The sequence below is a fragment of the Leptosomus discolor genome, unplaced genomic scaffold (assembly GCF_034619465.1).
Source record: "Leptosomus discolor isolate bLepDis1 unplaced genomic scaffold, bLepDis1.hap2 HAP2_SCAFFOLD_169, whole genome shotgun sequence".
NCBI lineage: Eukaryota > Metazoa > Chordata > Aves > Leptosomiformes > Leptosomidae > Leptosomus > Leptosomus discolor.
Window position 1 is genome coordinate 47924 of NW_028237814.1, and position 70589 is coordinate 118512.

The 70589-nt window shown below is 52.3% G+C and overlaps 2 protein-coding genes across 2 annotated transcripts; both read right to left on the reverse strand.

Annotated features, from left to right (window-relative positions):
• Nucleotides 1-4791: 4791 nt before the first annotated feature.
• On the reverse strand, nucleotides 4792-15840 carry LOC147412732 (M-phase inducer phosphatase 2-like). The gene is made up of 15 exons (XM_086481076.1): nucleotides 15829-15840; nucleotides 15327-15423; nucleotides 15124-15243; nucleotides 9476-9527; nucleotides 8383-8424; nucleotides 8087-8102; nucleotides 7261-7395; nucleotides 7035-7109; nucleotides 6601-6780; nucleotides 6379-6474; nucleotides 5994-6056; nucleotides 5803-5901; nucleotides 5416-5549; nucleotides 5197-5308; nucleotides 4792-4932 (listed from the first exon to the last, which is right to left on the reverse strand). The coding sequence occupies exons 1-15, from the start codon at nucleotides 15838-15840 to the stop codon at nucleotides 4792-4794; spliced, it is 1374 nt and encodes a 457-aa protein (XP_086337202.1).
• A 2494-nt stretch (nucleotides 15841-18334) lies between these two features.
• On the reverse strand, nucleotides 18335-30265 carry LOC147412733 (coiled-coil domain-containing protein 40-like; the record flags this gene model as incomplete). Its single annotated transcript, XM_086481077.1, has 17 exons — nucleotides 30247-30265; nucleotides 28605-28835; nucleotides 28232-28422; nucleotides 27626-27709; nucleotides 27318-27537; nucleotides 26329-26483; nucleotides 25382-25504; nucleotides 24863-24984; nucleotides 23897-24140; nucleotides 23607-23789; nucleotides 22121-22366; nucleotides 21166-21379; nucleotides 20445-20614; nucleotides 20229-20320; nucleotides 19506-19626; nucleotides 18654-18842; nucleotides 18335-18442 (listed from the first exon to the last, which is right to left on the reverse strand). Coding segments are annotated over exons 1-17 (2712 nt in total), but the record flags the coding sequence as incomplete, so codon positions are not given.
• Nucleotides 30266-70589: the final 40324 nt, after the last annotated feature.

Genomic DNA, 70589 nt, shown 5'->3' on the forward strand with positions numbered 1-70589 from the left:
GCCGCATGGACCTAAAGGATACCCCCATGGATGGGGCAGAGCACTGGTTCACAGATGGGAGCAGCTATATCCTGGGCGGAAAACGACATTCTGGGTACGCCATCACCACTGCTGAAAAGGTAATAGAATCTGGACCACTACCGGCTGACACTTCAGCACAAAAGACTGAGATCATAGCCCTCACTCGGGCCCTGGAGAGGGCCGAAGGAAAGCCTGTGAATATTTGGACTGATTCTAAATACGCCTTTGGAGTGGTACATGCCCACGGAGCAATTTGGAAGGAGCAAGGACTGTTGAACTCCCAAGGAAAGACTATCAAGCACGTGAAGGAAATTTTAAGACTTTTGAATGCAATCCAACTTCCTGAAAAAGTGGCAATTATGCACATCAGGGCACACCAGAAAGCGAGCACTGAATTGGAAAGAGGAAACGAACTGGCGGACAGAGCGGCAGAACAGGCAGCTAAAGAAACAGTAAAGGTAGAGGGAGCACTAGTCCCAGACGGACAGATAACCCTAGAAGGTAAGCCAGAATACACTAAGGAGGATCAAAAGTTAATCACAGATTTGGAAGGAACAGACAATGAGGACGGGTGGGCTGTAACATCACATGGGAAACTCATAGTCCCCTCTTATACGGTTTGGCCATTGGTCCGGGAGGAACACAAGAAGGGACACTGGGGGGCGGAGGCATTACACAAATACCTTATCAGACACGGGACAGCTCGATATTTATACATCACTCTCAGACAAGTGACTCAGCAAGGTGACCTTTGCCTCCAGACTAATCCAAAAATTGTCCCCAAACCAGAAATGGGCCAAATTGGGAAAGGGAATTGTCCGGGACAACACTGGCAAATTGATTTCTCAGAACTTCCTAGAAAAGGGGGGTATAAATACTTGCTTGTACCAACTGATACCTTTTCAGGCTGGCCAGAAGCCTTCCCATGCAGAACAGCTAAAGCTCGAGAGGTGACCAAGGTGTTGCTACAAGAAATCATACCCAGGTTTGGAGTCCCAGCGGTGATGTCCTCAGATAGAGGGCCGCACTTCATCTCCAAAGTTGTGCCAAAAATAAACCACCATCTAGGGACAGATTGGCAACTACACACTCCATACCGGCCACAATCCAGTGGCCAGGTGGAGAAAATGAATCACCTGATTAAACAACAGATTGTTACATTAGGACAAGAAACCAATTGGGCCTGGCCACAATCTCTACCCCTAGCAATGCTATGGATACCGAACTAGACCCCGAGCTAAGGAAGGGCTAAGCCCATTTGAAATCCTATATGGGCGACCCTATGGGGTACAAAAGGGAACCTCTTCACAAATTGGTGAAGAACTGATGACTTCCTATATGGTGGCATTAGGGAAACAGCTTCGTAAAATTGAAAAACAGGTGTTTGGAACCCGATGCAGGGGTTTGGATGGGCCAGTGCATAACATACAACCTGGAGACTAGGTGTATGTTAAGTCTCTTACAGAGAAAACTGTGGAGCCACAGTGGGAAGGACCATACCAAGTGCTTCTTACCTCTTTCACGGCAATCAAGATCAGGGAACAAAGCGCCTGGATTCACCACTCCTGAGTGAAGAAAGCTCCTAAAACTCCTTGGAAAGTAACACAGGGTGAGGATGAACTGAAACTAAAGCTTTCCCGAGCGAAATGAGTATATTGCACCCAGAAGTGTTTAGTAACTCGGCCTGCCAAGATTTAGTCAGGAAAATTGTTGTATTTGTAGTTATCGTAACCCAAGGGTCGAACAGTAACACCCCAGAATGGCCATGGACCCAAGCTCATATTGAATATACTGGGGATATGGGATCGCTCTCTGATAGAAAAAGCTTAAGCCTTACCACCGTGGTTATGCATAAAAATGAAGTGTACCCCAAAAATTATTGGAGCACAGACCTTCAGAGAATGATGCCTCAACTGCAGGGAATGCTGGGTCAAAACATAAGCGTAGGATGCCGAGGAATTAACAGAACTTCCTACAAAAGGGCATACCAGATAGGGGTATCCAATATAATAACAAACACAACAAATAGAAAGCCTTGCAGTATCTTGGATTGTTGGCATAATTTTACTCTAACACAACCTGTCTTTGTAACCTGGGTCTGGGCACCTGGTGAAATAGGATTACCATTGAAATCTTGTTGTCTATGCAGGAAAAGGTTGTGCTTGTTTAAGAACAACATGTCGCTTTGTGTCTGTAGAAGGAGTAGAAACAGACACCAGGAATCACTCGAACTTCTGTATTTGTAATTTTACCACCATCACAGGATGTGACTTTAGCTACTTTGCTCCTGTGGTTTCTCATCAAATCCTGAGATCAAACTATACACTGATTTCTGAACTAGAACCCACACCTACAGGGATGGATTTAGCAGTGACAAAAAGGTTGTTGAAACACCCAGACTTAATACGGATATTAGAGGAAGCCAAGAATAACGGACAGGAAACTCTAATAACTGTTCATCATGAGGCAAATGAGATAAGTAGGGTCTTGAAAAGGGTCAAAAAGGACGGAGAACACAAATGGTGGGATACACTTTTTGGGTGGTCACCTTCAGACACCGGACTTTTTTAACGTCCTAATGCATCCAATAGTAGCGTTGTTGATAGCTACCGCTATTTTATTATTTCTAGTAGGGACCCTATATATGTGGGTTTGGCGTATAGTTAGAAGAATAACTTCAATGTACGAAGCATTATACCAACCAGAATAGCCAAGTAAAAGAATTCACTTAACTCAATAGAAAAGGGGGGAATTGGTAGGGGGACATATAGAAAATATATTTTATAACCGAAGATATATCGAAAATATTAATAGGGAGCTACATAGAAAAAAGCTAAACCTATTAAAACTTGCTTCCCAGAACTAACATGCATGCAAGTAGGCAATTAGTCACTACCCCCTGCAAATTGCTTGAGAAAGAAGCTGATAAGGGAAACAGAAAAGACAGAAACAAGGACCTAATTCATGGCTCAAAGGCGTCAAAGGCAGAAGGAGCTAAGGGCTAAGGAGGGCTCGCTAACATCCATCTCTAACCAAGAACAAAAAGGAGACAGCCAGATGTGCACACAGGGACAGACCAGGCTGAAACCAGTCTGGTACTGCAAGCTCAGCCAAATTAGAGATTCCAGGGGAGAGGGGAGGAGACCAGAGCGAGGAAGACCTACGGCCTTCATCCCTGAAGACCCCTGCCCAGGACCACCAGGAGGAACTGCGCAAGCGCCCCGAGGAGGAGCCCGAGGCGGAGATTATGGAAATGACAAGTGACAGGAAGGAATGGCCTTTTTGGGGACAGGTCATGAATATGTCTAGGCGTTTCGAAATAGGTGATGTTTTAACTGGATAAATACTGGAGAAGTGGCCACGGTGGGGATGGACGTTTGTGGTGGAGCGATCCCCCGTGCATCTGCGCGCAATAAACACACCTACTGTGTAACCTTTCGGGTTGTAAAGTCTTTTCCGCACGTCAGGGTGTCACAGGCCTGGGGGACACAGGATCACCCCGGGGGCGGGGGGGTGGTGGTGGTGTGTGTGACAGGGCCTGGGGACACAGGATCACCCTGGGGGGGGGGGGGGGGGGGGCGCGCAGCAGGTGGCAGGGTGAGCATGAGGGGCACAACAACCGAGCTGGGGGTGCCCCCCCACCACACACCACTGTCCCAGTTGTGGGACCCCACGGTCACCCCACCATCCCCACCCCTCCTCCTGCCCCACACACAGCCCTGAGGGGGTTGGTCTAGCTGTGACCCCAGCCCCACAGGGCAGCCATCACCCCTTTAAAAAGCTCTCCCGTTTCTTCAAGCGCCCCAACCCCACCCTCAAAGCAGGGGGGGACCCCTGAGCCCCCTCAGATTCGCAGCGCAGTCACAGACCAGAGCCAAGGCTTTCCCTCCTCACAAAGTTATTAAACAGAAATGTTAAAAAAAAACAATAAAAACAAACAAGACATGGGGGCACAGGGGCCATTCCCCCCTCCCCAGCATGTGGTGCTCTGGCAGCAGCCACTCTGGGGTGGGGGTGAAGCCCCTCCCGCCCCCCCAAAGTTAACCAACAGGGTGGCAAAACACCACAACAACAAGGAACTCCCCAAATAGTCAGTGACCAGTACAAGGGGCACCCCCCAGCCCGACCCCCTGCAGCACCCCCTGGCTGCAAAGGAGGTTTAAGTGCTTTTCTATAAGAGTTCTGCCAATAAAGCTTGGCTGACGGGGGGTCGCAGCCCTCATGGACGGGGTGGTGGTGGTGGTGTGTGTGACAGGGCCTGGGGACACAGGATCACCCTGGGGGGGGGGGGGGGGGGGGGGGGGGGTGATGTGCTGCAGCCCCGTGGCTTGCCCAAAGCTGGCAAAGCCACCCCCCACCCAGCCCAGGGTGCAAGGGGAAGGGGGGCACTGGCTTGGGGGGCTGCCCCACAGCCCCCGAGCACCATCCCTGATGCTGGGGAGGGGAGGTAGCCTGACCCCCACTCCCAGAGGAAGTTTGAACCTGGCAGGGATTGAGCCCCCCTAGGCATTCCCCACCCACATGCTACAGCCCCCAGCCACCATTTGGGGTAAAACCTAAACCCTGTTTAGGTTAAAAAAGGGGTAAAAACTCACAACCATACCCCCCGGTTCTCACGCTGCTGAGGGGGGCGATGCTGGGCAGGGCACCCAGCACAGAGCTGGGAAGGCTGGGGGGGGTGGGGGGAGGGGGGCAACCAGGTTTTGGGCTGGGCAACCGTGAGCACCGGCAGCCCTGGGTAGGGGGTGGGCAGGGGGCTGCGGGGGTCCCTCAGAAGTTCTTGAGGCGGCTGTAGAGCTCCCGCTTGCTGCGCTCGCCCGCCCCGCTGCGGCTCTTCTGGCGGAACTTGCGCAGGTCCTCCTTGAAGTCCTCGTGGTCCATCGGCCGGTAGTCCTGGGGCTCGCAGTGCATCTGGGCACCCACAGCTCTGTCAGCACCTGCAGGCCCCCCTCCCCAACCCCTGGGGCAAACCCAGCACCCCCCAGGACCCCCAGCACAACCCCCTTCCCCTGGAGGTACCACCCTCATGGAGGATGCTCAGAGCCAGACCCTTTCCCCTCACAGGGCAGGGTTTTGGGGAGCGGAGAGGGGGATTTCCCCCCACCCAGCACTCTCACCCTCCTGCCAGGGACCTCCCCCCCTCCCACACAGGGGGTGAAAGTTAGGGGGGCTTACCTGGTACTGGGGGAAGAACTCCCGGTACCCCCCCTTCAGGACATAGAGCTCGGGGTAGTGGAGGTGGGGGTACTCGTTACAGGCTCGGTCCTTCTCCCTGATGAACCGGCACCTGCGGAACAGGGGACAGGATTGGCACCCAGATAGGATCCTGCCATGCCCAGGGGGTCCGGCAGAACCCAGCGTCCACCCCACCTCCCCCAACCCCCCCAAACTCACATCCTGGGCCCCCTCTCGGAGGAGAACTCGCAGTGGAAGATGACGATCACCCTCTTGCTGGCGTCGAAGGGCACGATGGGCTTCTTCAGCAGGAACTCCTCCACGTCCTGCTCCAGCGGCAGGTTGACGGCGCCCTGGCGAGGGAGAGGGGCCCCTTTCAGCCCCCCCCTCCTCCCATTTCATCTCGGGGAGGGGGGGGGGGCCTCCATACCCTGCCCCCCTTCTGCCCCATCTGTTGGGAATGTCATCACCCCCCTCCTCCTTCCAGCTGGGGCTCAGCACCTTTGGGGGGGGGGCATCAGCCCCTCTGAGGTTTGACAGGTTTGTGTCTCCCCCACCCATGACCACCCTGTCCCCAGCCCCGAGGGGCGCAGCAGCGGTTCTGACCTTGATGTGGCCTCCCTCGTACTCGTAGGGGTACCTGCAGTCCACGATCACGCAGCTCTCGATGAGGCTGCTGAACTGCCCCGTCAGCACTGCCACCATCTGTGGGGGGAGCCCGTCACCGAGGGGGGGGCGGGGCAGGGAGGCAGCCCTGTGGGGGTGTTTTTTTGGGGAAGAGGTCACTGCTCCCTTACCATTTCAGGAGAAATGTACTTCAGGTCCGGGTGCTTCCCCTCTACCGCCTGCAGAAGGTAAGGCTGGAGGAGAGGCGGGTGCTGGGTCAGGATCTGTCCCTGGGGAGACGTCCTGGCTGCCACCCGCTCCCCCCAGTCCAGAAGACCCCCCGCCTGCGACGTTTGCTCCCTCCCAAGAGGGACAGGGCTGCGGCACTGGAAGAGCAGTGGGTCAGGCTCTTCAGGCTGGAAAGTCTCAGCCCCAAGTCCCCTTGGTCCCAAACAAGGGCCACCAGCTGTATTGGGGCTCTGGCACCAGCGCAGGGCTCCACTGATGGTCCCCCTTTGTTTCAGGAGAGGGGGGCAGGCGGCACCCCCAAGCCTGCAGCACCCCCAGCAGCCCTACCTTGGAGAAGTCCCCGATGAGCTCCTGATGGTCGTTGGCCAGCAGGTTCTCCATCTCCTCGTGGCAGAAGGACCTGGAGCACAGCAGCCGTGCTTTCTGCGGGGACATGAACCAGAGACACCCCCCTCGGCGTTAGCGAGGGCGCCGGCAGAGCCGTGGCACCGGGCAGTCCCACCCGGGATGGGCAAGGACGCCTCACCCCGAGGATTCCCCATCACCCACCGGCTCCGCCGCTGCCGCCTCCTCGCCAGGGCTACCGGCCACGCTCCTCTGTCGCTTGGTCTTGACGGGGTTGTCCCGGTCCTGGGGTCGGTCTATCCGCTTCAGGATGGGCCTGGTGACGCTGCTGGGCATCGAGGGCGAGCGGAAGAGCTGCCGGCACCTGCCGCGCTTCACCGGACACTGTGTGGGGAGAGAGCCTGTGTCGCTGCCCAAGGGTCCAGCATTCCCCCCACATACCCCCCTCCCCCCAGCACCACGAGAACAAAGGCAAAAGGGTCCCTCTCTAGTGGCTGCACACCACCCAGGACAAGCCCAAAGCCCTGGGGGGTGAGTGCTGCTGGCCAACCAGTGACCCTCACCCCCAGACCCCACCTTGGAGACCCAAGGAAGGGGGAGCCTGGGGCCCCATCCACCCCCCGAGACACCCAACGTACCGGCTCAGCCTCCTCCTTCCTCACCAGGGGCGCAGTCAGTAGGTTCTCCATCCCCTGTGGCCCGTCGGTATCGCTCTTCTGGGGGGGCACCTGGGGGGGCCACAGGGGAGAGACAGAGGAGAGCATGAAGGGAACGAGACCCACTGCTGCTTCGCACCCCCCTGGGCAGGGACAGAGCCCCTGCCCAGGGTCCATCCAGCTGCGCAGATGGAGAAGCCCTCCCTACCTTCATCTCCTCCTCATCCAGGATCTCCACGAAGCCATCATCTTCCTCTTCAGACATGGAGGAGGTCAAGGAGCACCGGCGCAGGATGATGGAGCTCTCGCCCTGGGCGACGTTTTCCTTCTCGGGGGCATCAAACTGGGGAGGGGACATGACACAGCCCATGGCTCAGGAGTGGGGCCAGCCCCACACCAGCCCTGTTTGCAGACGCAGTGACCCCAATCCCCCCAGCTCCCACACCCACAGGTCTCCAGTGCAAACAGGGAGGCTGGAGCAGCAGGTCCCGGCTCAGCAGCCCCTGCAGCAGGACCACCCACCCCCGGTGCCCCCCTCTCAGCGCCCCCAGCCCCTCTCACCAGCAGGCCGGGTGCAGAGCCGAGTCTCTGGCTGAGGGGGTCCCTCCCCGCAGCCCCATCGTCGGCGGGCAGCCGGCTGCGCTGACTTGGCCTCTGCAGCTTCTTGAAGACAAACCCCTCCTGCAGCAGTGGGGGAGGGGGGGGTGGGCACGGCATCCCCCTGCCCCTTCCCCGGTCCTGCCTCCCTCTCCCCAGCCTTGCTGTCCCCCCTCACCTTGTCCTCAGGCTTCCTTGGGCCCCTCTGCTCCCTGGCCCCGTGGCTGTTGAACTCCCGGCAGTGGGAGATGTTCTTCAGGACCGGGCTGGCCCCCAGGAGCTGTGGCTGCGGGGCGGGTTGGGAGGGGTGAGAGGTGCTGCACAGCCCCTGCGCTCCCCAGCTCCATCCTCCTCCTTCTCCTACTCCTCCTCCCAGCTCAGCCAGGGGCACAGCAGGATCCAGCTCAGCTCAGCCCTGCAGAGCCCCTGGGACTTACCGGCAGTGAGTGGATCCTCCGGATAAGGAGCTTATTGCTGCAAAAAGAAAAGGATTGAATGAGGAGAGAAGATGCCCTGGACCAGCAGCGTCCCACCCCCCCCGCCCCGAAGCTGGCATGGACCCCCTTGTCCCCTGGGTCCCCACAGTGGGGTGAGACCTCCCCGGAGAGGACCCCAGGGCAGCAATTCCTCCAGCCACTGAGCAACACCGACAGCTTGATCCAAACCCCAGGGAAGGGCAGACGGACAGCCTGGCTTTCGTGTCTGGGCACAGGGACAGAGCCCCTTCACTTACTCTTTGAGAGCTCTCCTGGATTCTGGGATTGCTGTCTCAAAGCTGCGGGAAGAGAGGAGCCAGGGTTAGGGGGGATGGCACCCCGTGCCCCAGCCTGAGCAGCCCAGGAGCCCCGGGGATGGGCAGCCGCAGCCCTTACAGGGACCCCACCCCACGCAGGGGTCATCAGCCCCCCCAAGGGGAGAGCAGCTGAGCGGCTTTCAGCCCCACAAAGGGTTAAAACCCCATCTGGAAATCACTGGTTTCAGACGGGGGACCCCAATCTGGGCTGGGGGGTTAAGCAGCACGCTGAGGTGGTCCAGGGCACCCCGCTGACCCCGCTCGGGGCCCAGATGTAGCTGGTGGCAGTGGCGCCCGCTCTCCACCTGTATGTAAATCCGGCAGCGGGGATGCTGGGGATGCTGGCCGTCGGCCATATGGCCATGCAGCTGCACACTGCGACAGGACGAAGGGGGCACTGGCGTGTCCCCTGCAGCCCAGCCCACCCAGCCCCAAGGCTGCCCCAGCATCACCATCTGCCCCCAGTTACTCAGTCACCCGACATCTGCCAGAGAGGGGCTCTGCCAACGGCCCCGGGAGTGGGCGAAGCCACTGGCGTGGCACCCAGAGCCCCTCAGCCCTGCAGAGCTCGGCTCTCAGTTGATCCCTACACCCCAAATCTGCCAGGCCTGGGCAGCAGCACCCCAAGGAGGCTGAGGCGGGGGTGCTGGGAGCCCAGGGAGGTGCTCAGCACCCTCACCCCGCTGCGTGGTGAGGCAGCGAGCCGTCTGCCGGCCGTCCCTGCCAGAGGAGGACTTGGCACAGCAGCACCGCAGAGGCTTCTTGCCTGCACCCGCTGCCAGACCCCTGCCTGCAGCAGGGCTGGGCCGAGCACCAGCACTGACACCCCCACTAGAGGTGGTTTCTCACACCACCCCCCACCAAAAATCAATTTTGGAGTGGAGGGCACAGCTAGAAGCACAGCCCCCCAGCAAGGCTGGGACAGGCTGAGCGTGGGCACTGCAGGCAGCCTGGGGAGGGTGAGCAGGGGGGACACAGTGGGCAAGGGTGGAGACCTCCTGGAGTGGGGGGACGCGGGGCGAGGGACACTCACACTTCCTCCAGTGCAGCGGGGTCCTCCAGCGTGGGGGAGTCCAGCCCCACTCCTGCGGGAACAAGGGGCAGGGGTAGCACCGGGGGGGGCGGGTGGGAGGCACGTCGTGCCCCCGGGACCCTGCTCCAGCACAGGTCCCCCCCCTGCTCCTGTGGGGCGCTGGCAGGGTGCAGGGGAGCCCCCCCCCCAGCTATGTTCCCTTCTAGCGCTGGGGAGGGGGCCACAGGGTGGGATCTGCTGTGTGCTCAGGCGGGACCCTCACCCCAAGCTCCCCCTGTCCTCCAGCATGGTAAAGGGACGACCCTGGGACCACCCATCCTGGCCAACATGTCCCACATCACCCTGCACAGGGACCCCCACTGGGGTGGTCCACAGCCGAGCCCCCCCCGGGGTGCAGGCCTGGGCGGGTGGGGGGGCTCCCACCCCCATCATCCAGCACAGGGAAGGAAGCGCTGGGGAGGAAATCCCAGTTTAAAATCCCAGTCTGACTCAGAGCATGACCAGGAGCTGAGACAGAGCGAGGGCCCCGGCTCCCACGTGCACCCCCAGAAAGACCCTTCCCCACCCTCAAACCCCTCCCCTGCCTTCCCAGACCCCCCCCCCCCCCCGCATGCAGTAACCCCCTGCCCAACGCCCACCCCCTCGGCACAGCTCCCCCTGCACACCCCCAGCCCAGGGGAGGAGGGGAATCGGGGCAGGGGCGGGTGTGGCAACAGCACCCATCGCTCACCCGCGTCCGAGGACTCGGAGGAGACGGAGCTGCGGGGGGAGCCCAAGGCTGCCGACCCCCGGCACGGGCTGGCCCGGCGCCTCTGCAAGGACAGCCCCGCCACCCGCCGCTTCGGGGTGTCCCAGTGGCTGCGGGCAGGGCGGGGGCGGCGATCAGCCCGTGGGGACCCACCGGTACCCCTCGGGGTGCCCCCCTCGGGTGGGGCGGTGGGTGGTGTCCCCCCCTCCGCGCTCAGCACTGCCCTGAGCCGGCAGCATTCACGCGTGGGGGGGAGGGGGGTGCGGTGCGGGGCAGCCCCCCCGTCTCCACTCACCTTCCCAGTCCCACCAGCTTGTCCATATCCAGCGTCAGCGGGGTGACCGGCGACATGCCCGCTCGCCTCCTGGCCACTCCGGCTAGCCCACGGCCACCGGGGCCGCCCTGCGCCGCCATGGCGAGTGCAGGAAAGGAAGGGAGGCGTTAATTACACCCGTTGGAGCGACCGTTCCCGGCCCCGGCGGAGCGGAGCGGGGCCGCGCCGATGCTCCGCCGTCCGGTGCGCGAGGGGGGGGGGGCGCGCGCCCGCGGCCGCCCCTATTTATATTCGAAAACTAACAGGGGAGCGGCGCGGCGGGAGCCAATGGGGAGGGGCGGGGGGCGGGGCCACGGCCGGGTCGGGGGCGCGCGGGCAGGGGAGCGGAGCCCGGGGGTGCGGGCAAAGCACGGGGGGAGGGGCCAGCAGGGGTGCAGGGGCATGGCTGGAGGGGCTCAGGGGGCATCGCCCAAAATGGGGGGGGGCATGGCTGGGTGGGGGGACATGGCTGGGGAGCACAGGAGAGCTCGGCCCAAAGTGGCTGAAGGGCATGGGGGGGGCACGGCTGAGGGGGTAAATGGGAATGGAGGGGTGCGTAGTTGGGGTCTTGGGGGGCATACGGCTGGGGGGGCACGGAATGGTGCGTGGGTGGGGAGACATCGCTGGGGGGCTGCACGTCGGGCGTGCGGCTGGGCAGGATGAGGGGTGGGTGTCCGTCAGTGAATGTGCAGCCCAGGGGGGAGCCCAGTGTTCGGACACTGCCCCCACCCCCAGCCACAAGCCCCCAGCCATGTGGAAGTCTTTGCAGTAAAGATCTCCTGGCGATCCGAAAGCCCATCCGCTGTTCGCACCATGGGGGAAAGCGCTGAACCCCTGCCAAATCTGCTGGGGCTGCTGACACCCACCTCTTGTCCCGTGCTGATGTCGAGTGCTGTATAGACAGTTCCAGATGCCCTAGAAACAAAAGAGCAGCAAAGACATGAGAAGTGGTTTAGACCCTGGAAGTGAAAGCCCTGACAGGAGCTCTCTGCTGCCTGTAGTGTTTCTAAAACACCTTGGTTCCTCCACTCCTTCAGCCAGCAGCGCACAGCGCAGCAGCCCAGAAGCCCCCTGCCATGCAGGCTATCCAAGTGAAAACTTAGGTCCAAGAGGAAGAAAAAGGGCTGGTGCAAATCTCCAGAGTTCATACTAAATTCTTTCAGTCCAAAACTGAAGGGCAGGGTGCCTACAGAGACTGGAAAATAATAGATATCATTCTTTTCCCCTTTTCTCCAGTTTTGCTCTGTTGGGGTTTAGTTTTTTCCTTTTTTTTTTTTTTTTTTTTTTTTCCTTGCAGGGGGTGTGTGTGGATTTTTTTCCAGAGAATGTAACACACGCACAGTCTAGCTGTGCCTTCTTAGACCTCTTCTTTGGATCTATCTGCAAAACTCCGGCAACACCATGCAGTCATTCTGAGAGCCCTGAACACACGTGCCAGACAACTGAGGAAAGGACAGTGCATTGACACTGCATGTATTACTGAATGGTTGGTTTTCACTACCTCTGCCAGAAAAGAGAGCTGAATATTTAACCTCTGGTTGCAGTTTCTAAACTATACCATTATAATCCTGATCACTAAATACTTTTTTAAAGCAAAAGAGTGGAAAGAAGTGTTCTTGAGAAGTGTTATTTATCTGACAGCTATCAGGTTCTAAGTTGCTCTTTCAGGCAATAAAGATTTTTCTCCTTTCTTTAGCGTGGCCGTATTATTTTGAGACACACAAAAATGATTTCCCCTAAGAAAACAAGCAAACGGGTGCCACAAACTTGAGGGACAGTAGATCTTCCAGGTCCTGCCCCTCGCTGCAGACAAGACGTTGCCAGCATCAAGTGCTCTTTGACGATGCCTTCTGACCACAGGCACCAATTCTGATCAGTACTGAGAGACAGCAGAATCTAAGCCCAGGGTCTGAACACGTTTGGAGCTTGCCCGACTTCACGCTTGATATCACACCAGCAAAATACCTGGCCCGTGATTTTGTGTAAGTAGCTGTGACTGGACTTACCCTTGCCCGACTTGTTCAAATCGAGTGTATTTCTGCTTAGGATCTGCCACGCTCACAGTGCTCCCTGAAAGAAACAACATTAAAAATGGAGACACCCCCTTCCAGCAGATCAGAAATGCCGCCCCACTGTCTGGGGTTGGGAGCCGTTTGTAGGCAGCTGGGTGACAACAACGATACAGGCAGCTCCGCAGCACAGAGAGTCTCCACGAAGACTGATTTTTACAGTCCTCTGGAGAGTCACCCGGACAGGAAACCAAGAACTTGGAGAAACATTCACAGGAGCCGCAGATCAGAAAAGAACAAGTACCAGTGCAAGTGCTTGTTGTCTCGAAACACTAAGGACAGCTGGAACAACAGAGCCTTCATCTTCTTAGCAAGAAATAGTCCGTGCGATTCCCCAGAAGGTTTAAGACTTCTGGAGGTTAACTGCCCCTTGGGTTCTGGAATCCATTCTGATGAACAGGTGCCACTTGCAGACAGGAAGAATATTGCACAGTGTTCCCAGGAGGGGATCTTCTCAATGTTTCAGCGGCTTGCCAAAAGAATGCCGTTATGTTTTTAGAGAACAGCGTCTCCTGTTACAAACAAGAGAGAAAAAGCATCTCAGGCAAGAAGCCAGAGAGATTGGGAACATCAAGGAGGAATGCAGATTGGGACAAAGAGGCAGTGAATGAAAAACCAGCCATGCGCTGCAGGACAGAGACAGAGGAAGGAAAAAAGAGGGGCAGGGAGCAGGACAGAGGGAGAGCAAGGAAAACCAAAGGGGCAGGTAGAATAGCAGAACAAGAGAGGGGCTTGGAAACCAGAGAGGGACGAAGAGGGAGCAGGGTATGAGAACAGACAGAAGAAAGGGACAGGGAAGCAAAAGAGTGACGCCAGTGATGGAAGGTGGGAGGGCACAGGCACAGGGAGGCACCCGGAGCACAAGAGGGGTGACACGGCCCCAAGTGTGGACGGAGGGTCGCAATCACGACAAATTTATCTACACACTTGCAGATAAGCCGGCACGTCTTTATTGCAGCGCTGGGAAGCACAGGGACAGCTCCACCCGATGGGCTTCAAAGTTACATCAAAAATTCAACATCTTATACCCTTTTTCTGCAAAGTCAGGATCTTTAACAGATTTTAACATAAGCATGCATCTTATGCCCGCTATTAATTTTGACAGTTACAATGATTGGTCCACCCTATTCTATAACTTTCTTAATAGTCCTATCCTAATCTAATAATTGGTTATTTTACTGATCAAAATCTCTGATATACAAATTAGGATGGGGAGGACGGGAGAGTCTTCACAGCAACATTCCTTTGTTTCGATGGATTCATCACATAAGAGAACTAGCTGAGAACGTACAATTTCACCCCTTGTACCTGCCTCCCTCCCTCCTCGTTCTGTGTTCTGTACAGTTTCCCAATCCACAGCAGCTTCAGCTTTGGCCATCTTCCTAAGGCCTGCATCTGCTGTCTCTTAGCATAAGTGAGGTTTTGTCTACTCCTTACCATAATGTAAATTAATTGAATCAGGAAATAATTAACTATAAGAAATTAGTTGTTTATTCAAAACAATTAATTATCAATGAAATTCAAAATTCAGATCTGATTATAACACAAGGGCCCAGGACTCACTGCCGCTCCCGCTCTTGGTGCTGCTGGGAGCATTTTATTGTTGAGACACTTCTGTCTCTGCCTCTCTCAGCTCTTACAATCTGAGGCTTCCTACATACACAGCCTCACGTGCGCACACACACACACACACTACATGGCTGTACCGTGCTTTGGTTACGCACACAGGCCCCGCGGTGCATGTTGGTGACCAGCTCTGCTGAGGACTACTCACAGGGACCCTTCCTCACGCGGAGAGGCCGGCTGTCTCTTGTCTGCAGCTGGGGGCAGCTCGCAGCCGGATCCCCTTCGTGTCCTTCTCCAGCCACTTTTCCTTTTGCCCATCTCCTCAGCTTCAGCCTGAGCTGGATGCAGCTGACGACATCCCCAGGGCAGGAACAGACCACCGAGCCCCTGGCACGGCCTCTGGCAGAGGGAAAGAACCGTGACTGTCACAGCCAGCCCCAGGCCGGAGCCCCTCCTGCTGCAGCCGCTCCTGCAGACCCCGCTCCTTCCCCGCACTGCTGCTGAAGGCCCCTGGGTTAACAGAGCCCTGGGCCTGCCCGAGGCCCCGCTCGCCGCTGCCAGGACAGGCCGTGGGGCAGCCTGGGGCTGCGGGACAGGCCTCAGGGGAGGGGCTGGGGACGGGGCAGCTGCAGGGGGGGAGCGGGGCTGGGGGGGATCAGGGGGGCTCTGGAAGTCGGGGTGCCCAGTGCCTGTGATGGGAGGTCTGTCTCCTTCTCCTTCCCCTGCCCAGCCCTCAGGTCACCCCCGGGGATGCCCCAGCCGGCCCGGCTCCGGCTTGGAGCTCCCACCCACCACCCCCGGGCAGCCAGCAGGCAGAAGACACCCCGTCACCCACCCAAGGGCCTCGCTCACCTCAGGGGCAGCCCCAGCCCTCACCTCAGACAGGCCACGCAGCATCCCGGCAGAGCCATCCCAGGAGCACCCGTGCCCCCCGCCTGTGGCTCGGCCCTACCGATGACGTCCAGGTACTGCCGCACCACGCTCTTGGGGTCAGCGCCCAGGAACACGTAGAAGTCCAGGATCCCGCCCGTCGTGCGCCAGGTCAGGGCCGGGCTGGGCTGCAGGAGCACATCTGGCGAAGCACGAGCGCCGGAGGAACAAGCTGAGGATGGGGACGTGGGCCAAGCCCATGCCCAGCACCTCCATGGGACTCACCCATCGCGTTGCTGTTCAGCAGAAAGACGCCGTGAGCCGAACCGCTGTCCTCCATCACCAGGTAGAAAGGGTGGGAGCCGTAGAGGTTGACCTGGGGCTGGAGTAGAGCACAGCGCAGTGCGGGTGAGGCTCCGTTGGAGGCCCCAGCACAGCACCCACCCCACCACCTGCCTGCCACTGGCCAGAAGCACCGTCACGGCTCGGGGTGCAAAGCCAGGGCTTGCAGCCCCAGACACTGCCTGAGTCAGCAGAGCTCTGCCCCAAACAAGAGCCCTGGACCGTGTCAGGGAAAGCGGCTTCTGAGCCAAACAAGAGCCCCAGGGGGGACAAAGCCTGACTTGGGGACAACGGTCCCACGGGCTTGCCCAGGGCTGAGGCCAGGTCCCAGAGCTCCACAGCCACCGATGCCTTTCCCCAGCCCCAAACAAGATGTCAGAGGTTGCAGGGCCACCCCCACAGGCGCAGATGAGCCACCTCCCTCTCCCTCAGCCCCGCTCCGTACCACAGGCGCCATATCCCGATTCCAGAGGGTGACCCTGGTCCATGCCGTGTCGAGGACCAGCGGCGTCTGGTGCTCCCCCAGCCCAGAAATGAAATGGGAGGGCAAAGAGGTGGAGATCTGCAGGAACTGGTCTGCGAAGAAGAGGGGCGCGACGGTGGTGTTCGGCCTGTTGGAGAGAAAGGGAGACTCCGGCAAACAGCCCCAGCGGTGCCCAGCAGCCGGGTTTCGACTGATCTCTGGGACTCCTGCTTCCCTTCCCAGGCACCGAACCGCAGAGGGGCTCAAAGCAAAGCCCCCGCAGCCGCTGACCGCCACCCCACTGCTGTCACCGCCATCCCCTGCCGCATCCCTGCTCCGTCCCACGCACCGCTGGGGTTGGGGCCAGGACCCGCTTCCAGACCGAATCCCTTCGGGAAGGCTCGGGGCAGGACGGGCACTTACAGGACCTGCCCGTCGCGCTGCCGGCAGACGACGAGGCCGAAGGGATCCTGGTTGATCTGCAGCCCGTAGAGCGGGGAGGCGGCTCGGCCGCTCGCCCGCGGCGTGGCCAGGGGCACCTCGTACCGCTGCCGGGCCGGGTCCCGCAGCTGCGGGGACAGAAGGGAGGGGGGGGGTGTCAGCGGGGGGGTCCGGAGCACCGGGGCACCGGGCCCGGGGCCGGCTCGCACCGTGAAGCGGAGGCGGGTGGGGGTCTCCAGCGCCACGTCCAGCCGCAAGCTGCCCACGGCCCCCGGCAGGAAGCTGGCGGCGACGCGGCGGAGCCGGGTGGCGGAGCCGGTGGCGGTGGCCGTCAGGTTCTCCGCCCGGTAGCTCCGGTAGCCGCTGGGGAAGAAGCACCAGGGCGGGCCGGGGCTGGAGCCGGGGCTGGAGCCGGAGCCGGCGGGTGCGTAGCAGCAGCCCCGCTCCTCGCAGTCCGCCCGCGACAGCAGCCGCTCGGGGCCGCAGTCCAAGCGTTCGCCCGGGGGCACCTGGCAGCCGGCGGCCCCGGGGCTGCCCGCCGCGGCGGAGCCCAGCAGCGCCAGCAGCAGCAGCGCGGCCGGGAGCCCCGGCCCCGCCATGGCCCCGCCGGCCCGGCCCGGCCTCCCAGCAGGCGCGGCGGGACCGGCCCCACGGCACGGAGGCGTCTGCGGGGCGGGACCGGCCCCGGGAGCGGGCGGGCGCCTTCCCCCGCCGGGGCCGGGGCCTTCCGCCTCCCGGAGCTGCAGGGAAAGGCGGTGAGAGAGGGGGGGCCCGGAGGGGAAGGGGGCGGCTGCCCCCAGCGCCCCAGGCCAGGGGGAGGGATGAAGCCACCCTTGTGCAGCCAAGGAAACAAAAATCAGTTGCACTGCTACAGCTTTGGTGACCACTACCTGCTACACAGACTTAGTTTTTAGATATTTGTTTATTTACAAAGCCTGCAGGCTCCAGCAGAACAAGAGCTGAGGGTTACATGGACGGGGTTGGTGGCAGTCAGGCTTCCTGCGAGCCCAGCCTGGAGCCCAAGCACTGTCTGAGCCACTGGAGAGTCCGGTAGTGCTGGGGATGGTCCTGCTGGATCTGCTGGACGATGGCATCGATGGTCTGGAGCCGGTGGCGCAGTTTCTGGTGCTCATTTCTCCAGGCTTGCTCCGTGCGGCACAGGGGAGTGTACGTCCCTTCCTTCAGCGCCTGCAGGTGCTTCCGGCGAGTCTGGTAGGACACGATCTCCAAAAGGTTCTGAGGAAAGCAACAACAGAAATTGCTTTGACAGCAGGCCGCAGAGAGAAAAGCACTAAGAAAGGCAGGTGACTTTTGTCACCGGTACTGGAACCATCACATTCTGAAAGGGAAGGGCTTCTGAAGAGGGACAGGGCTATGAAGTCCCCCTTGTACCGGCAGAACAGCTGCTAACGGGTACAGCCAGAGAAGTGGTTAGGTTGGAAGAGACCTTTAAGATCATTGAGTCCAACCATGAACCTAACGCTGCCAAGTCCACCATTAAACCGTGTCCCTAAGCACCACATCTACACGTCAGCTAATAGAAAAAAAAAAAAAAAATTAAATGTTCATCACAGAATTCCATAAACCAGAGAAATACCTGCATGCACAGGGCAACCCTCGCCAGGACAGAGTTTGACCAACTTACAACCTTTGCAGGAGGGCATTCAAGACCTTCAGCTGGCTCTCAAATCTGTGACATATGAGCAGCCAGAAAGCACTCACAGAGGAGAGCTGTGACCGGGTATTTTCAAGACACAAACCATGTCCTTCAGGCTGATGTCTCCAGGTGAATGCTGCCTCGCTAAGAGTACAACTGCAGCCCAAATTCAGGACCCCCATGAGCCCTCAAGGTGTGCTCAGTTAACTTAAAGTGCCGCTAAAATGCCAAGCACACTCAGTTCAGGATGGTGGCGAGACAGGGAGATGGGGAGCCGGCACCAGGAGAAAGCAGCCGGTCCCGTCGGGCTCGCGAGCTCCAGGGAGCGGAGCCGCTCACCCGTCGCTTCCTGTTCCGACGAGCTTCTGCGTCTGCATCGAGGCCGTCGCACTCAGGCTCCAGCCTGCGCAGTTCTCGCTGCTTTTCCAAGAAGGCGGCACCGAGGGACGCCTGGGCGCTCTCCAGCTCCAGGAGGGTTGCGTTGCAGTCCTGAACGTTCTGGCAAACGGAAGAGAAGGAAAGGGCAGAGTGTGGTTCTTCGTCCAGCTGCACTCCCAGCCATCTCCCCAGAACTCTCCTGTGGGGTTTTTTAAGGAGCCTCCAAAGCCTGTCCCGTCTGTGTCCCGACACCCCGCGTGTCTGCGCTCAGCCCACCCTGGTGCTCCTTACAGCCCCGGTGAACTCCTGCAGCCCTGCTCTGCTCGCTCACCTTCTGGGCTTTGCTGATCTTCTTTCTCAGCTCCTGTTTCTTGCAGTGGAAGACGCTCTTGGGGACAAGCTTCTTGTCTCTTTTGTTCTGACCCTCTCCACGAAGCGCTATCACCTCTCTGCGAGAAACAGATGCCTCCATATCACGAATCATCTTCTCCTGCTGCTTCATCAGCTGGCCGTAGCGGACCTGCCGTGTGTCAAGATATGAAATAGGCTGAAAGTAACCAATGTTCACAAACGGCACCGAACCGATTCTGTGCGGCACATCCCCTCCACATAAACCAGACATACGTGACACGTGAGCGTTGGCAAGCCAAATTTGCTCTAAACCCAAACCCGGTTTGCCCTGTGTGGATCTAGAAAGCAAAGGGCTGGATTATCAACTCGTCTAAAGTAATCTTCAAAAGGTTTCACTGGAACTCCTTAGCAATAGGAAAAGCAGAAGAGTAAAGTAACCTGGGAACAAAAGGGAAGAGTTGCTTTGCCAGAAGACAGAAGGCTTCCCTAACCAGTGATTAAGATGATGCAATATTTAGTCATCAACATTCCTTTGCTTATAAATTGGGGTCACGGCATAAGGTGGCAAACATATTATGTTTTAAATAGATTTCTCAGGTGTCTCTAGACTCTGCTGCAGCCCATTACACGGCAGGCGCAAGGAAGGCACGAAGAGCACGCACGCTGGATGTATTTCATTCAGCCCAGCTGGAGGGTGTACGATTTCCAACATTGCTGTGGCCTGGCAATGCTGCTTCCCCAGCCCGTTTCTCATCTCCTGCCTTCAGCAACGCCGAAGCTGAATCCATCGTGTGCAGCTTCCCCTCCCCAGTGCTCCTCCCCCGGGGCTCACCTGCATCCTGTGAATCTCTGTTCTCATGGCGTGGAGCTCGCCGTGCCCTGACTCAGACTCCACCGCCGCACGCATCTCTCTCGTCAGCTGGATCTTCTTCTCCCACAGCAGGATTTGATGCCTTCAGTGACAGAAAGGGAAAGCGGCACCTTTGTCAGCGCCCGAGAGGACGCTCGCTCCCTGTGCACGCGTGGCAGCACGCTCCCGAGCTCAGTCCTGAACATGGAGCTGAAGGTTCAGCAGAACCTGAGGGTTTGCATGTGGGACACGTAAAAGGGCAGCCAGGAGCAGCGTGGAACCAGACAGGGAGCTCCGCCATCCACAACGTGGCACGGTGGTGGCACGGTGACTAACAACAAGCGTGCCCAGGCTGCCGGGGGCTGGTGGACCCCAGTGAGCTGCCCAGCGCAGCACGCTCGCTCCGAGTTACTGGCGGAGGAGAGCGCAGGCAGAGTCACCCCATACAGATCTCAGCAACGTCCAGCACGAGCCTGCTGGAACTGTTAAAGCCGACATCCTCACGGCTCTCGCTGCTTGCAGAGACAGCTAAAGCACCTTTCAGCTTCTGCGCCCCAAAATCCATGAAACTCCTTTCATCTTCTCCGAGAAGGACAGAAGCACATTTGCTGTTGCTGGTTCAGTTCGACGAGCAGAGAGGAAAGGTGACATGGACACCTACATTCAAAGAGGGTGGCACAAAGCAAGAACCTCTCTGGTACCTACTCTGCTTCCACCAGGCTGTTTAGGAGTCTTTCCTTCTCCTCAGTCAGCTGACTGTGCTTCTCCTGCATCTCAACCGACTCTTTTTCTGCTGCCTAGGTTTGGGAAGCATAACATTGTCAGACAACACAACGTGGTCAGACTAAGAAAGATTTACACGGTCACTGTCTGCCTCCGATCTGCACGGGAGGCTGAGACCTGGAAATGAGATGTCTGTACCTTGAGAGAGCGCACAAACTCGTTCTCGGTGATCGTGTTGCCATATTGCAGCTCCTCGAAGCTGCTGCTGTTCTTGTGGATCAACACATTCAGCTTTATCAAGTCATTGGACATGTTCCTCATGTGACGTTCGATGTCTTTCTGCTCTTTTGTTTCCTGCTGAATTTCATCTACAGGTGAACAGAAAAAAAAAAAAAAAAAAAGTCTTAAAATTCCCACAAGCAGCAGGTGGAACACAGGCAAGGCGTGACAGACTGCCATCAGACCAGACAACGCTGCCTGCAGAGCCACCTGCGTCCCACGTACCCAGCCAAACCGTTTTTCCACAAGCCCAAAACCCAAATACGGTTTTGAAGGAGACTGCTGTGGAAAAGAGCTGGTTTGAGCCAAGGGAAGCGCCATCGTGGTGGGGACATTTACCCACCAACTACTTGCAAACGTTATTTAAGAAGTGTAGCACGTGACACGGCCACTTCGGTTCGGTTGTGCCCGTTAAGGCAGCGGGATCAGTCGGGACAGGGAATAACGCCAGGCAGAGCAGCAGAGGTGCCTGGCTCGTAGCCCCAGAGCAGCACTGGGGCTGCCTGCGTTACTGTTCACATGGACGTAGGAGCACGGCGCATTCTCTGGTGAAGGTCTGGCTCACCCGTCCGTAAGCCCTCGCTCCCTTTTTCCTCCATTCACAGCTGAACGTTTTAAAAAGAGTTGGGGAATGACCTACTTTCCCTGCGCACTTTCTTCTGCTGCATTACTGTGATCCGTTTCTTTAACGTATCCAGGGAGGCTACTTGTTCCTCCCGTTGGTGTGTTAACTTGACCAGCTCTTGCTGCTGATTGAGCCAGTGCTTTTGTAGCGTCATCACCTCAGAGTGATATTCTTCTATCTGCTTGGACAGCTTGTTGATCTCCATTTCCAGTGGCCCCAGTTCTTGACCCTGGATGAGGGCAAGGTTGGGGATTAATCAGGCAGAAGCTGCTGAAGCACTTTTTGCAGAAGGCCGGTCCAGCTGCTGAGATGCCTACCGAATACTTCCGCTATACTGTTACTTCCTTTGTGCCTCTATTTCCCAGGAGCTGGATGGGACCAATCATTCCTGACCTCACGGGAACAAATGCAAGGGAAGCCCGAACAGCTCTCAGGCTCTGGGGCGAGAGGGGCCTCCTAAGCTCCTACAACAGGCACACCTGGGTGTCCAAGAGTCTGCCACAGCACTCATTCTTGCATTGGGCTCTATAAAGGTCTTGCAGCTCACGGTGCCAGGGGCAGACCTGGGTATCTATCAGCTGAATGGGGCCAAGCACCAAGTGATCTACATCACCCCGCCTGCTCCATTCGCCCCTTGTCAGGATTTGCAGGTTTTCTGATGAGACCCTAGTTACTCCCAGAGTATTGATGTCATTCAACGTTTTCATCGGGCGCAGACAACTCCCTGCAGAAATCTGTGCTGGGCACACCCTCATTTCACAATTCCCTCATGCCAGCTCCTCCCCCCCGTGCACTAAGAGCTGTTTGACAGACGTAAACATTTACATTAACTAGTGCAGCTTTTAAACCTCTATACTGATGCCTGAAAGTTTTAACTACTCAGCACTTACACAGTTACATTTATCAGGGGCACCTCTGGTCACCACAAAGAATAAAATCAAGCCTGGGACTGAAATGGGAATGTACATACCCCCTGCCGCGCAAGAATCTTCTCCAACCTCTTGTTGTACTGGCTGAGCACCGCTTGCCTGTTCTCGGTCAGGAGACTGCACCTTGCAATCTCGCTTTCCCTGCAGCTGATCAGGTCACAGGTATTTTTTACTTCCTTGTCCAGCTGACAAAGTGTGTTTTGGAGAACTGTCAGCCTGCAGCTGGTATGAGTTGCATTCAGAATAACCTGGGCCACATCATTCTCAACCTTGGAAAAATGCAGCTCCTAGGAACGCCAACAGACAGAAAACAAATTACTGTCACCAGCAGCAGCCCACTGATTTGGAACGCCCGCTTCCCGAGGCACAGGAGTCAGGGGATTTAGATTCTCCTCCCAGGTCTGTGCCACAAGCTGCGAGCCAGCCACTTACCCGCTCTGTACCTTTGTTTCTCCATCTCCTGACGGAGATACCAACATTTACCTCTGCCATAAGGCTGCTGAAGAGCATGAAGGAGCCCAAACATCCCAAAGCCTTTAAGAGGCCGCGCTCATCACCTCTGCAGTTACCTGCCCTGCCTGGGTGTCTCCAGCTGCCCGGCTCACCGGAGCAGGACATTCTCCACCACACCCGACAAACACGTCCCTCACCGAACCACCACCGCAGCAGCCAGAAAGGCGGGTGCCTGTTGAGCGCAGCGCGAATGCAGCCGGGTGACTTCTGCTGCCCCCGCGCCGCCAGCAGCCACGACTCTCTGGCTACATCCAGCCGTGCACCGCAGGTGCTGATGGGAGACAACGCGAGTGTCCGCTTGTTGGTGTGCCTGTGGGAAGGGGGCGGGGGGCCCCTCTCTCACAACGGAAGCCAGCCCTGGAACTCTTCCTCTTGCTCAAGATAATGCCCCCGATTTAAAAATCCCAGGGCCAGGCTGAAGTAACCCGCAGAAATACAGAGGTGTGGGTGCCTTGTTAGTGCCAGCCCACACAACTCAACACCACAAACACTACGCTGAATCTTCTAGTTTTTCTATCTGTTCCAGTTACACACTCCCAAAGAGAGCAACTGATCGTGCCACAAAGAACTGTGGGTCTGGTTCGATTGCTCCTTGGGCTGTAATCCTCACTCAGGAACGAGAGCAGGCCTGTATCGCATTCCATGATGCCGGACAGAGATACAGGTTAGTTCAATGTGGAGTACAGCAGTACTACATATCCACTGTCTTCCTCCAATACATAAGAACTGGTACTACTTTATGGTAAAAACTCCCAGAATTCATCGTTCTGTCCCGTTTTTTAAGTAAAGAAAGAACAGTACATTATGTGTCAAGGCCTTTTTGGCCAAACCCTCTCGCGTACACCAGAATCCCGCAATAAGAGCACTGGAAGAACCAAACTGAAGTCACAAACTCAGCAGACCTTCAACTGCAGATCTGAAAAGCAGAACGAAGGCGCGGACGAAACACACTTGAGAAACACCGCTCAGGGCGGTTTCCTTCCCCCGCCCTCCCAAACGGAAGAGATAACACACCAGGTCTGTTTTTCTCCTACGGAGCTTTGCAGCCAGCTGCGAGAAGTGCTTTGTGGCTTTGCTGGACACCATCTGGTCCTGAAGCTTTGCCATGATTTCGTTCTCCATCTGCACTTTGGCATCAGTTCCTTTCTCTATGTCCTTACTGATGGACAGCAACTGATTCAGACAAGCAGCTTGATCCTAAACGCAGGAAAGACAGGAGACAGGGTCACTACAACTGTTTGGGGAAGGGGATTAAACATCTGTGTCTGATTTGAAAGGTTCTTCTTCCAAGTAACTCTCCTCACCATCCTGGTCCTGTTGAGGGCCTGCTCTGTCTCGTGGAGAACGCGAGCGTAGGTGCCAGATTCCACCTTCAAGGCCTCCTGCCTGGAAAGGCACCGGGCAATCAGCTTCTTTGTCATGTTGGCATCGTTCTGTGAACGGCTCAGGATGGCGACAAGCAACTCATTCTTCTCCTCCTCCTTCCTGATTGACTTCCTACAGCCATGGATGTCCGTTTCTAGGGACTTGAGGTCATGTCTGTACTTGCTGGAGAGGCAAAGAGGATGGAAAATCACCACAGGGGTAGACTCACGCGCTGAACAGTCATCTACAAATTCCTCTTTTCAAACACGCTACTGCAGCGACAACAGACCAAGGAGGAAGATCTTTACAAAGGCCACCCTGCTGTGACAGTGCAGAGTCATCAGAAGATGGATGGAGACAGAAGACTGAAAAGCAAACGTACGTAGGAAAATTAATTCCCGCTTTCAGTCCTGTCCCCACCCCCCACTCTTACCAGGATGCCACCATCAAAGCACATTGCAGGCAATCAGCCAGGCTGACTCCAAAGCAAATAAGCGCTTCCTTTGGCAACAACAGGACGGTTTTCCTGATGATTTCTGAAGGCATCACAAAACCCTAACTGAGAGCGACAGGTAAAATCCCTCTTGAAGTCTAGCTCTTTGGATTGAGAGATGTTGCAAAGGTGAAGGAACTCTTCTAAAGGACTAAAATATGAACAGAAAAACTCTAAACAGCTTTAAAAACCCCACACATTTTGGGGGAGAGTTGTGTTTTGGATACAGAATAGTGACGAAGAACTGTGCTTCCTATCCTTTAACCTTACTACGTGCTTCAGAGCAGCAAACTTGTTCTGCTTGACATATCCTACACGCGCAGCAATAAACTGGAGACGCACTGCCCCTTTCAGCATCCCTCCCGTCCAACCCGTGTGAGGTCTCTCCTGGGACTGTTCTCAGATACCGTACCTCAGCAGCGCTTGGGTGGCGATATAGACCTCATCTCTCTGCTTCATTCCCGCCAAGCTGCTATTCCAGTGGTTCATCAGTCGCTTTTTCTCCATGTTAATAGCCTGAACCTCCATACAAGCCTGGGGGAGAGAGGATTTGTAGACAGGAGAAATCTATACTAGGCTGGGAAACCAAATTCACGTTACAATGCCTTTTTTTTGGTGTGTGTTCATAATACGCTGGGCAGGAACAGCTTCAGCTAACGTGCCTCTGGTTTATGGTCACCCCCGACCACAGAGCATAGGTCTGCAAGGAAAAAAATGCAGAGAGGGTGGGGGAGGAAGTGATTTATAGGCAATTCTTGAGGACAAAGGGAAAGACAAAACAAACCAAAACAAAAAAGTCTTCATTCCTCCAAACAGGAACTGATCATACAACTCTGTCCTACACTGTAGCTACCACGTGAGCATGAGCCAACGGGGTCGGTCCTTCCAGAGGGAAATATTAACCAGAAGCAAAAAAAAAGCATTCTCCTACCTCATTTGCTGCTTGCCGAGTTACTTTTGTGTCCTCTGCCTGAGCCACAAATTGAGCTTCGAACAGAGCAATCTGTTCCTGCAGCTCGTAGGCTTTCCGGGTCAAGCGGTCTACCAGAAGATCCTAGAGAGGCAGAGCCAAACAGCTCAGGATGAGTAACATAATCTCAGGCTTAACCAACTAAATTCTACAGCAATAACTTGGGCTGAAAATGAATTCAGTTAGCTTTGATTCCTACTGAAACTCTTCCATTCCTATCCAAACGACTCCTGAATGCAGCAGTGACAATTTTCAAGAGAACAAAACCTTCTTTGCTGGTTTTTATCGTTCCACCCACAGTAGGAAATTGGTCCTTCAGATCTGAAGCAGCATTCATCCCTGCCAGCATGGGTTACATTGCGCCACCTCTCCAGCAGCTGGGAATCTTGATAATTTATGGTTTAAAATCCTTTGTTAAAAACCATCTAAATCCATTCCATCTCAACCGTTTGCCCGCAATTCTGCATCAACAGTAATTAGTTGGTGTCCTGCTGCAAGCAGGAGGCAGCAGAGGGAGCTCCAGCACACCGACCGCTCAGTTCACCTTCCAAGTTCGCTCTTCCTTGGGACTCAGAGCAATTCTCCAGACTTCAACATATGATACTTCTTTGCTAAATATCTTTCTGCCCCCACACCCCCGTTGCCTGCGTGAAGAGTGATCACTACTGATTACTACTTCCTATTATAAGGCTCATAAAAAAATTCTGTTCAGTACATGCCACTATCTTGGTGGTGGGGATTCTTCTCATTTTCAATTATTTGGGGAAAATATCCCCACGCACCTTCCATGGTGTCTGTATATTCACTACAGCCTTCCTTCTGCCAAGGCAGCACGTCCTCCGAGACTCGCCGCTAGCTGTCACCTGAATTCATTTATTTATTTGAAAGAAGAGAGTTTTACTTGATACCTGTTTTTTCTTTTCCACGTCAGCTTGGGCCTTCTCCAGCTCAGCCCTCTTTGTCGACCGTTTCGTTAGTAAAATATTATGGTGCATATGGGCCGTGTTCTGCACGTAGAAGAGGTGCAAGGCCAAGTTTTCAACCTGGGTCTGCATTGCAGAGACTGGGGAGGCAGGGGGAAAAATATTTACAGAAAAGTATGTTTGTAAGACACACTTTAAACAGAGGTAAAAGGGAAAGAAACACAGAAACACCCAAAGCCAAATTCGCACACTGACCAGCCAAATCAGCCCCCCTGAAATGTGAATTTGCATCGGCTTTGGAGTACAGCTCCACAAGCACAGCTAATATCTTGGTAAGCAATTCATTGCTTCCCAGCACTCAGAAGCCCAGGAGATCAAAGAAGGGGCGGCCTCAGGAGGCTGTGACTCCACTCCTCTGCCCCAAAACAGAACTGTCTCTTTCTCAGTCTGTTGAACGCTTCTCTATTTTTTTCAGCAACCTGCCAAACCTTTCTAGGCAGTTTATCCTACGCTGAGCTACCCTCGCCATCACAGTTGTTTTCCTGTCCCCTACCCACAGGCCTGCAGCACAACCAGCATGAGTCAAGTCCATTTCTTTGGCTGGGACGGGTTCCCACACGGATGGCACTCTCAGGCTCCCGCGTGCCCCTCACGACCCACGACCTTTGCGATCTCGTCACACCCTTACAGAGACACAGGCAAACGTAACAGAGCGACAGGATCTTCCTCCTTCTAAGTCACAGAGCAGCCCATCTGCCCGGAACAGTTTTAGTCCTAAAGACCTTCTCAGAAGTACAAGGTAGCCACACGGTCTTAGAAACAACCAGGAATACCTGTGAAAGGTTTCAGCGAGTGCCTGATTCCTGATCAATGTTACTGTATTTTTCAATCCAATGCTTGACTTGGATTCAAATAAATCCCTTTCTCCACACAGTACTAGAGCCAGGAAACCTGGCAAGGGCTGCCTCGGTCACCTTTCTGGCGTTCATCGTGTGTGTTCTGACACATTTGCTTGTAAGTAAGCCTGAGGCCCTCCAGCTCCTCCTCCAGCTGCTGACGTGCTGCGGCCACCTGAGAACGGCGGTCGTGGCTCTTCTCCAGTTCCAGCTGCAGGCGGGCCAGCTGCTGCTGCGCTCCGTAAAGAACCAGCCCAAGCTCTTCCCTCTCTGCTTGCCCCTTCTTCGCTGCTGCCCTCTGCAAACACAAGAGGAAACCAGTTACCTGGCTTCAGCTCGGGCAGGGGTGGGCTGCTGCGGGAAGGCAAAGTAAGAATGCCACGTACCAGTTCCTGAAGCTCTAGGCTCACTTTTTCCATCTGCTTAGTGAGGTGACTCTTCAGGGCAGCCTGGAATCTTCTCATCAGAGGCTGTCAAGAAGTATGACATTGATACAAGTCAACGTACTTGTGTAAAGAAATTATGAAGAAACCTTACTGCTACCCCCGCTGTTAAATAACACAGCGTATTTTCTGCCACAGACCCTTGCATTCTTCCTTTAGCTACGCTCACTGTAACGAGTGAGAGGAGTTACACAGTGGGTATTTGTTGACAGCAGAAAGCCACTACTGAGGATATCTGAAAGTCAGAAACACATCAGAAGAGCTGCCTCTGAGAGCCCATCCCCTCGCTCTTGCTGACAGTACTTCTCTTTCAGGAGCACTGAGGAGTATCAGATTTACCCACTACACGGCTCCCTCCTGAGCCTCCCGTTTGGGGTTAACCCTGAGGGAGCAGACACGCTCAGGAGTCAGTACTTCTGCAAAAGCCTGTTTTAAACACGTGGTTTCAGCCTATGGCTGAGCCGCTGCTGACAATCTACCTTGTGTATTTCATACAAATAAAAACAGCAGGTCTGCGAAGAAGAACGACAAGATTGGAGGACTTCTCACATGTTCTAGATCCAAGACAACCAGCTCTGTTTCTTCTACGGTTTCTTCACTTCTTCCACTCATTTCGTGCCCCTCAGCTCCACGCTGCTGGCATGCCTGTTCCCGCCTTTGGTCACCATGCTCACTGGTGAGCTGATCCAACTGCTCAAAGGCAGTCTCTGAGCAGAGAGAAATGGGTTCTCCAATGTCACCTGGACCCCACCCCCCAAGAAAAAAAAAAAAAAAAAGAGAAGAAAAAGACAAAGAAAATGCTTAGATTTCAAAGCGTTGTGCCTCCAGTTGGACTAACAATGACGAGAAAGGGAGAAAACTAGAAACTGTGCTTGACGGGTGGTACGGAGTGTTGTACTGTTAGCAAGGGACTGAAGGATACCTGACTCTGTGCAGCTGTTCCGCTCCGCTGACCACGCAGACACCTGCTGAGGAGCTCCTGAAGGAAGGGGAGGGTTTTCTCTCTCGGTTACTGGCTGCTCCATGTCACCCAACGCAGGAGGACAACTGTCTAATTCGACTTTGTCCAAGAAAGTCTCAGGGGATTTTTTCTGAAACGTAAAATCCACCACCTGAAACAGCTTTTCAGTCTGCCCTGACAATCTGCTTGTTTCTGTCATCACGAGACAAGAACGATGCAGACACAGAATCGGCAAGAGGGCCTTGTTCTAAACTCAGCCCACAGATACACTGGCAAAGCTGTGCCTCTGCCGATTCAAAAACCACCTTTACCCACATGCAGCACAACAGAGGAACCTCTCCAGCTCTGTCACAGCTTTTGTAGACTTTGTGCCTGACCAGTTAGCTTCTCTCTGTTCAGTTCTGGTCGGGTTTGTGTTGGCAGCAACAAAACCGCCCCAGGAGAATTTGAAGTTACAAATACCGGCCATGCCTTCTGTGAATAAGATTGTGTGTGTTATTAGTGTCTCACCTCTGCAGAACTAACAAACAGCTCTGTAGCTCCTCTTTCTGCTGGTGGAAATGTCTCTTTTTGGTCCTGCAGAGGAACGGACCCTTCTTCTTCACTGTCGCTCCCATTCTCCGCCTCTACTGCCTAGCACACACAGAGGCAAAAAGCAGAATAGCAGCGTTACAGCAGGTTGTGCATTTGGTTTAATGCTCATGCTACGGTGCTGTAACAACTGCTTTCTGTCATGGGAGTTTAATTTTGAAGTTTAATCTCGTTCACAAAAACAGTCACCCAGGCAGCATGAAGATGGTAAAGATCCTGACAAAAATTCTACACACCACTTTTAATTTCAGATGTGTCTCTGGCTCACGTCTATTTTTTAATAAAATGCCCTTAGGGATTTTAGTCCTCCAGCTGGTGCTACACGTAGCCAAACTATTATCTTCTTTTTAAAGAGACACTGTTTTATCCCGTACCATCATTTGCCAAATTCAAATATCGTGCAGTACCAACAGACAAAAAAAACTTATCACCACCAACCTCGAACACAGCCCCCGTACGTGTGTCTGTGAGATGGGGGCAACCTCCCGTTTAACATGCCTACAGCCATCTGGGAGCTGAGTGAGAAGCACATGCTTCAGGACGCTGCTGACACACAGAACTACAACTACATTTAACTTGTTTTTTTTAATAGGCAGGGCAAGACTTCAACAACCGCTCCCTTGTTTTACTTCTCCCTATCGAAACTGCTTCCACGAAGCCATCACTCTGCAAGGAGAGCGTAGGAACATCATGCTGCCCCGCGAACGTTCTGAAGGAAATCACCTCCATAGCAAGAGGCGACGGAACTCGGACGATATCCCGCGCAGCGGAGCCGGATTCCACCCCAGAGCCCTCTGCTGCGGCACCGGCGGCCTCCTCCATATTGCTGGGCTGGGGATGGCCTGTGCCTGCAACCAGAGCGGAGGGAAGAGTGAGAACCAGCCCGGCTCCCCGGGGCCCGCCAGCTGCAGGCCGCCGCGGGGCTGGGCACGGGCACCCGCGGGGCCGGGGAGGCCGGGCGGCCGAGGGCCGGGCGGTTCAAGGCCCGGCCGCGGCCCAGCCCCGCACTCACCCGCCGCCGTCTGCGCCATGTTCCCGTGTTCCCGTTGCCAGGCGACGCAGCAACACCCGGTCACGTGAGCGCTCCGGGCCGCACCACCTCAGCCCGTGGAGGGGGGGGGGAGGGGGGGGGGGGAACGCGGGCCGCACCACCTCGGCTCGTGGAGATGGGGGGGGGCTGTGGGGGGGGGCGCTCGGCCCGCACTACCTCAGCCCGCCGGGCCCGGGGGGGGCCCGCGGCGTCCCGGCCGCCCTGGCGGCGCCAGCCCCGGTGCGGGGCAGCAGGTAACGGCGCCGAGGTCTGGAGTCCGGGCGGGGGGAGCTGCGGGGACGAGGCACCCGGGACGCTGCCCAGCACCCCGGGGACGCATCCATTTTCTTTTATCCCGCTCTTTGTCTTCCCTTCCCACCGGAGCCCCGAGGCGCTCGGTGTGCTGCCGGCTGGGGGCTGGCGGAATGCGAAAGAGTTCATTTTAACTTTATTTTCTGCTGTTCTGGGCTGGCTCCCTAAAGCTTGGGGTGTATTTAGGATTGCCTTCCTTTTGGGGAGGGGGTCCTCTCTCAAATTGCCCCAGTATCTACCTCTTCCTTTGCTGTTATCAGCAGAGACATGAAGGTGGATGGTCGGTGTAATAAGTAACATATTGTGCTTTGTTCATTAAACCTGTATGGGAAGGTATGGATGGAAGATTTATGTGCCCGCAAGGCTTGATAGCCCAACCGAAGGACATCCGGCAAAGTCAACAGGACCCGCAGCTGAGGGGGTTGAGTAGTCACATTCTTGCATAAGTTCACCCACAGGGCAACGAGGAAGACCTTCAGCCTTCATCCTTAGGATCACCAGGAGGCAGAGAAAGACCCCCCAGCAACAGAAGGAACATGCGCAGAGTATCGCCCTGATTGTGACATCGCGAATGCAGGAAATGAGACTGTATATAATGTGCTTACACGAGGCGGGAAGGCGCGAGCCGTTGGCGGAGCGCAGACTCCCCGGCCGCCCAGCGCTGCCTTTGCTCTTGTTCGCTTGCTAATATAATAAAATTCGCATTGGATTTTGACACTTTAAATTGTCCGTGTCTCTACTTATCACAAACAGAATGAGTTAAAAAATTTCAACAAAACAAGGAACAAAGTCTGAAATACAAATTACTGGGATAAACCTATGTTAAGGCAGGTTTATTAAATGCAGTTATTCTGTCACAGAACAGATTGACAGAACAGTCGAGGTTGGAAGGAACTTCTGGAGACCATCTAGTCCAACCTCCCTGCTCAAAGCCTATGACCTCGTCTAGTCTTTCAGTTGGCTTTGGATTTTTTTATTTGACTCCAGTTTCTACACAAAGGTATTCTGACAAGTGTTCAAGCCATCCAATCACAGTTAACCTTAAGCCCAACAACAAAGAAGCAAAAGAAAAGGTAAGTGAAGGTAGTTTTTCTTCAAGGCAATAAATACTATTAAACATCACCAATTAACATGTGTACGCCCTGCAACTGAAGCATCCTGAATTGACAATAATTATAGCAGTAAGTCTAAAGTTTTACAATACTTACTTCAGAAAAAACAATTCCAAATCTAAGACTTTGCAGCTGTTTAGTTTAATATCCACCTACACCTGTTCTTTTACTCATTTTATTGACTCTATCAGCCTGTCTGGGCTCTACATTTTTCAGAATGCAAGATGTATATAGATATGGTCCTACTTTCTATCTCAATGAACAGTGACACAGTAAAGTACTCGGACATTTCCGATCATCACTCCAAGCTGGGCTAAAAACTGGCTGGATGGCCAAGCACAGAGAGTGGTGGTGAAGGGAGTTCAATCCAGCTGGCGGCCGGTCACAAGGGGTGTCCCCCAGGGCTCAGCACTGGGACCGCTCTGGTGTCACATCTTGATGGATGAGCTGGATGAGGGGATCGAGTGCTCCCGCAGGGAGCTTGCAGATGACACCACGTTGGGTGGGAGTGTCGATCTGCTGGAGGGCAGGGAAGCTCTACAGAGGGATCTGGACAGGCTGGATCGCTGGGCCAAGGCCAGTTCCACGAGTTGCAACAAGGTCAAGTGCCGGGTCCTGCACTTCGGCCACAACAACCCCCAGCAGCGCTACAGGCTGGGGAGGAGTGGCTGGGAAGCTGCCCGGCAGAGAGGGACCTGGGGGTGCTGGTCGACAGGCGGCTGAACGTGAGCCGGCAGTGTGCCCAGGTGGGCAAGGCGGCCAACAGCATCCTGGCCTGTGTCAGCCATGGGGTGGCCAGCAGGAGCAGGGAGGTGATCGTGCCCCTGTACTGGGCACTGGTGAGGCCGCCCCTCGAATGCTGGGTGCAGTTTTGGGCCCCTCAGGACAAGACAGACACGGAGGTACTGGAGCTTGTCCAGAGAAGGGCAGCGAAGCTGGTGAGGGCTCTGGAGAACAGGTCTGATGGGGAGCAGCTGAGGGAGCTGGGGTGGTTTAGTCTGGAGAAGAGGAGGCTGAGGGGAGACCTTACTGCTCTCTGCAACTGCCTGAAAGGAGGCTGGAGTGAGGTGGGGTCGGTCTCTTGTCCCAAGTGACAAGCCATAGGACAAGAGGAAATGTCCTCAAGTTGTGCCAGGGGAGGTTTAGATTGGACATGAGGAAAATTTTCTTTACTGAAAGAGTGGTCAGACATTGGAACAGGCTGCCCAGGGAGGTGGTGGAGTCACCATCCCTGGAGGTGTTCAAAGATGCACCCATGTGGTGCTCAGGGTCCTGGTTTAGTGGTGGGCTTGGTAGTGTTAGGATAACGGTTGGACCTGATGATCTTAAAGGTCTTTTCCAACCAAAATGATTCTTCTATGTTGCACCAGGGAGGTTTAGACTGGACAACAGGATAAATTTCTTTACCGAAAGGGTTATCCAGCATTGGGACAGGCTGCCGAGGGAAGTGGTGGAGTCACCAGCCTTGGAGGTGTTCAAAAAACGTGTTGATGTAGTGCTTCTAGACATGGTTTAGTGCGCATGGTGGTGTTAGGTCAACGGTTGGACTTGATGATCTTAGAGGTCTACTCCAGCCTAATGATTCCATCATTCTATGATCACTACTGGCACAGTTTTAAGAATGGGTCAGTTCATACCTCAGAGCTATTGTTTTAAGCTCTCTGACAGCTCAAGCAGACAGTGTGTTACTGGATTGACTTGGTTTTGGTGTTGAATGTTTCCTGGCAACTACAACTACAGAACTGGTTCTCATTTGAAAACAAAATCAAAAACACAGGTCTACCTCTGTTCCCAAGATACTTTCTTTTATGTCCCCTGGGATTGCTGCTATTATTCTAAGAAGTTTGGCTTTACACAAAATCCTGCTTAAATTGAAGATGGCAAGGAACAGCATGTATTACACAAATCTGCACACAAAGTTCCACCAACAGAACTTCATTGATTCAGGTTGTGAAAATTTATGGCTACTGATCACCATGTTCAGAAAAAGGAATCAAATAGCTACACAAGTTCACTACAAATATTTCAAATCTTACTGTATTAAGCCTTTGAGTGGAATGGATCATCAAAAGCAACAGGACTGCTTAAAGAATGGAAGAGAACTTGCATTTCCAATGCACTGAGAAAAAAAATAATAACCACCATCATCATCATTTAGTCAGATCAAAGTAAGTCCTCGCTTTTTATCTGTTATCTGTTTAAAGGCTCCATATTTAATAACAGAGCTTTAATAAAGAACAGAGGACTTCCCACATTTAAGATACCCAGAGGACTTCCTTAAGCTCCTCAGTACAACCTGACACCTGAAATAACAACATCCAAACAAAACACAGACATCTCACTGCGTTACTCAAAGGTCCATGGGGACTAAGGGTTTCTGTACAAAAGCCGGGGTAGTACAGATCTGGAAAAAAACAAAACCCATAAAGCACACTGGAGACTTTTTGGACTAAATAGTCGCCAAAGGAAGGTGCAATGGAGAGGGGATAAAACTAAACGAAATACAATCCGTTTAACTCCCAGGACACTGTACACTTTGTAAGTGAACAGGACAAAGTCTCCTTATCACAGTAACAGGTAAAACTTGGGGATAACACTATAGATTAGCCATGAGAGGTAGTTTTATGCATTTTATGCATATGAATATAACTTTTGATGAAGCTATTACAAAGTAAACATTTGAAGCCAGTTTATTCCCTACTAGTTGGTTTTCTGTAGTGGTTTTATTGCTTTTTACCCAAGGGCTTACGGAAATAAGCATTAATTAGGTCTTTTTTTTTCCGCTGATGGCAGAATACACACATGGTAATCTGCCCAAACCATTGTTTTCCCATGCTACAGCTACTGGCATAGTAGAAGCTAGCCCTAAAAGAAAAAAAGAGAGGACTAGAAGCTACTGAATATATTTTCCTGTTCATTGTCAGAGAAGTGATTGTCTCGATCTCTTTCAAAACAGACTTTGCTTTATACCCGTGTGTTTAGATACCCTTGCAGCTGGTTACCCTATGGAGAACTCCAAAGATTAACAACCAAATCTGAAGACCCAGGTGAACCTTGTAAAACACCATTCAGTGATTCTGCACCTTCCACACTGGTTTTGTTCAGCCATGTGCCTCTAGTGGTATATTCTACTTTTTGTAGTGAGATGCTCTAAGAGCTTTTACCGGCACATTATGTCAGCTTACGTGCCCTGTCATGACAAGCTTGAGTAAGGAATGCACTTGAACGCCAAGCTATGACTTTTCCTAAAGTCACTGGACGTGACCAGATCCGAAAGCACGCAGGGTGTTAACGTCAACAGTGTGATACACTTTGCAACAGCCCTACTGCTCATTGCTTAGTGAAGACACACCTCAAAAGAGCACTTAAGTCTTCCTCAGAAACTATCACTGACATTTCCAAGAACTGAAAAGACAGGCTGTCTTTCTGAAGCCGTGCAACAACTTCATGCTAATCATCCAGTGTCAGGAGACAGATCAAGAAGTTGTACAAGTTCAGAAGTACACTGACAAATCCAAGTTTTTTGTCCCCAAGGTCGGTTGGAGAGTTATCGCTGCAGTGAACTCACAGTCCACAAAGATCACTAACTAGTAAAATGTTTGGGGGCTGTTGAACTATAAAGTTGCAACTGTCTCTCACTCAAAATAAAAAGGTTGTCAGGACGCACTCAGTTTTGTAAAGCAGTCAGAGTACTACTTAACTAGAGGCTCTAGTTTGAGACTGGAAAACTCTCTGAACACCAGTATCACAGAACACAACTATTCCCGTTCTCGTGTTTCAGATTTGGAAGTATTTGCATTTTATTTCCAGTACTAATGGCATCACTTTTGTTCTAGCCAGTTTTATTATTTTGCTGTCCTGGCTCCCGGTCCTTTTGAGAGAAAGGTTTCATTCAATCCTTTGAACAATAACGATGAGGTTACTAACAATGAGTTTAAGAAAGAACTGACACACACAAACTTGTTCAGGCATCCAGAACAAAAGAACCTGGAAGTGTTGAGAGCAAAGTTCAGGACGATGAAGAAAAGGATCTATTTTTCATTTGTAATTAGACCAAGAAGGGAAAATGCTATAAAGTAGATTCAAATCATTTAGATCAGATTACCAGTGCAGCACTGTGCCAAATTATAAATTAGGAGTTTACTTCATTTGACATTTTTATCGATATTAGAAGCATTTTCCAAAGCCTCAGTAGAAATTGATGGAAAAACCAAAATCTGAACTCTCACACCCTAACCATCAGACTGCTCTTCAGTCAACACTTACTCTTCCAGTGGTCATTCCAACACTTGGGACAACTGAAATAAACAGACTGTAACCAGGAATAAAAATCTGTGCTTTAAAAGTATTTTGCATAGTTAAGGCCAACACTTGACTGATTATTGCAAGTCCTGGCCAATTAACTTGAATATATCAAAAGTAAAATAAACACAAAGTGCATTGAGAGCAAAGCACAAACCAACGGGAACTTCTCACACAGGTGACCGCCACAGCATAGTATTAATAGCGATGGCTGGGGCTGGGACAACCACCTGAAAACCTCCTATTGACAGAAAGTAAGACTAAGGCTTGTGCAACTCTACAGAGAAGCTGGCCATTCAAATCCCTGGGGCTCTAGCCCTTTAAGAGACAAAGAATTCCTTTATTTCTAGGAAAAGCAGAAAAGAATTGCCATCGAAACCACCAGAAGACCTTGAGATCTAAAACCACAGGTCAGGCTATTTATTTTGTCGTGGCTTTGGTCAGAAACTCATTCATCAGTGTCACCGGGGTGTTTCTGCACTGTCCTGTTCTAAAATGAATGCTCCAGCAAACTTCATATTCATTTCTTCAGAAAAAAAACCCAAAACAAAACAAAAACCAACCTTTAAGAGAAAAACCCACTATATTTCTAGCTCTTTGATGACAAAGGCAGACTTCCAAATAAGAATCATTTCAACCCTGTGCCTGTAGAAAAATTGTTCCTCTGCCTCCTCTGTTGCTATTCAGAGATTTCTAAGCAGCTACGAGTCCCGACCAGACAAACGTAACAACTTCAAACACTCCTGGCAGAGGCCTGTTTATTATTTTCCAGTATGACTGTCTGCCAAGTTTCCCTGTCCAGGGTTTGGCTTGGCTTTGTTTGGCGCTTTTTTTTTTTAAAAAAAAGAAAGGAACTGTGTGAGCTAAGCTGTGTCAGGGACTCTCCTTCCAACAGTTCTTGCAGAAAGTGGAAGTGCACCAGCACGTATGCAGACTTGTATCTGAATACGGTTCAAAACCATTACAAGACACAGCACAGTCAAAACTTTAGTCTTCAAAAACCAAAATGCTATGCTGTGAGTCTTGGAAATCATTTACCAGTACAGAATACTCAAAGTTGTTCTTAACACTTGATGAAAAAAGCATAAACTTTAACGAAATCAAGCTGAAATTGATGAACACAGACATCTTTGGCTCCCCTCAAAATACAACCTTTTAATAACACCTTTGGTTTGACGACTTTTCAATGCAATTCTACAGCGCCTGTTTCCAGTCTATTGCCCATCAGTTTAGCTGTACAAATCTGCACACAGCGTTACAGCACAAAGGCACAGATCTGGTGAGGGTTTCTTAGAAGCACTGCTGCACACTGTTATCTTAAATGATGGTCTTGTGATTAAGGCACCTAAAGGCAAGAAAAGGAGGACGAACCCCCCTTCAAATCCCTCGCGACCCTGTACAGGTCATCCAATCCCTCGCTCTATATTCCACATCTAAAATACCAAATTAAGAATTGCTCAAATATTTTAAATTTTTTAAAATCATTTGCTAACTGCATACGTGGCACTCAGACACAAATGCAGTCAGGCAGTCTGTATGTGCGATAAACACTGAAAACAATTTCTTTGCAGGAGTAGAATTAAAAGCAAGAAAAAAATCAAGAGCCTTTGCAAAGGTTCTGCACACAATTCTCAGCTTTCAATCTGAACGCAGTCTGGAAAGGCCAACGTGAAGGAATCATCCTCTGGCGAGAGTTTAATCCAATTTCAAATAACTCCAGTAAAAGCACCCAACAACAGAGATATTGCTTAAAAGGGCAGGGGTTTGACATGGCAAGCCTTTTGATTACTCTTGCTATTAGGAGGTTTTCAGGTCTTGAGGTACAAAACTCTGTTCAGGACATGAACTGGGGAGTTGTGGGGGAGACAAAACCCTGAAGTTATGACTGCATGAACAACAGCAATCACTTCAAAGTTACCATCCTGAAGAACTAAAAACTTAAGCCCATACACGACTCACAAATGAGACCGTGGGTTCTGCTGCTTCTCTCCTACAAATAAGTAACTCTCCTTGACAATTATGCATTAGAAAAATGCAGGGCTCCAATTATTGTTTCTAACTAAAAACATTTGTAGCGTATTTCTAGGAAAAAAGGATTAAGGGTGGAACTCCTGGAGGCAGCCAGACATACACTGATTTTATAGGAATTGTGATCATTCTATACTTTTGAAAAACCACGTTCTCGATGTTATGGAGCCAGACCAGGCAGATCATCTCCTGACAAACTTCCTTGCACCCAACGGAAGGATTGCCCCTTGAAATTTTAATCATGTCTCAACTATTAAGAAACTGTCTTAAAACAAAAAGATAGATCTAATACATGATTTCCTACAACAACGGCAAGCTAACAAAAATATTTAAAGGTGACATTTTGGACACATTCATCCTGTTATTGTGGCTGCTACTGGTCAATAGCCAGGGATCAAGGTCTCTGTTAACACAGACAACTCCAGAACATAATCCTCACATGAATACACTACCTCTAGTGCTAGCAGTACCCTGGTTTGAGGAGCTGAAACAGCAGAATTCCTCTGCAGAGCTTCAGTGTGTGCAGCATTTCAGGACACATAACTGGTAGAAAATCCCCTGCCCTTCTTTAGTTACTCATCGCAGCATCCACAGGCAGATCACAAAATACTCTGAAACAGTAAACTACTTTCAGCTCCAGAACAGCTCAAACCTCCATTAGTGCTAACAAAGAACTCAGTCATTTGAGGACAACAGACTGAGTCGACCTCCCGAAGAAAAAACCCGAACCAAAACACCCCCCAGCCCTCCTCAGCTCAGCAAATAAATCGCATCAGGCTTTCCCCTCTGCTTCCCCCTGCCCCACAATTCTAAGTGACTTTCTAGTCTAAAGGCACTCACAAATAGCCACACCGTGCCTTTGTCCAAACAAGCCCAATGAAATCAGACGGCTTCAGAAAGCAACATTTACGCCGTGTGACGGCTGCTGCAAACCCTCGCACTAGGAAACTCCTGTTCACTATTGCACACCACGAAACATCTAGGATTATTAACGAAACATAAAAGAAAAATAATGCAAGCTACTGGATTTGAAAACTCAGCCATCCACCTTCGAGGAAGGTGCAGATTCAACTGTATGACCAAGCTTCCAGTTTCAACTGATGGCTGCTGCAAAGCAGCTGTAAAAACGGCCAAAGTTTTGTACTACTCAGTTTGAAGCATTACTTGTGCTTCTCCTGACCCTTCTACACCAAATTATCTATCTTCAGATAATAAAAGCATTACGCTGCAATCTTAGTCGCCAAGGTTTCTCCTAAACCAACTTCTTACTAAAGGGTCTTTGGCCAACGCCACTCTGATCTACTGTTACTTTTCCATCACCATTTTATCTCCACAATTTTATTGTCAAATGTATAAGCTTCGGCCTCTCGCCGTCAATGTTCTGCTATCAAAATACCAAGTCCCTGGTCATGAGGGTACTACAAGTAAAAAAATCGAACCGCTCAACCTTTAGAAACTACAGAATTCAAACATTCAGTGAAATTAAATGGTTTACTATGAGACAGATGACTATTGACAGAAACCAGATTATTAATAAAATTAAAATATCGCATTGCTAGTGGTTTCCACAAGAGAATGACATTCTGAAAAAGCCAAAGACTATCTTGGAAAGAATCAGATGTTGCTAAGGTTTTCTTTCAACAACTCAAGCTCCCACAAAACAAGTAAGGTATTTATGGAAGCAACTGAAGAACATGACAAACAAACAGGCTACAGAAAGCCCCCTGAGCCGAAAGAAGAGATGATCAGTTGAAGAAGTGACCTGTTTCTCACTGTGTTTGTGTTTTGTTCTGGTTTTTAAGTCTGCCACATAGGCACCTAGATTAGGCAGCTCCACCAAGCTTTCTCCGCCAGCAAAAGTATTTTCTTGTGCACGCATCACCCTGCAGTCAGGCTTGAAGTCTGGCTGGGTTTAGTTTATTTCTGCTGATACACGGGGAAGATGAACACTAGATATTTGGAATCCATTTTATTTACATTTTCACATCCCTTAACCTAAATATAACCACCCAAATTTTCACGAAAGCAGGCAACACAAAACGTGCTCACAAACTGCACAGTGCTCACTATGTTCAACACCTCTTGGACACTTCTCAGCCAGGGGGACTTTGTTCTCCTTCTCTCCTCTCCCACTGCACAGAGCAATCAACCTCACCTAACACTTCACCTACTTCCAGCCACAAGTCTGGAGATAAGAAATTCCAGGGGATGAGTCAGCCCCGTGAACCAAAGCAAGCGAAACCAAAAGGGAGCACCTTGGATCACTGGTCCCTGTTGTTGCAACTCCCACGTCAGCATTTTCTGCAGCCCTGGCTCTCAGCACTCTCTTCCTCCAGCCACCCCCACCCTCCTCCCCACCTCACCTCACATGCTCTGCATCTCCTTTTCCGCTCCCAGCCTTCCTTTCAACACATCCTCCCCTCCTCCTGTTTGTCCACTCGGGCAATCCCTCCTACAAAATCCCACTTCAAAATGACGACTAACAATATTGCCACGCCATCTGTCTTCGTAACATATCACTCTTCCTACACCTTTTAACTCCTCCTTTTATAGGGAACAGAATTCTTTTGGAGTGAGGACTATCCACCATTACACTGTCTAAAACAACTCGTTTCTGTTCTTAAGTCTTTCATCTTTAATATAGCCGTGGTTAAAAACGACTATGTATTTCCTTGATTAGGTTTCCAACTGCTGGCATAAGAACACAAGCTCACCAAAACCTGACATGCTGGCACAACCTCTAAATGCTTAGCAGAGCTTTAGTCTGTTCTTCCCATCTATCCTATGGTGGGCGGTTTTGTTGGTGGGTTTTGGGGGTGTTTCAGGCATCAGACTCAAACCAGAAATCTAGACTGTAAAGGTACTAAATCCATCTCTGCATGGGCATTGCAGGTTCACAAACATACATGTGAATGCACAAATTCCTTAAGAACCATCCATTAAAAAAGAACATAATAAAGAATGACCTGAATTACCATGGCAAGTTAAATTACTTTATGCACAACATATGCCACTCTTCTGAAGTAAAGAAAACATGGGACAATTTAAAACTGTATTTCTGGTACAGAACACCTTCTAAGTCAAATGATGACTTATATTCAGTTATTTTAGATCATTCCTGTGTTTTCTGTTCAGGTAACACATACCATCAAAAATCAGAAAATACAGCCCCGGGATTTATCACTTTTACTTTAGTCATACCATACCCAAGATATCTACATAAAAGTTTTCTAAAAGCTACAAAACAAGCCTTGCTGTAATCAGAAATGAAATGCAGCGCGTACACGTTCACCCCAGAGGACGACATGTTAAAAAAAGGAAGAGGTAACAACAAAACACACCCTGGAGAGCTCTAAACCAGATTTGGCTGTTATGCAGCGGAGAGAGAAATGAAACTGAAGTGAGGAGAAGCAGCCTTGCGGTAATGCAACACAGAGGCCAGTCACTAGTGGTGCTCCAGAGGTCAACACTGAGGCCAGTATTGCTGAACACCTTCATTAACGGCCTGGACAGCGAACAGGTGTACCCTCAGCAGGTCTGCAGATGATAACATTTGGAGGAGTGCCTTACACACCAGAGGGTTGTGCTGACATTCAGCAGGACCTCGGCAGGCCGGAGAAACGGGCAGAGAGGAATCTCCTGAAGCCCTACAAGGGGAAATGCAAAGTCCTCACCCGGGGAGGAATAACCCCGTCCCTCACTGCGGGCTGGAGGCAGACTGTCTGGAAAGCAGCTCTGCAGAACAGGACCCGGGGTCCTGGGTGAAGCAGCCAGCAACGCGCCTCGGCCACAAAGGCGGCCAACAGTGTCCCGGGCTGCATTAGGAAAAGCACCAGCAGGTCGGGGGACGTGACCCTTTCCCTCTGCTCAGCACTGGTGAGACACATCTGGAGTGCTGGGCCCAGGTCTAGGCTCCCCAGTACAAGGCAAACACGGACATACTGGAGCCCGATTAAGGGCTTGGAGCATCGGACATACAAGGGAAGGCTGTGTGAGCCAGGATTTTGTAGCCCCAAGAAGGACGGGGGGTGGCGGGAAAGAATCTTATCGATGCGTATAAAAACCTGATGGGAAGCAGTAAAAAAGAGTGGGTCTGACTCACCCAAGTGGTGCCCAGTGAACGGACAAGAGGCAACAGGCACAACTGGAAACACAAGAAACTTAAAAAGGAAGTTTGGGGTGGGTTTGGTTTCTTTCTTCCCCCCTGCTCCTTGCTGTTTGTTTTGTTTTTCTGTGAGGGTGGTCAAACACTGGAACTTACCCAGACAGGTTGTGGCGTTTCCATCCCTGGAGCTGGTCTAGGTGACCCTGATGGGAGCAGGGCGCCTGGACCAACTAAATGATCTCTAGAGGTCCCTTCCAACCTGAACATTAATCTGAGGGTAAAAAACCCACTTCTGTGGTAGGAAACAGAGGAACAGATAATACTCGCAGCAGAACTGGGTTAGTTTTCCTGCTGCTGTTTACACCTAACAGTAAAGATGATTAAGCCTCAGTACTACAAAGCTAATTCAAACAGCTCAAAAATCCAAATATTTGATACCAAGTATTTATAAAACCAGCTTCATTTTACCTCAATGTAAGAAACTGCCTGTAATCTCTCTCAGTTTCCTACAGACAGCACACCAGGTTTCACTGCTTACAAATGTGAATGCCACAAAACTGTTTGCTTAACGGTCGATGGATAAAACCACACAAGAACATGAAGGAAGATTCACCTGTGATGAAAGTCTTTTGTAACATTTTAGCTAGGTTAAATATACAGCTTTTTAAAAGGAAATACAAAAGCTGCTGTATCGAGAACTCCAGAAAACAACCTCCTCCACTGGATGACAAATATAATAGGGGTGGCAGCAATAAAAACGTGTTCATTACTGATCTGAAGGCAGGACCCGCAGAAGTGAGGCCCGAATCAGTTTCCAGTTCCCACTGCTTAACCAGAACTGTGCTACACAGAAACCCACCTCGGCAGTTTCAAACACAAAAGGAAAGACTCATTGTACATCTCATCATACACAACTCAGAAAACTCGTATTGCAAACCTCCCCTGAGGAGCAATGCCAAGCATTATGGATTAGCTGCAACATCCCACAGCCCTTTCAACATTCCCACTGGGTACCGCGTACTGATATTGCACCTGAAACAGGACATACAGCCTTGCTGTAGCACACACTGGTTTAGGCAGCAAACAGCACAGAGGCACAACTGGGATGGAAATAAGCAGGGTCTGCTCCTACTTTCTCTGCAAGTTTCAGGAAAAGAACCTGTCACTGAGGAACAAACCCAAGCTGACATGGGCTCTGGAGTTAATCTCTTTCTTTTCTTCTGCTTTTCAAATCTAAATCAGTTTTCACTAACAGCGCCAAAACCTGCCAGTAACTTTTACAGCTGCAGGGTCATCAACTTCAAGACAGCTACTTGGCAACCTTTCCACACCATTTGGATGCAACTGTGTTCACCCGGACACACAAACAGGCTGTACAGAGAGAGACAACATAAGACAGACAACTGTTTCAGGCCAGCATGTTATTTTGAGGAGGTTCACTTTACACCCTGAAAAAGAAGATGTTTCAACAAGCAGCCAAAGAGCACCCTTAAGAAGTATGTGACAGAACTGGAAGTTGTAGCTGAGAGAGATAAGCTGTTAGCCTGCTTCCAGGGGCACTGATCATAAACATCAGTTATATGTTAGACCCAGTATAGATGCAGCTACTTTGTGAAACGCTTTGAAGTCTGCAGCTGATGGAGTTCTAAGCATGCAGTGTCAGTTATACATGTGGTTTTTTGGTTCAATTACAAAAGCACAACTATATTCAGTGACTTGATCAAGAGGTGACCCACAGTAGCAAACCGAAGAACGGTTATGAAAGCAATATCTGCATTCTAGAACATCGATTTTCTCACAGTATTTTAAGGTTTATTCAAGAAACAGAACTAAAGCAAGCTGTATATACGGTACCACAGATGGGTACTAAATTTGCTACTGAACGAGTTTCATGCCAGCAGAGCTGAATCTCGCAGTCTATTCAGGCAGCCTCTCATTGCTCAAACAACTCAGCAGGCAATCTATACAAAGTATGGAACAAACGCCTCAAAAAAGGAGAAGGTTCTCCAAAAAACACCCCCACGACACACCAGACAACACATCCTTTTAAGAACCAGGGAAGGTAGAGGCTAATGACCTCCCATCTCATCACTGACAAAATTCCAACACTGAAAACAATCTCAGAATAACTACACGGTCTCCAATTCCTCAGTCCTACTCCAGCCCTATTCACAGCTCACAGAAGCTATAAACCTCTGGAGAAAAAAGAGAAACAAAAGGACAGGAGGCTATTTTCCAAAGAGCTCTTCAGAAGCACGAGAAGCCTGCCCGTGCGAGGCGCAGAAATGGTGTGCTGGAAGCGGAGCTACACTGTACGATGCCGACAATCTGCGAGGCCACGCTGCAGCCCGCAGAATAACCCCCTGTCCGGAGCTGGACGCTGGGGTAGTTTGGGAGAGGGTGTGAGAAAGGAAGGCAGAGGCATAAGCCGCACCACAATGCCTGTATCCGCTTTGCAGCCTCAGCCCCTCCCTATGAAACCGCAGAAGGGACTGGAAGGCTGTGGACAAGAAGTGCCCACTTCTGAAAAACAGAACACGGGAAGTGACGGCAACTGGAACGATGCTGGGCCGTGAGCACTGGGACAGTGAACCAAGGAGGCTACGGGGCAGGAGCACTGTGGGAAACGAAAAGTTAATCCCGAGCTGAGTGTAGAAAGCAGCGAGTTCCTGCCATGAGCTCGTTCCTTCTCAAGTGAGCAGCAGTGGAGGAGAGACAGACACTTGGATGGCATCAGATACACAGCCCAGGGGAGGGAAGGGAAGAACAGAGGAAAGAAGAGAAGCAGGCCCCCTCACTGAGCCAGACCAGAGCTACTGCTGCTAGAAGGAAGCCGGATTAGAGCTGGAGCACTTGCCTCTGCTTTTTTCCCCTCTCAGAAAAACAAGGAGAAGCCACCAAACTTAGACCCCTACCTGAAATGCATTCAGATTTTGCTGACTGCAAACCCCTACTCTGAATCACACCTAGCCTCAGAAAAACTCGCCATCAAAAGCACGCAAGAGTGACTTCAGAACATCCTCCTCTTTGGCTGAGTGTTTGTGCTGCCTTGAAGTAAGATTCATTCTTGGATCAGTGATTTCATAATGTAAAATACAAAACCCTTCAAAAAGAGACAAATACATAAGGTGGCAGTTAAGGACAGCAGTTATAATATTCCTCAAATTACACGTTGCTTTCTCTTAGGTAAATTCCTAATCTGCCTTCTGCAAAGGCCCTCCTGTCAACTGAACACACATTTCTCAGGCTAACACCCTTCAAATGCAATTTTAAAACGTGTACCTATTTCTGTAAAATTTGTCACGTAGCAGCCTCAAATCAGAATTCTGATTTTTAAAAACACTTCACCTATCTGTTTTACAACACTCACCACACACCAACAGGTATCTTGTATGCTGTTTACTCTCAGTGTCCTCAGCTGCTTTGCACTCAGGCTTGTTAAGCAAAGCAGTAATTTAGCAACGTCGGCTCGTTTGTTAATGTCTCCCCTAACATGACATCTAGTCTCCCCCTGATTTCTTTACGGCTGGATTTACAACTTGGTTCTGTCTTCCTGCAATTGAATAAGCACCTGACAGAAACGCCCAACTGAACAGTCACATACTCATTTTGAAGCAGTCACGGAAATCTTGAGGAAAGACTCAAGAGCTTGAAATGGCCAAGAGCTGGTAGGAAATAAATCAAAACTTTGATACCTCCATACACCACAAGTTAGCAACAAGAACAATTCAAGAATCACCAACTAAACAAAACGCCGTATGTAAACAGAAAACCCCATTTTCATTATGATTTTACTCTAATAAACAGGCCTTGCAATTTCTCAAAGGTTTTTTTGTGTGTTGAAAGGAAATACTGCCTTAGAAAGTAATGAAATTTTGTTTCATACTTCAGCATTGCCTAGTGAATTACAAGCTATTGTTTCTATATATAAGCAGCAACATTGTGAGACTCCTTTAGAGATACAAAGACTACCGCATCAAATAATACGTACAACCTTACACCTCAAAGCATGAATTTAACTCTGCTTTCATTGTATTACCACCACGGCAGCGTTACAGCATTTCTGAAATTACACTTTTGTCCAAGACACTGTGTCAACAGACAAGCCAGTCTGCTCCAAGCACCGAAGGGCTAAAATGGAATAAAACGGCTCAATCAGCTAAGATGCATTCAAACATGAATTCTAGTGGTGCTTCACTTCACTTTGCTGCTGTAGTCAAAATTTTACTCTCTGTATTTTACAGAGCAACAGAAAATCGTAGGCGGATTTTTGGGTTCAAACAAAAGTTTGATGCCTTGCCTTTCAAGCTCTTACTACGTAACGATGCAGGACATCAAGAGAGGACGCCCATAGTCTTGCCAAATGCAATGAGATTTCTCCTTCAGAAGACCTACAGAAGTTGTCAAACCTTAGTGCCAGCACAGTCCATTCGAGGAGCTGATCCTTTCACCATTTTCAATTAAAAGTCAGGGTTTCACTTCCCCCAACCACCACAGCACAAACCACTTTAACTTCCTAGATTGTACCAGCAAACCTTTACAAACCGATGGCTGAGCACAGGAGCACACAAAAGCCCTCAGAGAGAAGAACACTGGCAGGCCTTGTTCATACACCTCGCTGAGCACAACCCCTCCAGAAGAAGAGGCAGAAAGACTCGGTAGGCAGCTTCAGAGCCAGCGCCCACAGCTGGCACTAGCCACGAGCTGCAGCGCTGCTGGACGTTCGGCTTCTGAACATCCGCATCAGCCGCTTCCACCTGCCCATCCGCCCCTTCACTGCGCAGGTGGAACGAGGAGCCTGGGCTGACCCTGACTCCCCAGGAGCTGCCCAGCCTGGACACCCAGCCTGACACAGACGGAGGCTGGTGCAGAGCTCCCCACGCCACAGGAGCAGCAGCCTGTACAGGCAGGGTGGGTGGCTGGCAGGCAGGCAGCCCGGCAGCTGAGCGCCTTCCTGCAGGCAAGACACGCACGTCAGACCCCGTGAGAAAGGGGCGTTCTGATCCCTACCAACTCCAGGGAAGACAAGCATCGCGCTGCCTGCGAGCCAAACAGGAAGGACACTCCGCTCTCTTGTACAGCAGGTTAGAAGTTGTTTCTGCTATTTCTTTCTCCTCAAGGAAAATGTCAGTGTAGACAGAGGCGATTACACTTGATTTCCTTCTGTATTTCAACTCTCAAGCAAATAATTGGATAGGTGCCTCTGAAGTCACCTACAGGACTTCTGACAACAACCGTGTGGGTCCAACACCCCTGAAAAGAGACAGAATTACATTTATCTCCTTTTTTTAAAAAAAAAACCAAACCACAGATGTAATAAGAAGTTCTTGAAGCTTATTAGCAATCATCACTAAAGGTATAGAAAGCAAAAAAAGCCATTAAAAAGTTTCACATGGAAACAGATAGAAAATGGCCAAATCACACTTCCTTTGCAGACTATAGTGAAGGGTCTTCTCTAACCAAGACAAATTAGAAACGCCTGTATTATGCAAACTCATATCACAGTTTATGGCTTGAGAAGCCAGGGATTTCCTACTGTGTTTCTAACAGCTGGACAACTAAACTACTTCACTCTTTACTTTGTGATGCCGCATTCGTGATATGGCAGAGCCTAAACATTTTCTTAAAAGAAAATGAGCCTGAAGGAGTTAACCTCACACACAGAAAGCCTGATACCTGCCAGACCACCTCAGGCTCTACAGTTTTTAATAATGAATAGTTACTCATGCATTGCATAAATATTATTACATCATATCTTGTATGTATGCAAAATCAGAACTACAATAAAATAGGCTCCTCTGTTTCAATATTGTATCAATTAACCCACTCATCCACTTAATTTGGAGCTGTAGATGCATCAGGTCACAACAGCTTTAACACCTCACATGCCTCTGTGTCTAAACAGGAACAGACAGACCATTCTAAATACAAAAAAAACCCAACCCACCACCACCAACAACAAAAGCCCCAACAAAAAAAAACTTGCTCTACCATAATAACTGGGTGAGAGGAAAGATACCATTACTGTGCTTTTTTATTATGTTTTTGTCTTGCCTAACACCTAATGTACATATCAACACCTCACTTTCAAGATGTAAGTCAATAAAACACGCAGACATACCTTCATCCCCAAGGTCAGCATTACACAACGTGAGTATAAAATGGATCACAACAAGGACACTGAACATGGCTCACACCTCAAAGAACACGGCTTTTTTTCCAACTCGGTAATTAATGCATGAGTAAACTACAATAAGTATTACATTCATTTTCCTAAATATTAAACCCGTTAGAAATTTGTTCTGACGGTCAGAAACACACTTGAGACACGGGAAGACTGTAACCCTGAGCCCATGGAGAAGGGGCAACGAAGAAGTGGGATGTGACATGAGGAAGTCTCGGGGGCAACACGGGCCAGGGGTTAGGACGTTCCCTTCTGCAGCGCAGCACCAGTGCCCGCCGTTGTAGGCAGTTTGTACCACGCTAGCGTAGGACCACCATAAAACCCCCACTTTGCAAGTCCTGCACAAGTCTCCCTTGTGACTATGCCCAGAGGTCTCCCCTCGCACGCTCACCCTTTCACCACCCGCCCCGCAGGAACACACCTCCTGCTGTGCCGCCTCCACCCCCGCGCCCACAGACTGACCCCCCAGGTGACAACCCAAGAACCATTTACAGCCACATGAAACATCTGAATTCGAATTACTTCACATCTCCAGCTTCTGACTAGCAGCACAAAATTCAGTGGCTTTAATTGTGAAACAACCTTTCCTAATTCTAAGCTGCTGAAATAGGCTGCTGAGTCAGCACCGTATAAAAACTTAAGTCTTACGCTAAAGGGGGAGATGAAAACACAGGAATTTGTGCCCCCCTGTGCTGCACAGTAATCCCACCCCGAAATTCCACTCCCCGTGGCTGAGCGTAGGCTGTATCTAACAGACCCCAGCCTGGCACGAGCAAACCTGTCCCCACGGCATTCCAGAAGTCTGGGCAGAGACCGACTGCTGCTCCTGGCCCCGGCAACTCGGACCCGGGGGTCTCCCTCTTCACCACCTGACGTTGCCCTTGGCAAGCGAGCCCTGGTTTGAACACCTCCCCAGCAACCCACCAGCACAACTGGTCTTGTACCAGACAGCTGCCCTTTTTCCTGACAGAAGCAAGGGGCTCGAGGAACTGGAAGACCAGCAGCCAATTATCTTTCCTAATCACAAAACAACCCCGCAGACCTTTACTTCAGCTGATGGCAAACTCCTTCCGTTCACAGCTCAGTCCTTGCACAGTCCTCACCATCCTCCAGGAAACTGGGTGGGCCTGGAAATAACTGGGTTCTCTGGACATACACACACTCTTCACCTTGAAGGTGTACTGATAGCTACACCCACAAGGTACCCCAGGGGTCACAGCATACAGGCCTGTTCTTCTGCCAGAATAAAACACACAGCGCACACCTAGAAACCTGTACCGTGAACTCTGATCTGAGAATCAGAGCTTTTAAAATCCCCAGTTGCTGACACTGCTGAACTGGTAAAGCACGGCAGAGGTGTAAAGCTTTTCCAAGAAACTTCTCTGCCTACGTTGTATTTACGTGCACAGGCTACAGGTATTTAGAGGTTCTTATTCGTGAGTGCCTAAATTTTAACCAAACCTTCTGAAGCACAGCAAGTTCTCCACTACTTCAGGGTTCTTTGTTTTCGAGGAGACTTTCACACTTGGAATCAGCCTGTCTCTAGCTAGATGAAGCTAGCCATTCCCCTCCCCCTTCATTGCCAAAAAAGCTTGTTTCATGTCCCCCCGAGATGGAGGTGTTTGTTAACTGACCTGCTCCCGTCTCTCCAATCCCACACGTGGGACCAGTCCGTAAGTATCGCCTCGGGGTTGCTCAGCCACAGCTTTCCAGGCTCAGCTTCTCCTCGTCCACCAAGCACCTCGTAGAAAAAGACGTAATTACAAAAGTTACTGCCTTTGCAAAGTTGTGGGATTCTAACTGGGCAGAAAAGTTCCCCAAGTCATCATACTACCCAGTGTTACAGCACCCTCAAACACAGGGCTCAACTGGCGGTTCACAGGAAGGCCGAACACTCCTGCCTCGAGCACAGCCACACTCAGAAGCACCAGGAACACCTTTGGGGGCTGTAGCAGTTTGGGCTGTCTAATTGCAGTCCACGGGCCCCAGTCCGTTAGAGTTTGCATCCAGCAGCGTGCCTGGCTACGTCACCCCTGAGCCATGACTCTTCCCAGTCCTTCTCCCTCCACCTCTACCAGGAGAGTTGTTTCAAGGGACACAGGAAAAGTTGTGTTTAAAAAAATCCAAACAAAACCACAAAACAAAATAAAACAAGAGATAATTCTAAAGCCTCACTGATTGATGTGAGCGAGCTTAAAGCTTTGCAGAAACTTCAGGCAAAGCACCTAGAAACTGAAATGGCTATTTTTATCTTCTTTGCTGGAGGCACCCACACAAAACTGTTTAGAAACTCCACCCAAAAGGGAGCGATTCCTAGGTACTGCCTTTTGATTTGGGTTGAGGTTTGGGAAACTGTAGAACAGTAGGTACACCAGAGACATCAGAGAGGACTTCTCTGAAGGAAGGTGAGGCTAAGAACGCTTCTGAACACACTGCGAATGGTCAACACAGCATCAAATTGTGACTGCAGACAGTAAAACAGTGTCGAGTCCTTCATACCAAGTAAAATACCATCTCCCCTCAAAACCCACACCGACAAGCAGCAAGGGTTACTGACACTGGCATTACTGAAGCTACAGAGAACTGTGCCTGCTGCAGCTCAACAGCTGAAATTTTTACCTCACCTACAAAGCCAAAAGCTAGAACATTATCTTCCCATGGAACATACTTATTTGCCACTTAAGAGGCCACCTGAATTCAAAACCATCGGCTCCGTTCCCGCAGCTTTCAACAGCGAGGGTTCTCCTAAGGAAAACCCACTGTGTGCTGTAAGAAAGCACAACCAGGGGCATTGATTGTCATTTTGCTCCAGTTAAACACAACCGCATCTCCGAGTCCAACGATTCAGCTCTGCCCTCCCTCGCTTCCCGGCGAGGTGACCTCGAGTACGGCGTCACGGCCAAGGTGACAAGTCCCGAAAGCTGCGGCTTCCCAGTTCAGCTCCCAGCCCCCACGGTCTGCAGTTACGGCAAGGGCCGTCAAGCACTTCCCTCCCTCCCTCCCTCCCTCCCTGCCTCCCCCCCCGGCAGCGCCGAGATGAAACCCTCTCACCTCCACCCCGCCGCGGCCGTCCCCGGCAGGCGGCTCTCCGAAGGCACGGGGCGGCCAGGGAAGGGGAGCGGGCCCGGCGGCAGGGACGCAGAGAGCGGGACCGGAGGCCCCGCGGGCGGACGCCACGTTACCTCGCTCCCCTCCGGGGCCCCGCAGCGGCGCTCCCGCCGGGAGAGGCCTCCCGGCCGCGGGGCTGCAGCTCCCTCGGCCCGGGCCGGGGCTGGTGTCGCGGCAGCCGCAGCGCCGGCCCCGCCGCCGGACGGCGAGGCGGCCCCGGCAGCGCCTCTTCCCCCGGGCTCTCACCGCAAGTGCGAGCGGCGCAAGAGCGCAGGCGCCGGCGCGGCGCGGGGAGGGCGGCCCGGGGCGGGGAGGGTCGGGGGTCGGGGCCGGGGCGGCCCCTCCGCTGCCCGGGGGAGGGCGGGCGCGTCCGGGCCGCGTCTCCCGCCGTGCCGGCGCCTGCGGGACAACGGTCCCGGGGCTGCGAGCGTCCCGCCGGTTGCTTCCGCCTTCGGTCCCCGCTGCGGCGATGAACGCGCTCGCGGGGCGGCGGGCGGGAGGCACGCGCGGCTCCGAGACAAAGCCGCGATCGGGCACAGGGTCATCGGCCACCGCCGGGGCTTGGGGCCTGACCCCCCCCTCTGACGAGGCTGCAGAGCTGGCAGGTAGGAGGTGCCCTTGGGCCAGCGCCTTGTAGCTCCTTTTTAGCTGTTTTTCATCTCAAAACGGAGCGCGCGAGCTGGGGAGGCTCGTGTGGCGCCGTGGGGGATGTGGCTGGGGAGCTGACGTAGGCAGGATCTCCCTGCGGTTCCTTCCCTCGGGCAGAAATCAATCTGAAACTCGACTTTCCCGGGTGAGTTCGCCTTCCCGGTGGCAGCGTGGGATCCAGGAGCAGCGTCGTGAGTGATAAACCTCATGTTCGCCTCCGTGGTCAGAGCTGAAGCTTCTGCTTACCCGCTTCAAACACCCCCCCCCCGCCCCCCCGTTCTTTTTTACCTTCCAATCTAGAATTTATTTTCCTCTGTGAGAGAAGGGGAAAGTACTGTTTCTGTGAGGTACATAGTGGTAAGGGGATGGCACGACTTGCAACTGAGGAAACGGTTTCAACCATTGAGTCTTGACGGTGCTGTAAGCCTTTGTGTTCTGTCTTGATGGTCACTGCTTTTTAAACAAGATCGAGCTCGTTTTATACTTTAGATATAGGGAGGAAAGGATTGCAGAAGAGTTAGATTTGTGGGACAACAAGAGGAGGCAACTCATCCTACTTACGGGAGAGGGAGTGGGGAGAGGGAGTGGTTTGCGGGGATGTTTTTGTACTTGGTATTGATGTCCTCAACTTGATTGTCATTTAAAAATGCAGCCAACAAATGAACCAAACCCAAAAACCACAACCAAGACCAACCAACCAACCAAAAAAACCCCATACAAAAACCCAAACTGGTTTGGATTTTGCGTTTCAGTGGGTTTTTTTTCACTATGGTGAAAATTCTTGTTTTAAGACAGCTTATAGTAGCTTCTCAGTACCTCCCTACTTCTGGCAAATTTGGAAAATTCAAGCCTTGTTCTACACCTATTATGTTCTTAAGTTTAGGCTGTAGAAGTTGTAGGCATTTGAGCATCTGAAACTTGGGCCATTTTTTGGTTTAAGTATATGTTTTAAGAAAGTTTAGTCATGTGTTTAGTGCCATTTGTGTTCAGAAAAATCACAGAATCACACGCTCTGCTGACTTGTGCGTCTGTATATCTCTTTAAATGTGTGTTTTGAGGCTTAATTGGCCTCTGCATAGTTAAAATCTTGATGTTTACCCAAACTGAGTTTTTCGTGAGGCCACTTCACCTCCAGAGCCTGGGAAGCATTTGCTGAAGCAGTGCTGTAACGAACTCAAAGAAAACTCACTGACAACTCAGTGTTATTAAGCAGGGATTCTGTATTACAGAATCCTTCCACCCGTGCTCCAACGGGTTAGCAAAACACGTCAGTTCCTATACACAAAAATCATACGTTTGTGAAAATGAATTTGTGAAACATACCTTTGTGTAGAAACTGGAGTCAAATTAAAAAAATCCAAAGCCAACTGAAAGACTAGACGAGGTCATAGGCTTTGAGCAGGGAGGTTGGACTGGATGGTCTCCAGAAGCTCCTTCCAACCTCGACTGTTCTGTCAATCTGTTCTGTGACAGAAGAATTGCATTTAATAAACCTGCATTAAAAGAGGTTTATCCAACTAGTTTGTATTTCAGATTTTGTTCCTTGTTTTGTTGAAATTTTTTAACTCATTCTGTTGTCTTCAATGACAAGAAGGAATACCTGAGTCATTTCCACGTAGTAGAAATTAATGGAATCAAAACTAAAAACAAGTTTTCAGCTCTTCCTCAGTGTCGAAAGTTTTACAAGACCTTTTTTAAAGGTGTTTTTTCTTTTATTTTATTAAGCTATCTTGAATATTCCATAGTAGACTAAACAAATCTAAGAGGGAGATGGTCATAGACCTAGGGATTATTAGTCAGATGACTGAAGAACTTGCTGAACACTAGAAAAAAGAAAACAAAACCAACCCAAACCCCTCGCTCTTGCCAGATCCAGTCCCTGAGCACCTCATCACACACCTGAGCTCAGCACTGGACACAGCTTAGTGCAAGGCAGCAGCAGCAGCTCATGCTGCTGCAGAGCTACACTTTCAAACCCCAACCTGTTTGTGAGGTAGCAGGGTCTGGTTAAAGCTGCTGGTTCTCTGAGTTCATTGATAACGTCAGAGTTAAAGAAATTAGACCGAAGCCATTCAGTACAATACTTGAATGTGTAGTGCGTCAGGCAGAGGGCTTTTGAGCCGTGATTGAGTTGCTTACAAAGAACAGAATCAGGATTACATGGGGCTGTTCTTGGATATTTTGGGATTTTCAGTCCTTTGCCACCCATGTGTGTAATTTTCAGCTATTTTCTTTTTTATTGTGAATGGACACAGTGAATACCTGGCTATCAGTGCTTTTAAAGCCTTACTAAAGCATTGAGTAATAAATAAATAGGGCTTTTTCTCATGTTGCTACCTCCACATGCAACATTTTGTGATGTCTCGAACAAGGTGACAGTTCTTAAACTTTTGGGGTTTTATGCTTCCTGTACTACTTGTGGCATCCTCAGGCAGAAAGCCCGATACCCAGAGCAAAGCAGCAGACTTTTGAACTGGGCTAACTTGGATTCTTCCCTTAGTTCTCTTGCTGCAAAGCACGTTCTAGTTACTCCTCACGGTTAAAAGCTTGGAGGCACAATTACCAGCTGACACAGCTCCCGTGTCATTTCTCTGTTTTCCCAGATGTTGAAATAATAGTGCAGTGCCTCTTTCCTGGAATGATGACTGGGAAAATGCTCACCAGCTGCATGTTATACTGTGTTTTCTTCAGTGTTCTGCAAGTCCAACAAAACTACAGTTTAGTAAACGCTTGTTCCCTGACTGCAGCATGGCCATCCGCACATGTTGTTGCAGCCTGTTGGGTGTTTATTTTTCCATAGGTAAAAATTAGAAGTACTTGATTTTCAGTTATTAGGGCTAAATGATGAGGAAACACATGGAAAAGATCCACTGTATGTGATAGAAAATGTACCTTAAAAGCGAGAGCGTGGCTGTTTATTTTGGAAAACTGGTTGTCCGTGCTTTAAATTCAGGAAATGTGAGTGTGTACTCGCACAGTTGGATACAGCCGTGTTTACTCTGCATTTCTGAAATTACAGTGACTATATCCAACCTGTTGTGCAGTATCGTGTGGAGTCCGTGGTGCTGCGTATTGCAAAGCCAACGAATTGTGTTCCTGGGACACCCAGCATCCAGCAGCGAGCTCAAGGGAAAGCCCTGCAACGTGCTCCCTCAGTACCGGAGCCAGAATCCCGCTCCTGCGGCAGTGCTGTTCTCGTGTGAGCCTTCCAGCCGTTAGAGCCCTCCGGTGGGATAGCGCACAGCTACTGGTTTTCAGCCTGCCTGGGACAGGGTGAAAGCTTAGGGAAGTGAGTGGTTCATCTTTTCTCACAAACTTGAATTCCCTGGAGACTTTAGCATCTTTTCAGAGGTACTGAGAACCCTTGGGTGTCATTGGAAACCAGGGGCAGGTGTGAATAGCACCATTTTCTGCTACACAATAGAGATGATAAAAATCTAACCTGTGGGTGTGTGCATGCACACACATATACCTATGCACATCAATAGGTATTTTTAATTAAAAATAGAATTAGACTCTGTTCTGTTTAAAAAAAAAATCAGCTCTGTATGTCCATGTGTGTACAGCTGTCCCATTCTTGTGGTGAGGCCGGTTTTTCCTGTTGCTTCAGAATAAGTTAGAATGTCACATCAATGTACTCCCTGTTTTCCAAACTGGACTGGTATTATTCGACTGTATGTTAATAAATGATTGTTGTTCTCTTTTAACAGTTGTAGTTCATTCTGGTCTTAACTATGCAAAATGGAAAGATACAATGAGTTACTCTGTGTGGCCTCTCTGATGGAGCTTAACAGCGATTCTGTTGATTGGAAATCTCATGGGTCATTATAACGTGTTATTTGTAATTGTACGTTGCTAAGAAATTTTGAATGAGAGTATGTTTGTTTATGGCTGAGATTATAATTGTGACTGTATCCTTGGTAGTGTTACCAGCATTTAATGTGAGTTGGTGGGTTTCCTTGCTCGGGCTGTAAATGAAAGAATTGTCTTCATATTTCATTTTCCTCTCTATCAGACAGGATGCATTCCAATCTGGCCGTGCATCTCTCAGAGCACTTCCTGACTGACTTTACCAGATTAGAGATGATACCGCAGTGTCACCCAGTGGAGGAGCTTTTGTCAAGGTGACGCTATCAGGGCTCTGTGACAGGCACTTTCCCTTCCTATTGGCCGAGCAGCTGAACTTCAACTTGATCTTGTGGTTTCTCTTTTGCTGCATTACGAGCAGACAGAAGGGGGGGAGGTTCAGTCTCCCATTTCCCCATGTTTTTTGGTATTTGTCAGATGGCTGAACTTCTGGCAGTTCAGGAAATATTTACACTTTATGCTTTCATGTACACTGAAGGCTCATTTCATCAATAATTCAACTGTGTTTTACTTGTGCAGTTTGGGGATCAAACAGTAATTATCTGTGTGTAACACGTCATTCTTCCTCTGCCTGTAGAGCAGAATGTTTTCCTAGACAAAGAGTCCTGGTTCGGGAGATGAAACTCCCTGACCTGCTTTCTGTTGTTCTCGTTTTATATGAGGTGTCTGCTGGCTGCTTGGTAAGGAAGTAATAAATATGGCCTGGAGCTCTTTCAAATAATTAGCCAGTCACCAGCATACACCTATTTAATGTAAACCAGAAACTTCAAGTAAAGAATATTTGCAAGATTTTTAAACAGTGTTCCTTTAGCATTTAACATTTTGAGAATGAACAGGTAAGTCTTGAAGTCCCGTTTCAGTTAACAAGGGTATCTAACCAGTGGGTGAGTGGGGCTGAGGAGAACAAAGAACAACAAGCTGTTCACCCTGCCCTTGAGAGCTTTGCCTGCATTCGGGGTTGCTCGTGGTAGTTGTGGGAAGAGCCAAACCGTTGGTGCCTGAGGCACCTTGCACATTAATTTGTCCTCTGAACAGCGATTATCTTAACAGTTCTGGGGTTTGCTTTTACTGCTCACTCTTTAGGTTGGACTTTTGAACGTGATTTTTTCCTTGGTTCCCTTTGTGGCAGCCTTCAAGAAGAAAGGGTGTGCTGGCGGGAGTGCTGGGAGGGATCTTGGAGCCGAGGACGGCGGTGAAACAGCCCGTGAAGGCTTATGAGCCTGACAAGGCTGTGACTGGAATGCCTGCAGCTCGGCAGTCGGGTCTGGAATTTACAGCTGACGTCACGGGCGGTGCCAGCGGTGCTGATGGCTCTGGAGGAGGGCCGGCGGGGGCGGGGCGGCGCTGCCGCGGCGGGGGCCGCCGCTGGGGAGAGCGGGGCCGGCCCGGGCCTGGGCTGGCGGCCGGGCTGGGCGGCGGAGAGCGGCGGAGCCACCGGCTGCTCTCTGGGGGCTGCTGGGGAGCGGCGGCCCCGGCCCCGGCGGCGTCGCGGGGCTCCCGGCGGGCGGGCGGTGCCGGACTCCGCTGCCCGGGGCGCGGGGCGGCGCAGGCGCAGCGCGGACCCGCGCGGGGCCGGCCGGGCCGCGGGTGCCGGTGCCCGCGGGGCAGGAGGAGCCGTCGGCCGAGCGGGAGCGCCGGGGACCGGGGCAGGCGGGGCCGCGGTGCCCGCGGCGGGACCGGGGCAGGGGCGTCTTTGGGCCTCGGGTAGCGGCGGGGGGGGCAGCAGGCGGCGGCAGCGACCGTGCGGGAGCCGCCCGGCCCGGCCCGGGCGCGGGGAGGGGCCCCCCGGGTGGCGAGCGGTTTCGCTGCGGGTGTGGAGCGAAGGGCGCGGAAGAGGTTTCCGCGGGGCTGCCCCGTCCGTGCGGGCCAGGCGGTCTGGGAGCCGTTCCGGCTCGGCCCCGCTCCCTCCCGAGCCAGGGCCCCCAGGGGTGCGCCCTGGGGCTCCGGTGGCTTCGCGTCAGGGTCGGGACGGGCCGTGGCGAGGAGTGAGGCGGCTCCGACATGGCCGGGCTGGAGCTTGGGTCAGCCCGTCCTGCTCTCCCCGCCTGGGAGCCTTGTGGGGGAAAAAACAGCTTGTCCCGCGCTTTTTTCTTTTTCTTCTTTTTTTTTTTTTTTCTTTGATGACCAAAGGACCATGGCTTTGTGCTGGCATCAGAGCCGATAATCCCGGGAAGTTTTCATTCCCGCTGAGCAGTGCTCGCACAGCGTCCGGGTCTTTTCTGCTTCTCCCACTGCCCCAGCAGCGAGCAGGCCGGCCGTGCGGAAGAATTTGGGAGGGGACAGAGCCGGGACAGCGGGCCCCAGCTGACCGGAGGACTGTGCCGTACCGTGTGACGTCATGCTCGGCAGTAAAGAGCTGGGGGAAGAAGAAGGAAGGGGGACACGTTGGGAGCGGTGGCGTTTGTCTGCCCAAGTACCCGTAAGGCGTGGTGGAGCCCGGCTCTCCTGGAGGGGGCTGCACGCCTGCCTGCCGGTGGGAAGGGGTGACTGGAGTCCTTGTCTCGCTTTGCCTGTGTGCGCAGCTTTTGCTTTGCCTCTTAAACGGCCTTTATCTCCACCCACGAGTTCTCTCACTTTTACTCCTCCGATTCTCTCCGCCGTCCCACCGGGGGGAAGTGAGCAGCGGCTGTGTGGGGCTGAGCTCCCGGCGGCGGTTAAACGGCAACTGTGCCGACGGCTGCTGTTCCTGCCCAGAGGAAAAGCCGGCAGGGGATTAGGTGTGGAAGAGGCGCGGGCTGTTGGTTTTGCTGTTCAAAGTGCAGGCAAGGATAACGAAGGGGTTATGACTGCGAGGGCAGAAGGAGGGTGGGGGCGCTTTGGAAGAAGCCCCGGGCTGCGACACTGCGAAAGTTGGGCAAGTTCCTCCCCGCGGGGCAGGGGGAGGCTGCAGCCGCTCGCCGCGACCCTCTGCGTGAGAGCCCGGCCAGGAGCCGCTCCGCCTCGCCTGCTCCTCGCTGCGGGGGGAGATGCTGCAGCCCAGGAGGTCCCGTCGGGTCTGGTTCAGCATCGGCTGGGGCAGAGCCCAGGCGCTGACGAACCTCCTTTCCCCGCGGCGAACGCGCAGAGACGCCCCGGCCCCCGCGGGGCTGCCGCTGGTCGTGTCCGTCTGAGCGAGAGGGGTGCGCAGCGCGGTTCCCGGGACAGAGCGGGCCCCCGGGGAGCCCCTGCTGGCGCCTGGTCTGCCCGTGCGTGAGCCGGGCTGTGCCGGCGAAGGACCGTTTGAGAGAGGCACCTCTGTCTGTCAGGGATTTGAACTCTCCGTCACTGTCAGCAGTTCTGACTGAAATAGCGGAGCTGTTGCGTTCCAGGGTGCGGAGCGAGGGCCGCGGTAGCTGTCTGTGCTGCCCCGGGGCGCTCCGGTGCTGGTTTCTGCCGCCCGCCGCGGTGGAGCTGCGGGACCGTCCCCGCTCCGCCGAGGGGAGCCTTGCCGGGCCGGAGGCTGAGCACGGGCCTCGGGTGCCGAACGGTGGGAGGAGTGACAGGGGGTCGTGGCTGTGGAACGCTCCAGCCCCCGCAGCCCAGCCCCCGCAGCCCAGCCCCCGCCCTGCCGGTCTCCTCCCTCCTGCCCTGCCCCGCCCGCCCCCGCGCTCCCAGCGGAGCCGCAGCCGGCGGGGACTCGCCCGGCGCCCGGCACGTCCCGCCCGGCGCCCTCAGCCGCCGGCCGGGCTCGGCTCTGCCGCGGGCGGACCGGCCCCGGGAACGGCGGGGAGCGGGGGCGGGAGGCGGGGACGGCAGCGGGACCCCCCGAGCCCCGCGTCCGCGGGAGGGGCCGGCGGGAGCGGCTGCCGTGAGCGCTCCGCTCTCCGCACGCCTCCGCGGGGCGCGCTGGCGCGGGCGGTTTGCGGGCAGAGAGCGGGGTGTCTGTGAGGGGCCGAGCGCGGTTTGGGGGGAGGTGGCAGCCGCTCCGGCCGGAGTCGGTCACTGCCGAGCCGCACCGTCCCGGGGGAGGGGCGCGGCGGTGACGGCGGGGCCGGGGCTGAGCGCTGCCGCCGGGGCGGGCGCTGGGACGCGGCTCTGTCCCCCGGGCGCTGCGGGGGTCCCGGCTCCCGGCTGGTCTCCGCCGGGCGCAGGGACCGGGAGAGGGTTTGGGGGCGGCGGGCGATGCCGAGCTGCCAGGTCGGAGCCGGGCGAGGAGAAGGCCCGGTCTCTCGCTGATTCACGTCAGTCGTTGCCGTTAAAAGGATTCGCGCCTCGGGGTGCGAGCCCTCGGCCCTGCCCCCTCGGCGTGTCCCCTGAGCTCGGCCGTCCCTCGGCCCCCCCCGAGCGGGAGCGCGGCCGGGGACGGAGCGGAGCGGGCTCCCCGGCACCCCGCGCCCCGCAGGCGCCTTTCGGGTGCGTCATTAGTGATAATAATATCCGTTCTTTTTGTAGCGAGATTGAGGATGGATGGGGGAAAGCGATGGGAAATAATCGCCTTTTTCCGGTGGAAATAAGGAAACGTGAAAATCATGCACTGGGGCGCGGGGGCGGGGGGGAGGGAGGGAGGGAGGAGAAAAGCGTTTGTAATTTGAAACAGAAAGAAAAGGCTTTTATTGGGAAAAATACGTCTCTAATCAAATCTGTCTAAACTAAATGCTGTCTACAAACCAGAAGTCACCAACCAGCAAAATGTATACGCGCTCAGTTCGGTTTCCCCTTAGTTTCATAGTTTTGCTTCCGACTCGAAATTTCCAAGTGATTACCGCTCCCGATGTCAAGGCTGAAAGAGCATTTTCTGTAAACGTTCGGTTTATAAGTACAGGGAGAAACACGTATTTGGGGATCCTGATATTCAGGCGAACGCGCCAAGAAGAAACCGGCTGCCGGCGGCGGAAGAACAAATGAACGGGAGAGAAAGATGCGGGGGATGCCCTGCGAATAAAGCAATCGCTACAGAGATATTTAGATGTATTTAATGGGATGCGTTATTCAAAAGCCCTGCTGACTGGTCTAATCATTTAGAATCGCCTGTTTTCCTAAAAACTTTACCAAATATTTACACTCAATAAACATTAATCGATTAACAAGCCGGTCATGCTCTTACAGGACCTTTCCTGCGCTCCCGCCATCGCGCTGTCCCCGCGCGTCTCCACCGTTTTGTCGTTTTGACAAAGTATAAACGGAGCCCTTCAGGCGGTGGTGTTTATAAACCGGCTCGTCTGGGCTCAGAGTGAGTCTCTCCGTCCATCCACATCACCAGATAGAATAATAGTAACGAATCAGACAGGGAAGAGCCGGGCTGAACCACCGGCCTTTTCCCTTTTTCCCCAAGGGTACTGAAGTCCCGAATCACCAATTCTTCTGACTTTCTGGCCGTTGATCTACGGGAATTCGTAGTTCAATGTCAAAGGTAACAACAAAGCATTATTCGACTGTTCGACAGCTGGAGGAAAAGGGTAACTCCTGTGTACGAGCTGCTGCTGAGCTTGGCCAGATTGAGGGGAAAAAAGGGCGAACAGCCCGGCGGGGTGACGTCAGGCACACCCAGCGCGCTGTCCGGGCTCCGGGGCTCCTTTCCCGGCGGGCCGGCAGGAGCCCCGGCGGGCGGCAGCCGCTGCGCTCTCTCCCCCTGCGCAGCCCGCGCCCTCCCGGCCCGGCCTCCCGCTCTCCCCCGCGGCTCCTCTGGCTGCCGGTGGCGGGACCCGGCTCCCACGGCCGTTCCCGGCTCGCTGTCCCGGGCAAGGCCGGCACCGCGCGCGGGCTCCGGCGGCGGATCCCGCCGCCCCTTCCGAGGCGCGGTGAGACCCGAGTCCTCCGGCCGAGGCGGGGGAAGCCGCGCTCGGCGCCGCTCCTCGGGGCCGGGCCGGGGGCCGGGTGCGGAGCGGAGCGATGCTCTCCCTGAGCCCGCCCGGGGCCCCGCTGCTCCTCCAGCCCCGCTGCCAGGGGCGGCCCGGAGCCCCCCGGGAGAGCCGAGCGCTGGGCGGGCGGCCGGGCTGTCCCCGCCGCTCGGGGGGAGGGAGGGGGGCGGCGGGTCCGGCGGCGGCCGAGCTCCCGCGGGGGGACCCGCCCGTCCTCGCCTCCCCGTCCCGGGGCAGCACCGGCGGGGCTCGCCCGCCCCGGGACGGCTGCGGGCGGTCTCGGGGCTGCCGCTGCTGCCCACCCTGCCCTCCCCGGGCGTTTGCGGGGCGGACGGACACCCGCCGCCAGGGCTGCCCGGTGCCGGGGATGCTCCCGCCGCGCCCCGGTCCCGCCGTGCCCGGGGCGGGGGGGCTCTCGCCCCTGCACCCCCCGCAAACCCCCTCTTTTCTTTGCCCCCCCCGGCGCCGCCGTAAAAGGCGGAGCTCTGCAGGGGGCGCGGCGGGGACGGGCGCGGGTGCCCCCGAGCGAGAGGCGACTGCTGCCGGGCGGCCGCTGGCCTCGCCGGGACCGGCGAGGGGCCCGATCCCGTCCGGCCGCGACTTGCCGGCCGAAGCTCTCCCTCCCGCTGGCAGCGCTTCGCCGGCGCTGTCGTGCCGACCCGGCGCTCCGCTGTGACGAGCTCTAGCGGCAGCGGCGCTTCCCCGCCCGCTCGTCCCCTCTTCCCGGCCCCGCCGTCGATTATCCCGGGCCGGCTCGAGAAACGCCTGGAGGGGCAACGGCCGGGGGCCGGGTCGGGCCGCGGGAGGTGGGTGGGCTGCTGCGCACCCGATCCCGAGACAGCTCCGGGACTTGATTTTCGCGGGGGCCACTGCCGCCGCGGAGCCCGGGAGAGCGGCGCTCCCCTCCTCCCCTCGTGTCCCCGGCACTAGTTTCCCCGCGGGAGGGGGGAGCAGTCGGCCCCCTCTCCTCTCTTCCCTCTCCCCCGCGCCGCAGCCGGCGGCCCCGCGGCTCCCCGCCCCCTCGCTCCGACCTCCCCGCTCCGCTCCGCTGTGCCCGCTATCCGGGCCCCTCCGGGAAGGGGCTCTGGCCCTGTCGCCCGGGTCCTGCCGCTCTGGCCCCCCCGGAGGAGGGCAAGGAGGGGCCGGGGGAAGGAGCAGGAGCGGCGAAAGCGGCGTGAGAGGGAAGGAGGACACTGCCCCTTCCCGGGCTCTCTCCCCCCGCCCCGTGGGCAGAGCCCAGCTCGGCCAAGGCACGGGCGGGCCGGGCGCTCTGGGGGTTCCCCCGCGGCGGCACCGCCGCCCGGCCTGGCAGCCCCTTCCCGCGGCCCCCCGGGGCCCGACGGCGCCGGCCCCGAGCCGAGGGAACCGCGCGGCCGCGCTCCCGGCGGCACCGGCAGCGCGGGCAGAAACGGCTCCGACCGGAGCGGGGCGCCGGGCGCGGGGCCGGGGCCGCTGCGGGGGCGTTTGCCCTGCGGGACAGCGGCGGGGCCGGGGGCTGCGGGGCGCTTCCCTCCCGTGAGATACGGGGAGGAAACTCTTCCCGGGAGGGCGGCGAGGCGCTGGCACAGGCTGCCCGGAGCGGCTGGGGCTGCCCCTGCCTGGCAGGGCTCCAGGCCAGGCTGGACGGGGCTGGGAGCGACTGGGCTGGTGGGAGGTGTCCCTGCCCAGGGCAGCGGGTGGCACTGGGTGGCCTTGGAGGCCCCTTCCAGCCCGAACCCTTCTGGGATGAATCTGTGAAAGAAGCAGCGCAAACACACTGTAAGCACCAAACTAGTATACGTTAATCCAGGTTTGTGATGAGAACGTACACTGCAGCCTCTGCCTTCCTCAGTCAGTACACATGGATTACATCAGCTGCAGATATTAAAATTAGGGAAAAAAATCAATGTCAGACTGGTGACTTCAGCTCTGTTCGCTGCACAGATTCATACAGGAAATGTGTCTGTTCTGCGAGGGAAACAAACAAAAAAGGACAATAAACCCAGTAAATAAACCTCACACACAAGTCCTTACACCAGAAAGAAAACAACAACAATTCAAACGAGAAGAAAAATGTCAAATGATTCAATCTTCTGGGGATATTCTAAAACCTGACGCTTTTGGGGTGGGAATTAGCTTTGTATTTGTTCTGGCACCATTTACTCCAAAATATATCACACTAAAGCATACAGCCCTAGTGGGGGGGAGGGCGGGGAACAACACCCCAAAACCAACAAACAAAAACATGTCTCTGCTTTTATTCACCCAACATCCCGGAGAAGTTAGATAATGGAAAAGTAATTCTGTGGAGCCTTGCTAAGTTTTAATGCATTTGTAATCATTAATTATTCTTCCAATACATTTAATTTCTTCACAGTGCATATGAACAGTTTAAACATCTTGTCTCTACAATGGAAAAATTAGATATTTATCACAATTATTTGTCAATATTAGAAAATTGTTTACTCTTCCTCCATATGCAATCTCTCCAAGCAGGCAGAGAGATCATTCTTTCTAGTCTAATTCTGTTTAGGATGACTGAACATCTACACAGAACGTTAAATGCTGCTTCCAAAGTGCTCTCAAAATATAAGTAACCCTCTTCACCACCTCTTGAGTGGGTAAATATTGCACCTTTTTTTAAAGGGAGTAAATAATGTCATTTAAATCTGTTTATGGTAGTGTAACCCAGGAAAGTTCTCAAAGGAACTACTTTGGTACACAAGCAGCAGGTACCCAGAACATGGCTCAGCCCAGTGGGGTCGGTAATTTTCAGGAATTCTGACTAACTGTGATTATTTGAGTGTTGGATGCAGTTCCCTCAGCTGCAATGAAGAGAGCTCACGCTTCAGTTACCACACTGACCTAACTAAAGCTTCGGACAGTGTTAATCCGCAACTCGACTGAATCCGAATGGCTTTTCCTGGTTTTTGTTCCCACTCGGTCCACTTCGTGGAAAAGGCCACTTTTCTTCACGATTTGAGGATTTGCCTTTTCCTGAGCTTCTTTTTCCTGGGAGGAAGGCAGAACATTTTTTCTCATCTTTAGAAAAGGCACCCAGACAATGTGGGCTCAGAAGGAACTTGTGTACCCCTTCAGTACTGCAACTCGTGATGCCTGACATTCCTGAAGGTGTTACTCTTGTCCTTTTGGTGGCATTTTGTTGTGCAAAATTTGGGTGCAGAGTAGCTGCGTTGAAAATGCCCCCTGGGAAATCCCCAGGCCCCTTCCCACTCGTCAGTGGTGCCAGGGAATTTGTTGAGCTTTTTAAATGACATTGGCCAAACCCGTAACTGTTAACCTCCAAATGATTTAGCACTGCAGATGATCAAGGTCCAGTTCACGGGAGCACTCGCTGGTGCTGTTTAATTCAATACCAGAGATGCTGCCAAAAGGGCTCCCTCAGACAGCACCTCACGCTCACAGACACCGGGTAGGTTCTTCCATACCCTCTTAGAGCAGCGGTGAACAGCAGCAGAGGAAGGCCATGTAAGTAACCCAAGCTCATCCGTTGTCTCAAGGACAGAAGAGCGGCTCATCCTCTTAAGAACACACCCTAAAGAGCATCTGGCTTCAAACCGCTGCTGTGATGAACAGGTAGAAGGTGTACAGGTTTTTGTTGGTTTGGTTTAGGTTTTTTAAACCTTTTACTTTTAAATAAAAAAGGGAACAAAAGGTATTACGTGTCTACAAAGAGACAAGGCACTGTCAGAAGAGTAGGATCTAGTAACAAGCAGTGATGGAAGAAATAGAGACAGAAAATGGGAAGGCTCAGCAAGTCCCGAAGCACGATCCACAAGTGAAGTGATCCTGTCAGCAGAGCACTTTTTGCCATCAAAATACTTGATCAGCAAACAGTTCAGTCCTTCAAACAAGGGACATCCGAGCAATGAAAAAGTGAAAAGGGAACACGTGTCTTGAAAGACAATGCCTGAAGAGGCAGTTCTTTCGGAGGAAGGAGAGATTGGAAGAGGCCTCCAGGCTCATCATAGACTTACTGAACTCCGTATTAAGCAAGAAGGGGTTGGCTGGTTGCTTTCTCCTTTCTTTATTCCCATTGGAAGGCCGTTGCAGAACCCAAATCTTCTAACCATTATGAGTCTTCTTGTAGTTTTCAGCTTAAATTCACTCAGGGCCAGGCGGTACACATTTTTTCTGGTGCCCATACCTTTTAGCTTAGTAACTGTTCTCCCTAAAGCGTTATTTCCCTCGTCTGCATTTACAGCACTCACCCCACTCTTCTTCCACTTGCTTTTCTAGCCTAAGCAAATCAAGAACTCCTGGTGTCATCACACAGGTCCACCCCCCATGTCCCAGCGATCCCTGCAGCTCTCCTCTCCAGTTTTTCCAGGGGGAGTTCGTCTTACTGGTACGTGAAGGGTCAGCAGGGAAACCACATCAGCCCAGCTGGGCGCTGTTCAGGGGCAATAACTCTTCTCAAGGGCTCCTGAAAACACTTGCCCTGACACACTGCAGGGCAGCACTTTCTTATCCCCACAGCACACTGGTGTCTCCCAGCTGCTCTCAAGTGCTTCCCTTCAGCTACCTGCAGGTCTCCTCCCCCCTCCTCAGTTCTGGCCAGCTGAAGCACATCCAGCTTACGGCTCTAAAATTCTTTCCCCCTTCTAAATGTTTTCTCGGGGGTCTCTGCCCTTCAAGGAAGTAGCTTATTGTAACAGGACAAACATAGCACTGGGGGTCTCCCCAAGTAAGCAAACACTTAAACTGTTAATTTAAATATAAAAATTAAGAGGAAGGGAGAAAAAAATGACAGCTAAGTGGGAAGGGAAAGTTTATTTTGGTGCGTAAGCAACTTGAATACTTCTGCTGCAGCTGTAGCAGAGGGCTGGCACTTAGATGTCTGATCCTGAGAAAACCAAACATCCTTCCACTAAGGTTTCAAATGACACAGTAACTTCATCTAAGAGAAGACAAAACGCATACATACCAACATTGCCACCTGTTTGTAGGGCCGTCTCAGCACAATGTTTCTCTTATGGCACCAAGAACTTACTGGTATGAAAAATTACAAGCTTTAAGTGCTGTTTTAAAGCAATTCACAGTTAAAGCAACAGTAGTGAGAAAATAGTCAAGAACTTGAGTTGCAGAATGATAAATGATTCGTGACTTTCTCAACAGCTTTTCCTACTGATGAAGCTGGGAAGCATCTCACTGTTTGGGAATGACATAGTGTTGGTCTGGTTAGAAACTCGGCAGGATGGCTTGTCCATCACGGCAGGTTTTCCATCAGAGGAAAGAAAGAACCAAGGAAGAACTATGCAGAAAGAAGGCCAGCAGGTACCAGTTTCAACTAACTTCCTCCTGGGAGCAGAATGAAGCTTCTCTCTACAAACAAAAACTGCATCTCTCTCAGGATATTGGCTATTCTAGGAAGTGTGTTTTTTCCACTCTTTGCCTCACTAGAAAGCTTTTTGGCCCAGAAGGTTTTCTCCTGATGCAGAAATGTGAAAGCACTGGGAATCTTGCACATTCACATGGGAAAACTGTTGCCCACTTAGCTCTGCAGCTGCGAGGGCAGATGCTGCACCGGTAACACCCCCCTGCAAACAGCAATGGGCTTTGCCTTCTGCCCCAACGCATCACAGGTGAGCCACGTCATGAGGAAAACCTGCTCAGTTACAACTCCTGGGCCGGACGAGCAAGGACACCACCAGCAGGTCTGCAGGTCAGAAGCCCGGTGCTGGTGCCACACCTCAGGTTCTTGACACAATGATAAGTCAGCATGAGAAACTTAAAGGTGGAGTGGTTCCTGTTGGAATGCCAAAATAGAGGAGAGATCTGGCCTCTGGGGGATTTTAAAAAAAGAAAGCAAGATCTTACTCTCTCTCTATTCCATTTTACAAAATGAAATGCAATATGCAAAAAGCAATCAAGACAGGATGAACAGTTACCAACAAGTAAAACAAATTTCCTGGAATTATTCTGGAATCATATCATCCCTGTCCTAAGGAAGCTACATGCCTTGAAGGTGCAAGACAGCCAGTGACATGTCAAAGGTGAAAGTGTTTCTGAGGTAGTTCAGCTACCTTTTAGCTCATCAGCTGGTATACAGCCTGGGTTTTAAAAGAGGTTGTGCTGGATAGAAGAGTCAGCGTTGAGTTGCACTATCACAGGAAGCTGAGGGGAGCAGAACACCACAAACCAGATTCAGCATGAACTGGCACACAGCTGACAAAACGCTCATCCCTTTGGCGTGGCAGGCTGGTCGTGATTTGGATGTGCCAACATCTCTGTCAGGAGCTGCCGTGACTTCAGGAGCTGTTGTTATCCCTAAGCAGTAGCCAGCACTCATTGGCATTAGGGCTGGGGTGAGACCCTGGCAATTACTACACTCACTGACTCAGCCTGCAGTAAATCAATCAATCAATTAAATCACATGTAGCACAAAAGGGCCATCTTCAGAAGTGAATGGCTCTGTAGATAAAACAATGGAGAAGATTAGTTTCTAATTAATTCTGACGTTCTCTGTCCTCTACTTTGATTCAAGACCTCTCTGTACTCAGAAACTCTACACGGGGATAGCCCAGCAGGAGCAGTGGGGAACGGCAGACTGGCGGATCAGGACCTATTCCTTGTTCTTCGTGTTACGCCAATAAACCTTAAGGACCATAGATGTTACTCTCTGAGAGCAAAAGCAGGCCTGATGAAGGGGACTGCGATTTTTAGAATGGGTCTCCCCTATATCATAACTAGGTATCATGAAAAACGTTATTTTGATCACATTTCCCAGTTCCTTCATAGCCAGAAGGAATTTCATGACTGGCATTTTCACAACCACTATACTAGCAAAAAGGCTTACAAGCCTTTTCATCCTTTTACACCTGTTCCAGAAAAGCATTTTCCACCCTCCAGCCCATGACCTCTCTAAGCAGAAATGTCCTATCTGCCACATAAGCTGTCATAAACCAGGTAGGATACATCAAAGTTTCAAATACATCAGTATTTATAAAATTAGAAACTTTAAAGCACAAAAAAAAAAAAGGAAAAAAAAAGAAAAAAGGATGGTGGGGGGAAAATTATATTCTACCTTGACCGTTATGTTCTTAAGCTGACAGTATTTAACATTAATGTCTCTGTATTTCCAGGTCGTGGTTGCAACAGTTCTATTTGTGGGTATCAGTAAGAGATGATCTGCCTTTCACCAGTTCAGGCACTTCACCTACACTTATTCACAGATTATTATTTTTTTTTAAATGTTTCAAGGGTTCGAATCTGCCCCTCCAAGGTATAATGGGGAAAAGAGCATAGTGTAAGTGAAATTAAATTACACTTCTCTTGATTTAAATACAGGTTAAATAAAGGTTAGCTCCACCTGTACATTCATCCACAAGAATGTCAACACCTCCAACTTCACAGACACCCATAAGCTCTTTTCGTAAACGCAAATTCCTAACGACAGAACACCGCTCTGTGACAGTGAAACAGAATGCACACAACCAGCATTTCCCTTTTTGATGAGAAAATGAACATCTCTAACAGACAAGCTGGGATTAAAAATCAACCAAATCTGGACCCCAAAGGCAGTGTGGGTTATGATATGCCGCCATAGATCTGGACTCGACACCCGACAGCAATCATGCACGAAGGAAAATTTTAGAAAGTTGTTATGCAGAGGTTTAACCAGAGCCTGGCAGCTTAATTAGGGACAGGAAAGGTATTTGCACGGCAGTCCCATGTGCAGTAAGGTAAAGCGGTGTCACAGTTCCGTTTCAATGCCGCACCCACCCTCCAACAAAACAAGGACACTGCGTCCGAGTAACATGGGTGGAAATCTCACCCACCATCCCCAAGTTAAACTGGGGCATTTCTTCACTTTCTGTCACTTCCCTCTGGCTTGGTAAATCTTTTGCAGAGTCTGATGCCAAGGCCCGCAGCTTTTTCCTGTTTCTAACAGCGGATGTCTTGGTTTTCACAGGTTGGTTTGTTGTTGGGCACCACTTGTACCTGGGATTTGCCTTCATAAATTCATCCTTGTGCTAGCAAAGAAAAGGAAAAGGACCCGTTACGCCAGTCATGGCATTATACTATTCACAGGGCAACAGAGAGCACCCCTTGTAAGAGGATTTAATACAGTAAATAATCCTTAAATATCTTGATTTTTAACAGTTCAATCACATGCCGAGAGTCTCACTGACAACACAATTTAATAAGAAGAAATAATAAGATCAGTAGAGCTGTATTTTAAAAAGTGGTTTTTCTCTTCCCTCTCCTGAGGCTCTATCACCCAGAGCAGGCTGAAGTTCTGGTCCTGCAAGCTGCTCTCCAGTGCTTGTACGCTCACTCTGGGGAACAGACACCATTTGAGTAATTTTGCAGGTACAATCTTGGTTTACTTTCTAGTTTGAATGCAATTAAAACATACATTTAGCAATAAATGCAGCATGATGCTCCCTAACTTGCACTCATTGTTCTCTAATAGATCTGATTTTAGAATATTGGAGTATATGCTTTCCCAAACCAGGCACCAAAAGTAAACCACTACCAGTATCATTTTGTTTTCAGTAATTTCTGATACATGATCCCAGCGTTCCTTCCAAATGTACCGTGCTGCATGGCTGCGTACAATAAACTGGGACCATTTAAAACTTTCTTTGGCCCAGAGCACACCGCACACATCTCACTTGTTTGCTATATTCGTGGTAGCAGGCACCAAAACAAACAAAGCCAGGCTACACGTAGCAGGGTGGGGGAAAAGCTCTGGATTCTCAACAGTTTGGGGAGTAGGGGAAGGATGGGGACCTATTTCGTTCACAAAATGCAACAGTGATGTTTTCCAAGTATCTTGCTGATCTTGCTGCAGATGTCTGCCTGACGGCTGACAGGGGTGTACAGCACTGGCTGCTGTGGGAGGCCACCCAGCAAGGACCAGTGCTGACCCCAGG

Excerpts from the sequence above, each read along its gene's own strand:
- LOC147412732 (XM_086481076.1), bottom strand. Across the intron at positions 6,057-6,378 it reads TCATCGGGGACTTCTCCAAG|CCTTACCTTCTGCAGGCGGT; the intron begins GTAGGGCTGCTG and ends CCTCTCCTCCAG. Across the intron at positions 4,933-5,196 it reads AGTTCTTCCCCCAGTACCAG|ATGCACTGCGAGCCCCAGGA; the intron begins GTAAGCCCCCCT and ends GTGGGTGCCCAG.